The 72,089-nt window shown below is 34.8% G+C and overlaps 1 protein-coding gene across 1 annotated transcript; it reads right to left on the reverse strand.

Annotated features, from left to right (window-relative positions):
- Positions 1-1,479: 1,479 nt before the first annotated feature.
- On the reverse strand, positions 1,480-47,618 carry LOC132548468 (alpha-1,6-mannosyl-glycoprotein 4-beta-N-acetylglucosaminyltransferase-like). The gene is made up of 5 exons (XM_060212340.1): positions 47,484-47,618; positions 26,151-26,322; positions 11,354-11,409; positions 10,639-10,756; positions 1,480-2,651 (listed from the first exon to the last, which is right to left on the reverse strand). Exons 1-5 carry the CDS (start codon positions 47,616-47,618, stop codon positions 1,480-1,482), a joined length of 1,653 nt encoding a protein of 550 aa, XP_060068323.1.
- Between the last annotated feature and the right edge of the window lie 24,471 nt (positions 47,619-72,089).

A 72,089-nucleotide genomic window follows, 5' to 3' on the forward strand; every position in this document is an offset into this window, starting at 1 on the left:
TGAAAATTAGAAGTTTGAGTTGATATGATGACATCTCGGCATTAATCATTATCAGAAGACAAACAGACACGCTTAAACAACACATTTATAACATGAATGATCCGAAGACCTATTTTCAATGTTCCTTTTTTTTCTGATACTGTATCTGTAACCACTCGTTATGTCCTATTAAAACCTATGGCACCACCATTGTCACCAATGACGAGTCTCCAGTTGGACACAAGTTATCGGCGCGAGTTCATAATGACGATCATTACAGGTACATTGAAAATTACATACTCAACACATAGGAGGATATTGCGTAAGGTGAACTCTGGACAATCCTTGGACGAAGGAGGAGGCAGTGCTATACAATACCTTTTATATCACATATCTAGTAATATCTGACAATATTACCCTGAAAAGTTCTCGACAAATTTCAGATATGAAATACTGCTTTAACTGACACATCCAAGAATGACCTTGCAGTTTTTAGATTGCACATAGCATTTCTTTGCACCATATTCACAAACAAAATCAATAAATAAGTTAGCAGTAGATAAAACGTATACCAGATGGTACAAGTTTGATACATAATATTTCATTTGATGTTGGTTGTACACGTATTAGTCATCAAGGCTAACTGGACCGGGCACTTCATTTCTTACTTTTGTTTCTTCCTATTCATTAAATATCAAGAAAAATAAACAAACAAAATAAAATATGTCCATACGCATTAACAGCAATACGTCACTGTGAAAATTGCAACTTCTTTGATGATCAAACATTACGTCATAGTGAAAATTGCAACTTCTTTGATGATCAAACATTACGTCAAAGTGAAAATTGCGATTTCTTTGATGATCAATCATTACGTCACAGTGAATATTGCGATTTCTTTGATGATCAACCATTACGTCAAAGTGAAAATTGCAATTTCTCTGATGATCAACCATTACGTCACAGTGAAAATTGCAATTTCTCTGATGATCAACCATTACGTCACAGTGAAAATTGCAATTTCTCTGATGATCAAACATTACGTCACAGTGAAAACTGCAATTTCTCTAATGATCAACCATTACGTCACAGTGAAAATTGCAATTTCTCTGATGATCAACCATTACGTCACAGTGAAAATTGCAATTTCTCTGATGATCAACCATTACGTCACAGTGAAAATTGCAATTTCTCTGATGATCAACCATTACGTCACAGTGAAAATTGCAATTTCTCTGATGATCAAACATTACGTCACAGTGAAAACTGCAATTTCTCTAATGATAACCATTACGTCACAGTGAAAATTGCAATTTCTCTGATGATCAAACATTACGTCACTGTGAAAATTGCAATTTCTCTGATGATCAAACATTACGTCACTGCGAAAATTGCAATTTCTCTGATGATCAACCATTACGTCACTGCGAAAATTGCAATTTCTCTGATGATCAACCATTACGTCAATGTGAAAATTGCAATTTCTCTGATGATCAAACATTACGTCACTGTGAAAATTGCAATTTCTCTGATGATCAACCATTCCTTCTGAGCTTTGGTCAGCTCGATGGATATACATCCCACGTTATATAGAGGCATGCTCATATTTTGCGCTTTAGAATCAAAGTCTCCCGTGCGATTAAAAGTCCCGAACATCTCCCTGTTCTCACAAGCTTCATGAGCAGTATGACTGGAATTACTCACTTTAGATATTTTTAAAGCTGCGTTTAATAAAATATCTTTAGGATTTTTTGGATACCCAGAATCGACATAAATACGACTGATATTTACAGGTTTATGAAAGGATATCCTGTAATAGTCACCTAAATTTGGACTCAGTCCCCAGAAAAACTTGTTACTCAGATCGTAAGCATACTCAGGTTTGAGGTTATCATATACTTCTATAGAGGTGAAGATATCTGCTGGCGGATTCTTCTGATAGAATTTTTTCCTGTCTGTACCTGTCCTGTCTCGAAAGCTTTTATCCACTAAAAATTGTTTCTTGTCCTTCAACGATGAGATGACGCCACGATGTTGAAACAAAGACGGCTTCATTAAAATGTCCTTAAACTGTGTTTTAATTTTTTTCATATAATTTATCAACAAATCACCGGGCTGCTCAGAATAGAACATGAGAAGAAATTCCCCAATGGACTGTAAGTCCCCTGCTTGAAACAATTTACCAATGAATCCCAAGTGAGAGAACTGAATGCAGAACCATTTTATCTTCGGTGGTCTAGTCTTAATGAACCGTTTTACTTGAGTTAAATACGATTTTGCTGTCAGTACGTCATCTTCTAGCTGCATATAGTACTGTGACAAATTTTTACTGTACAGGAACATGTACGCGTAGTCAATATTCTGTTTGCTTCTCCAGGCAACACGTGTTTCAGAATCATTGAAGTTTCTGTCGAGTTTACTAAAGTCCGGATAGTACTGATGGTCCGGGTGCACTATCTGCATAAACCCTGAATCAACATGTTCTTTATAAGTGTCGTAAAGCTTCTTAGCCCTTCTTGTGATCGTGTCATGGTCCTGATCCGCCAGGAAAACAAGGATAATGACCTCCTTACGCTCCTTCACCTGTGTGTTCTTTACAAGGGAGATAATAGTGTCCTCCAGATAGTCAACACCTTCTCTCTCCACGGAGGGTATACCGATTGTCAAGTAACCTTCAATGTAAACAAACAGGATCAATAGTTACATTTTATCTGACATCATAATCATAGAATTCATGGAGATCACAAAATTCAGTACATCATTTCAATTAGTCTACAAAGGAAAACATACTTTCAAGGTATGTAGAAAAAAACCCACACATATATCAAATTCTTCATGGAAATCCTCTATATTGTTCGATAAAACCATCATAATGATTTTATTCGAACTAGTAATGATATCTAAAATGGCCATTTTCTTTTCTCTGTCTGGTCTAATTTTTTAGTTTCCCTTGTACATTCTTCAATGTATTTTTTCTTTGTGATAAGACCCTGTTTAAATGTTGATAGTTTCTTGTTAATTTTAACAAAGTATACCAGTTGACAAAATGTTGGGTTCACCGTAAATCAGACTATATCCTTAAACATAACACAGGACGAATATTTAATAAATCCTAGAGATGTGGCAGAGAACCACCTCGACGTGTTGCAAGTTCTAAATCTAGAATTGTTGACGAGATACGGTTTTAATCCTATGAGGTTTTCATCCAAGAACTTTGACCGATTAGTCCGCACCATTCCAATTTTTGGAAGTCCTCAAATTAAAACCAAATTTTAGGATTGAATGTTACTTTCATTTCATTTTCAAGGTATTCGGATTGAAAACATCCTATGTGTTCTCACGAGAGAAGGGTTTATTTCCATCTATTAGACTGTTTCAGAAAAAATTCAGTTTTTGGTGTTAAAAAAAAGAAAATATTCACAACCCTAATTTAAATTAAAACTAAGGCGAATATGAGCCAAAAGAGAATAAAACGGAGAGTCTTGGAAAAGTACAAGGAAAAAAGAATAAGGTCGGGTGTTTCCGGAAGAGTAAGCGTCTTTTACTTAATCAACGGCACTTGCCATGTAAATCTTTGTCAGTCCAAGCAAGTAATGACACATTCACGGACCGACAGGCAAACTAACGAGCATCAATCACGTCCAGCTTCATATCACACAAATAAATGGAATATTTGTCCATAAGATAACAATGACCAGCGTGTCCCCAAACTCTTTATCAGCCTGCATCTCTTGGCACCTTGTATCTGTGCTTTGTTTGTTATCAGATCATCTGCGTTTTAGTTCCGTTAAACAGTTTGTAGAAATTAACAAAACTAAAGCTGAATGTATTCATCATGATATCTATGTTTGAGCATCCCAACGCACATTTCAATTTCTGAATTTCACGAAATGTTTACAATTGAATGTACTAATTTATTCAGCTATGTTAAAAGATCCGTTTAGCTATCTATGTCTGATCATCATATACACACATTTCAGCTTCAAAATTTTTATTAATTGAGGTATGTTAAAGCTCTCTGTTGAGCTCGGTGTTGAGCCTAGTTCTACTTCCATAACAGTTACTTGTGACTTAGATGGTTGTCACAACGTAATCACACCTCATCCTTTTGTACCCTGACCTTTAATCCCTCCAACAACATCCGAGAAAAATTGTACCTCAAAAGGAATGCAGCGCACAATGAACCGATCTCAGACTTCGCTGACGATATAGCAATGAAAGGACATTATATACATACAACATAAGAAAATAATTTGTAAAGAACTATTGCTTATAAAATACGTAATAAAAAGTTGTCTATCTTATGTGTACCAAGTGTGGAAACAAACCGATGGCTATACGCTATAACGGTCTCAACTCTAAGACCGTTGGCGAAGTTGTGAAGAACGGTATACACAGTACATTAGCATTAAACATTGGTTTTATTGTGTGACAAAATCTCCCGTGTAAATCAACGTTTACATTATTTTTAATAAATGTAGGTGTCTATACAAATAGATCAAATATATAATTATGTCTTCTGTCAAAAATCAAGACTAACAAAGAACGTCAAAGTGTTTACTTTCAGGACCCAGTTCTCTAATGGCATAAGTTTACAATATCGCGTATTGAAAGTAAGAACACGCATTTCATGTACATGAGTTCCTAAGGATCAATTGGAGACTGTGATTATATAAATATTTTCAGAAGTCTTTCAACATTAACAAAAGCTCCAGTATTTAACTGAATCAAAACTGAATGTTCGTGTCAATGGTTTTGTCTGTTAAAATTTCAAGTTACCGGCCCTGGTGTCGTTTAAAGTGTGACAACATTGACAACTTTGTCTTTCATTCCTGAACACGAAAGCATTCCTTGTTTTAAATCCTTTATGTATTAAAAGGTATAGATAATTTATCTCAAATATTAACACGTGCAATCTTTATTATTTTAATTATACCAGTGTCAATAATATCAATTTCATGTTTACTTAGCTTTAAAATTGGACCACAGTGACTACACTATACAAATAGACGTTGAATAACGATAACATGTAAATCAAGGTAAATCCAAGAAGGAAAATAAGTGAGAGACTGTTTCTTTGATACTAACGTGACTGTGAGCTAACGGAAGGTCATCACTTGAACACGTATCATGAACTATTTTGACTAAGTGTTTTCGCAAACGACTTTCCATTAATGCATTGTTTGTCATATAATTAATAGCGTGAGATGTTTATTATACGGCCGTAATTTAAGTATGCAAATCTCCTCTATCTAGAATTGGTGAAAAAAAGTATACATAGATCCCCATGACGTATTGGTGTTACTATGCCATCAAATCTAACAATCATCATGTTCACCATGGGGAAGTAACAAGAAATAAATGATGCATTAATGAGCATGAAATCACAGCAGTATGCAGATAAAGCTGGAATGTAACTATCATGGAAAGAGAAGTTTCTATCAGAAAACGAAATTACCCAACTTGTCATGAAAATAAGGTCTTGTTGGTTCTTGACTAGTAGCTTGAGAACTAGATAACCTTAATAACATGAAATATATTAGATTTTCCTTTTTCATTTTCAAAATAACACTACATATGTATTTGAGTATATCAAGTGTACTTTCAACACATGTTTTATATCCCTGTCTAATATTCGACTCCTGTCACTCTAAACTGTTAGCAAATGTGTGTGTGTGTGTGTGTGTGTGTGTGTGTGCGTGTGTGTTTGAGCGTGCGTGTGTAAACTAGTCGTCCCTACACTATTCATTCAAATACCATGCATGTAACAATGACGTTATCTTACAGAAATCCAATATAACGCAATATATATATGGTTTAATGGGGTTTAAAAATGCTGTTATATGTTTTGATGATATATGTTGAGTGGAACAGCTGCCTGCACTTCCGTTTCAACGTACGCTTTAATGGAACTTTTATATATCATACCTTTGAGAACACAACATCATTCATAGTGAAATATAATTACAAAATGCGAATCAAATCAATGTCTTTTATGATGCATTTGTAAAGGCGTTGAAGTTTGAAAGTATCTGTCATTTGATTAACGAGCAAAGATCAATTAACCCAATGTCACCTGAAAGGTTCTGAATACCACTCGAATTGTATTCCTTCCTCACGGATTGTCTGTACTATGTCTTCATCTGAAGCGCTATGTGAAATCCTAATCAAGGACTCCATCTATGATAAACGGATCACAAGGGATATGATCCTTAACAGTTTCTAGGAATCCCCAACAGAATAGCAGGCAAGCATTATTCATTTTCCACGAGTCGTGTCATTAGTATGCAGAACGGAATTATTGTGTCCCAAGCTAGAAATGTCGTATATTACAACAAAACACACTACTAAGGCTTGGATGTGAACGTCCCTTCGGATATTCAATCAACTGAACAAAAACTCGTTGCTAAGCATGTCGATGAATAATCCAGTCCATCAAATCGATTTCGGAATTGCACATGGCCACAGTTTTATATGAAATATCATACAAACAATTATCTTGATTACATTACATATTAACCATTGCTCATAAAAATCCAATGTAATTTTGTAACGTATTGGATAGTTGGGTGAGGAAACGACGTATCCCCTTGATAGTTCCGCCCTCTAAACCTAATCATACAATATATTATTAACTTGATACAAGTATACGTTTTCGATCGCATTCCACCGATGAAGGAGGCTCTGTTTCCATTTGACTACGGATATATCGCCTCACACCATCACATATTTTCTCTCGAGTTATACAGAACATGTCACACATCAATATGTTTTACCACCGATATACAGCAACTGTAGTCAGACATCCACCGTTTATGTTCTCGAACGCTACTAAATAATACTATTGTCATACAATCAGTTATTTAAGTATCGAAGTTGAACCGATAACATATTCTCAAAGGGAAACTCGCGTATTGTTTTACATTCATATGAATATCATCTGGGTGTCAGATAAATATAATGATGTCCTTTTTTATTTTCCACATGGATTACATTTACATTGACAATAAATACAATCACGTAACAGTTCAATAAGTATATTTACTTTTCAGATGAAATTTTAAAAAATACGCTCGAAATTTGTGGCACCAAAATGTCGACATATTATAATTTTGCAATTCAGAACTATCTTAACTACCTTAATATCTATTAATACAATCCATATTGGTACTGAGATAATCATAATAGGAGGTCATGATACAGCATGTAAATATGAGATAATAATATCATACCACAATGATTATTCACAAGCAAAGTGAACCAATTGATCATTAAATATGTTTGAATATTCCCATTATACAACAATTAATGTAAGAATTCAACAGCTGATATCTTGAATCTGAATCATTCAACTATTAAAAGTGCTGAATTTCAGCATGAATTCTCTGCCATGTTTTCTAACACCATGTAACTGAGTCCAATATTGTCAAAATGAGAATCAGCCCAACGTTGATATAATGACTGATGGTGATGATGATGTTTTGAATAAAAAGAATTGAATTTAGAGATTAAGTAATGATTCACTTGAACTAAACACCGGAAGTTACATCAATGTTTAAAACCCACTGTATTAGCAAGATAGACGTCGATCCTGATTTGTCATTAAAAAGGAAGTTAGTATCATTCAACTAATCACAATGAGGAATTTGATCAATTCATATAATTGTATGACACCGAATTTCATATACTCAGCGACAAATAACGATGTTGGATGTTGATCCGTATGTATAAACAACTGGCTTTCTCGCCTACTGAGCCGAAAGAAGTAAAAAGGATCACGCACGAACGATGATACTACAACTTTAAACGTACAATATTTTTAATGATATTACCACACAATAGATTTAATCTTAGATAAGTATCTCACGAACACATGAGGCATTTACTGTGGCCTCCGCACGGAGATTTCTTCGATATTTAGGTCATTGCATGCAGACAGCGAGAAATTTTTCTTTTGTTGTTACGAAAGAAGTTATCGATAACAGTCGAACTTAAAAAGCACTCTAGGTTTAGAGGATTTTACTTTTTTCCCATTCATATTCGTGTTTCAGGTTTATGAATCGAGTCTTCAACTAATTCATTTTGACGAGCCTTAAATGAAAAACGACAAGTTTCTTATTTCACCATATTTAATGAAAACGAGTATAAGATTTTGTTTATGACATCGCTTATTTTTAAACTGTTTGAGAAAGTACACTTGCTAACGGTTGAAGTGCACGGGAGGGAGTCGAATATTCGACAGGAAAATCAAACATGTGTTGAAAGTTCACTTGCTCACAGGTAACGGAACGGGAGTGAGTAGAATATTCGACAGGGATAGCAAACGTGTGTTGAAAGTACATGTGGTAACGGTTTAGGCGCACGGGATGGAGTCGAATATTCGACAAGGATATCAAACATGTGTTGAAAGTTCACTTGCTCTCAGGTAACGGAATGGGAGTGAGTCGAATATTCGACAGGAATATCAAACATGTGTTGAAAGTTCACTTGCTCACAGGTAACGGAACGGGAGTGAGTCGAATATTCGACAGGGGTAGCAAACGTTTGTTGAAAGTTCACTTGCTCACAGGTAACGGAACGGAAGGGAGTCGTTTATTTGACAGGGATATCAAACGTGTGTTGAAAGTATATTTGTTAAGGCGTTTCCAGTACGGGAGGGAGTCGGAAGTTCACAAGAGGGAGAAAACATGATCTGTCGTCAACGAACATATATGATATCCTACTGAAATAAAATGTATTTCCAGACCGTTACGTTATGAAACTGTGGCAGAAATAATCAACACTAGCAACTGATTCATAAACTTATTTTTGTATCATGAAGGAAATTTTTTACTTTTTGTGTTAGTAAGTGCTTCTTGCAAATTGAAGCAATGAGAAATGAACATGGTTGTACTTGTGCTCCCAGGAGATGGATACCCCCTCCCCACGAAAAAAACCTGTTGTGAGTGGGCTAACATTATACAATGTTTCTAAACATAGGTAATGCATACGCGCTAATCAATCACAGGAAAACGTGTATTCGTTGCAGCTTCTGCAATGATACACAAATCGATGAGGGTTGTCTTTATTCAGGCAAAGTCGCTATGTTGCCATGGTATTCGTAAAAATGCTTTATGATTCATTGAAACCATGCTTAGAGCTTCCGAATCAGCTTGAACCACAAACCATTTAGGTTTCCAATAACAATATTAACCAATATTGATGTGGTATAAAATATTGTTATAGAGATCTGCCGCGCCCGAATAGTTTATATTTAATCAATACAATTTACAGCCAGACACGTATCAATGTTGATCAATATAGTATAGGTTCCATATCATGACAGTTTGATATCAAATTTCAGACAACTGTTATAAGTCATTTTCAATAAACATAAACTTGTCTGGTGAGTTAATGATTACGTGTCAGCGCCGCATTATCACCAGACAAATGGAGCTACACCATGCTCAGTTTGACACAGCTTTACTTTCATAGAATGGATTCGAGTGTCATATTGACAGCGACTCCCCCGTCTAGGGACAGATGATGTACTTTCTTTAAAGTCTGTTTCTTAATCTCCATGGTCATGCTCGACAAACAAACACCAACCAATTGTAAACATTATGAATGAAATATTGAAATAATGTGCAACTTAAACTCGAGGAGCTTGACTTTATCAAAGATTAATTGGGAATATACAGCAAATTAATGCCGGGAGGCAGAACGGCTTTTTATTTCATTTATTCCAATTTGTTGTTGGTAAATTAATCGTCTGGAAATAAATAGCTGTATCTGCGATTTACGTATTGTATTAAATTAATAGTATATTTGTATTGGGAAGTGATAATACGCTGTACATTCGAACTGAACTTACAGAATGAAGTGATTTCTCAGAAATGGCAGACAAATGAATGAACATTCGTTGGAAGATATCGATAAGAGCTTCAAAACCTCAAGATGTAATATTGACTATTTCCCGCGAAACTGTTTGATCATGCATCAGATGTAATGTGTATGTATAAAATAACATTTCGTTGATACTGGCAAAAACATTTGTCGAATTCAGTGTGTCTTGTTCTTGTTTGGTATGAATATTGTGATATAAAATACGACCAATGTCTGTCTACACAATGATATTATATCAAGTACAAATAACAAACGGACATAGTACAGACTTCCATACGCCAATTTGACTCAAAACAATGATCACGGTCACTTAACCTAAAACATGTACCTGTATCACCTTGTAAGTGAGGATTTACAATATGGTGTTGTGGTTGTTGTTGTAGGTGGTGATGCTGATGGTGTTGTGGCTATTGTTGTTTATGGCAGAGTTGACGGTGGTGTTGTTGCCATTGGTGTAGTAGCCGTTGGTGCTGAGGGAGTAGTGGTAGTTGTTTTTGTTGTAGGTTATGGTTGTTTATGTTGACAGTGATATTTCTGTTGATAGTGTGTTGATGGTGACGGTGATGGTACTGTTATTGTTGTGGTAGAGTTGTTGATGTTTGTGTTATTGTTATAGTAATTGTTGTTGTTGGTGATGACGGTGTAATAGTGGTTGTGGTGAATATTCCTGTTTATAGTGTGTTGATGGTTATGGTTCTGTTATTGTTGTAGAGTTGTTGAAGACCTCATACACTATTTTGCGTTATACATTTGTGTACGAGTACGCTTACTTACTTGTGTAATTCCGAAAGCGACCAAATAGTAACGCTCCCTGTCGGTTTATCCGCATGGGAATGGATGGATTGACTTGAAATCTTTCAAAACTGGATTGTCGGTTTCCTCCTCCATCATCCTAAAGCGATTGAAACGTAGACTAATCTTAAGTAATGTATTGACATAATAATTCCAAAAGAAATAGAAAAGCTTAAAGAATACCGCCTTCTTTTTTCATGTCATAATATTCCTTATTTGCAGGAAGGAATTTGTGTAGGGGTTTGAGACAGATCTTGGTAGACACTGCTGATGGACTTTTCGTCCACGACGTTTGCCACGTGCATGCCACGTTTTTATTTATGCAAATAGTGACACGTTTCAGAATATGCATATGTTCTCTTCATTTTTCTTAATTATCAGATATATGGAAATGGAGAAATTCATTGAATTTTGGGTTAGTTCATGTCCCCATCTAGATTTTGATTTTTCTTTTGAGCATCCTAAGCTTAATGATTTGAGCCCTTAAAATCACTGACGAGTCCTAGAAGAATGAAACAGCTGCATGATGTATCATATGTGTGTCATTGTATAATCCTAAACAACATCTGGCATCATTTGTGTATGTTTTGGTTCTGACCTTACACAAAAACGAAGACAAAATTAATACGGGATAGAGTCAACGTGATGATTATTCAGACGACAACTGTTGTATAAGTTACATTGCTGCATTACAAACCTCCAAACTTCCCCTTTTATTCCAACCTCTGGTGATGCCCAATCCGATAGACGTTTCTGAAGGTAAATAAGACAAAAACTTTGAATTCAAACTATTTCCATGGTAAATAATGATACGAAATAGCTAAAGATATAAATAAATCATATTGGAAAACATGCATGCAACAGGTTCTTTACAAATGCCAGATGCCAATTACTTAGAACTAATATCACCACATGGCCTCAGAATCTCACCAGAATGTAACATTTTTACGTCGCTTTCAACATGCTAATGCCTGTCAGTTCATTTTCAGAAAGAAAAATATTTGGTGCTGTGGGTTGTTTTCTGAATCGTCTCAAAGTAAACGTTTGGCATTTGGAAGACATGTAAGCATATTGTCTTACGTTAAAAACATGCTATTACAGTATTTCAAATGAACATTTTATATAGCAGTATTTTAGGTATTAGCATCTTCACAGCGATCGGTGAAATTTTCTGTCCTAATATAGTTACCTTACCGACAAATTAAGTATCTCTTCACTTCTTAACAAAGATTATGAAAATATCGATAAAAAATAGTGTTACTTATTAAATCAGATTTAAGATTTAATAACTACAAGTAGTATTCCCTGTTTAGATAATGTGGATACTGAAAAGTTAATCAGGAGTGAACGTTACGTCAGAAGCAGAGAAACACAATGTTTAATGAAAACAATTATTAAATGTAATGAAAATAAATATAACTTAATTAAGCAGAAGTATCGAGAATGTAAGAAATATATCAAAACTACTGAATCGTAATAAAAACGGGTGTCAGTTTTAAGTTAAGATGTAGGTATCTGATAAAAATAGGAAAATGTTAAACAACTACTAGAACGTTGAGTATAATAAATCAGAAAATAAGACAACGAGTTACCATTCTTTAAGAGGTGTTTTGAGTACGATGTATCTGAAAAGAATACAGTACCTAGTAAAAAATTTTTTCAAAGGTAACAAACAGTACAATTATTCCCTTTCCTGAGCGGTGTTGGGAACACAGTGTTGATAAAACCCAAACATAAGCTACACGAATCACAGTATTGTTCATTTACACTTAAACGGCATTATCATATTGAAACTGGAGAGATGGCAGTGAAAGCTCTCTCCCATAGCTTGTCATTAGAAGCGTTATTTTTCATTGCCTTTTCCGTGTTTAACCGTACGCTACATAACGTATATAAAAATAAAACTGTCCATACGTTTGCTATTTTTGAAAGTAATTGTCTTCCTTCTACAGCAACACTTTGATGTTGTTACCCTTTAAGTTCATAAGGAAGAAACTCACTTTTTATGACGTAACCTATACATTGTATACAGCGTGAAAATCCAATCAATTATTGCCATCGATCAAACCATTAATACAAATAAAAGCATTTGTTCCATTGGTGTGCCAAATTTGAAAAGGTAGCGTTAAAAATCGACATTTCTATAGAAACGTTGTCAAGTTTCTAACTCACCAACATTTACTGTACAAACAAACTGGGTTTGGCCTTTCGGGCCATGTCATCTCGGACGGAAATGTTAGAGTCTAAAAGCAATATAAATATCGATTTTCAACCTGCACATTAAGACGTGGTGACTTTGTCCCATTTAACATCAATGTATTTGATCGTCGGTGTTGCCATGTATTTATCTATAATGTATTTGTTCAAACAGAACTAATTGATCTGGGTTTACAATAACTTTTATGACTGTCAAATAAAACATTGTTGAAACAAATATTAAAACATTCCAGATGATAAAGGTAGGACGAGGGAGTACTCGGGTTACTGAATGGAATTAACTAGATATCAATTAAACAAACAAGCTGTGACTATTCATAAAGCAAGCAGAAAGAATAAAAAATATTCTAGAGAAAATTCCCAAACATGCCTTCCAATGTTATTCTTAGTTCAAGGTATCAAGATCTTGTTCCTAACAGTACAGCTTCAATGACTTGAATATTATGTAAAATAGCGGTAAAATATTCAATAGAAACAACAATAAAAATACTGACATATCAACAGAATCTTAGTAGGAACTCGAATTCGGCGAAACTTTGGCAAAATAGAAACAAAAGCAACACTGATAAGGAGGTTTCTGAAAAAGAAAAAGGAAAAAAGACCGGGTGCTCCGGATGAGTAGGCGTCTTCTGCTTCTTTGACAACACCTGCCATGTAAATCTTGCCCAATTCAAGTTAGTAAAATCACGTTCCCAAATCAGAACTGGTAAAAATCAACGGAACCATTAAGCACAATAACGGGCACCAGACATGCCAATACTTCATTATGCACAATGAAGCCAAATATTTCCCATTTAGAACCGTACGACCACCCTGAACATTCCCATTATTGCCATCAACCTGCATCTTTCTAAGACTTGTGTTATGAATTTGTCTGTCAGATGCCGACATCTTGCTAAAAAACGTGATATTAGGAACAAGCATGTGATATGCGAACACCATAAATTGGGGATGGACGAATACTGCTATCCAGATATGGAAATTCACAATAGGGGAAATGAAATCGTAGAGCCCGATAGAAAGCTATCAGTTTGTTATGTTGTAGGAAAACAATCGATATAAGAGATTGATGTAGAAGAATCTGTCGTGTTCTTTGATGGATATGGTCCATAAATCCCTTATTATTCAGATACAAGACGTCAACAATATATCTTAAAGTGATATTGAAGGACTTGTCAAGGAGATTCATAAGTTTGGTAAAAGTGTACATATAAAATGTTTTTATCTTTAATAGATACATCGATTGAAAACTAGGTTTCGGAGACCACTGTTTCCTTTATCAAAGAAAGAGTACAAATAACGACAGTTCACTATTCGTCGTATGGACGAACGTGTGAAGTCAGCTGTCAAATTGTCACGGCGTGATTTTGTCTGATTACAACTTTATACTGCAGGTAGTCTGAAGGACTTCCCAACTCTGACAGTCTGAATAATCTATAGCTGTATTCTGCAAGTTTTTCACCAAATAGTAAAACGTGCTTGACAAATCGGACTACATAAATTTTTACCTATTTGTCTTTGTTGGGAGTAATTTCAAACCGAGGTGTCCATTAATTAATGATGTATTTTAAACTTTAATTCGAGACATCCTCCTCAGCCATGATGAGGTGTCTTTGAATGTCCGATGTTGATAGTGATTAAACAGTATAATGATATATCACCGCCAACTGAAGAACCAGAAACTAATGCATTATGACGAGACAGGGAGCCTTTTCACTGGATACTGCTAAGGGATAAAAACTATATTGACCATTTTAACGAGATATCATGGCCGTCTTATAATTGACCTTCAGTAAGATGGAAGCTGATACAGCCGATGGGAATGAATGCGCGGATTAATCAGTATAGCCGTTGATCTCGTCATATTGATTTCTTGTTTCGAAAGCAGTCGTGTCCACAATTTTAAAATGTACTACATTGGTATAGTTGTATCATCCAACTGAGGGCGGTTTTTATTGTCGGTGTCTGTGCCGGAGTGTTGTTACATTGCTTTTTATTTCTTGGTGCAAGTTAATCATTGTATAACCACAGATTTTCATGAAATCTTTCAAAATATAAATTTCCTTAGAAGTGTCGTTAGAACAGCAGTGAGCTTAGTTGAAGGGTCATATCATACCGGAAACTGTAGGTGGCGCCACTTGGGTGTCTGACAACGCGAACATAATAGTTTCATAAGGAAATTATCAAATAAATGTTTTTCTTTACTTTTCACAAACATAAATGACATTTTATCTAGATTTCTTACTTCTGTTTTCCTTTTTTAAGCCATGAAATATAGGGTTGCAAGCTGACGTCTCGCATCTATAACCGGTATAAAATATGACAAGACCATTATGTGAAAGCTTAATCGACATGCGTAAACATCGATAAATACAATCAATGTGATGTTGTTTGTGTTTCAGGTTTATTTATAGATCTGGTATAGAAATCATGTAATATTGTTTGTTTCAATTTTATATGCCACCATTTGATATGACATGTATTATCATTAGATTGTAGAAGGAAACAGGTGGAAGTGTATCTTAATTTCATCTCATGATATACATTACATTATTGAATATTCGTATATTTTTACATGATGACTTTCTCTGTGCGTGTTTTATATTAATTTCTGAAGTAATTGTCCTCAGAAGCGGACACGTTTCCATTGTAATGACCATATTCTTCTCTTGGTTCTGAAATAAAGATCTTTGGTTTCAGTTTACATAAAACTGACTTTCTATTCCTTATCGTCACGTATTGAATCTTAACATTATAAAGAGGGTAAAAGCACCTTGACCGTATCTTTAGAATAGAACCTATCTGCTTCGTTGACTAAAGAACACTAACATAATTGCCGGAGAATGATCAAAGGTACAGAAGGCACCAATGCGTTGAGGACATGCAAATTTGATAAGTCTCTCCTATTTGACGTCCATTTATAAAGGTGCTATGTTATCACGTGTTCACATTTATTATTTAATGTTTGTTTTTAGTTTCATGAAAACATCTGAACTGGTAAATTTATTCTATATGGGAAATATCACGCTTCAGTTTTGATACCATTCTAATTGTCTTTCATGCAGAGTATCTGACTGACATTCAACATTGTACACAGATCAGTTCTACTACCCTATCAGTAGACACTAGATATACTGTCCCTGTACATAGATTGTGAAACAAGGACAAACACAACCCATGCATACTGTTAATGTATAACCATTAAAGTACAATAATGACAGTAATTGTTTGGTTTCTCTATATCTACATTCACATATATCACCATGAATTCCATACTCAATTGCTTTTTCAGCTCCTGATCGCCATTGCACTTAACGTATAATTGATAGCCGTAAAGATTTATAATCATTTCAAAGTTAAATCCGACGGAAATTTTGTCCTCTTTAGTAAGATTGAAAGCCGTAAAGATTTATAATCTTTTCAAAGTCAAACCCGACGGAAATTTTGTGCTCTTTAGTAACCACACTAAATATTTATATGCCTCTCACGTTTTCTTGGATTGACATGCCTGTAACGCGACAATGGCGTCCAGAGACTAGAGACTAGCGTCTAGAGACTTCAAGAATTGCAGGTAAAGGCATAACATAAAATTTCTATTACGATACGTCTCGATTGAGATATCGTATCCATCGGGAAAATGCCCAATAAAATCTTATTCAATTTGAACATTGAAAATATTTCAAAGCACGATGAACAGTTCATTGACTACGAGTGTTTGATATGATATCAACGACACATTTCTACAAAGAGATATTGTTATAAAAAAAAGACGCTGATAATGCCATCATATCAATAGTAGCAGCAATATTGTGCTCTGCGTTCTTTATATGCCAAGGGAAATGAAATATATTGCAGAGAAATTTTACGGCGACCGGTAGAGATTACTGGTTTAGAATATCCGCTGGCTACAAACGTATCTTTATGGAAATATACTAAAGTGTTGTTACATGCATTGTTTACAAGAGCTCCTGTTCCTTGATAATCCTAGTGACATTTGTAAATTAGTATATTGTCTACATACTTCACTTGGTATTAAAAGGGCGTCGTTTGGAATTTCGTTCAATCTCTAAAAAGGCGTCTTTGAGAATGTTTAAAAAAGTCAATTTTGAACAATAATGGAACAAGCACAACACATATTAAAGGACCTGTCTCCCATGGGTCTTGATGAAGTAGTCTGCTATTGTCCGTCAATAAAGTTGCCTGGTCAGTCAGTCTCGATATGCCGTGCTTGCCATGCTAAGAGAGGACCTTCTGTCTATCGTATTACAGTATCGATTGATAACCAGGCTGTTCCCATCCCCTGATGATCGACGTAATCTTTTTGCTGCACAAGATTACATAAGAGACCATGGACAATTTCCGGAGAACATAAAATTTCCTGAATCACCACAAATAGTTGTAATCGGCAAATAAATACCATACACTTTTAGATTTTTTTTTCTAGAATGTCGTGATTTTTAGGAAATTGCTCGCGCTACTGAGGCACATTCATTTCACACTTAATAACAAATATAACTTGTGAATCAACAATGAAACAAGCAATTGTCTAGTAAAGTTTCTGTATATTTTGTAGTTTTTAGAAATTGTCCATGGCTCCAAGGTTTCAACAGTTCAACACGAAAGAGAATGAAGTAATGAGACCGTGGTTGGTTATGCTACCATACTACTTGTGTTTGAATAGATTGGTAAAGTGATTTAATAGACTAAGTAGTATCAGCAATAGACAAGTTTCCTCCCAAGAGATCAAATCAATGCAGGCTTAGTTTACTAGTATGAGACTAATGACACTCGGGCACACAGTAACTATGACACAGCAAATGGAATGCGCACGGGGTAAAAACGTTACCATTGATTTGCATAATTTTGTCATTATTTCAAATTGGCATGATTATCTGCCGTGTCTGTATTGATTTCAGTGGTCTTTCTATGCATCTGTCTGTTTCAGCGTCCTCCCCAGAAGCCCCGGGGGAGGGGTAAATTGTTTCAACGTTATCCCAAGAAGTCCCGGGGTAGGAAAACAATCTCATTGTCATCCAGAGAAGTCCTGTTGGGAAAGGAAAGGGAATGGGAGTCGTAGAAACACAGAGTATGACTATTCATCCCAAGACAAGCATCCGGGCTTGTCTTATGTTTATAATTTAATGATCTGCCCCGAGGGATGAGGTCCTTTCTGACCCAAAATGGGGTGAAAGGTTATTATTTCTCAAGCGTTTCATACTTTTTGCTTTATATAGATTTTGATTGTGCTTTGCATCCCGCCTTTTCGAAATGCAGAGTTATTTGCTCTTTTGAACAGATATTGATTCTGTGAAGACTAAATTACCTGTCTTGGTTAAATGTCGCCGCTAGACTGCGCTCCTTGAAACTAGGACAGGTCTTGGTCGCCATTTTAGTCAACATTTTAGTCAACATTTTAGTCAACATTTTGACCAAAACGACGATGATTGGGCATTTCAGTTAACTGTTCTTTAGTTGGATTTCAGCATTGGAATTCCTTCATTTTTACCATGACACTGTGTGTCAGATTAAATGTAGGCAATAATTAGGGAGTATTCGCAATGGTAAATCTATCGAAAGTCATTTGAAAACGGTTAATTTCAAATTGTGATGTTGAAAATAACGGGCATGTCGAACGCCTGCTTGAAAAGTCCATTAGAACAGTCTACATACAGAAAACGGTAAGCGCAATTTTATCATAAATACAGTTTTGGTAACGCACACAAATCTTGGTGCATGCAGCGTGCATACATCGTCCGTACACACGCACTGTACATTAACTGATCCGTCATTATAACTTTTTAAAATTTGCATTTCGACATTTTTCGAAATAACATTAAACCTCTTAAATTTTTTTTTCTAATTAAATCTTTCTATCGTATAGTTTCAAACCTCTAAGAATGGTGAGTGGTGTGCCTCGGGCAATACAAATTATAGGTATACGGATGCATGACAAGTCCGGATCCGTACCGGGTACGTCGCCCGTGCAACATACATAACATCACATTTACCCTGACGGTATGCGATTTTAGATGATTCATTGCCGCGACAGAAACACGTCCATTTAATGTATGCATATACAGGGTATATAATCAATGGGTGTCTACATGCTAAGGCTTGTCACATGTAGCACTTCGTAAACAAAATATTTCAAATTACGATTAATTATAGCTATCCGGTTTGTAGCTGATAAATCTTCATGCGTCCAACCTATATATTTATGGCTTAAATAGGAAATATAATTAGTTGTGCTCTTGTATATTAATAATAATAATATGATAAATAAACCCTATTCCACACGTATCTATAAGTTATTTCTAAACTTATACTAACTACAATAGAACCGCACAACGTGAGCACAAATGTGCGTTAGCTGAATTAACTCGTCCTGTTTTCCTCTCGTGCGCACATCGTGCAGACATCGTGCACTCATCGAACATTATGTAAAGTTGTATGATACCGCAACAGCAGAACAGTTATGTTATATATATTGTACAAACGCGTATTTGACTAAATCGTAGCGATCGCTGACATTTGAATTTTTTCCTCGAAAATTAAAAAAAATCGACATCTTGGATAGGAAAACTCTATGGTAAAATATCAGCTTATCCAAATCCAGTCTAATTCTTACGTCGTTGATTTGCATGAGTGAATTACGTCGTTGTCATACTTTATGACGTTACTCTCACACACAATGACTAACAATGGATACCTGCTCAGGAGAGCAGAAAACATTACGAAACAAAAGGTCCTGACTTCCACCATTATTTGATCTTTATTTATTCTTTAAAAGTTGGATCTTTTTTCTTCTCACCTCTGTTCTGAAGGATACGAAATTCATGTGAAATTTGAGAGAGATCCATTCAGTTCTTCTCAAGAAATGGCGAAGACAAACTTTACTATGCGAAATCCCGAGATGGCCGTCTGTCGGCCATTCTCTTTCTCTGATCAGTTCCAAAATAAAACATCCACAACTAGGAACTAACGGGAACCTTCACATTGAATTTGAGAAAGATCCATTTAGTGTTTACTGACGGACTTGTTTAACCGGAAGTTCGACCGGAACTACTTCTGGATTGTAAACAAACTTCGTCTGCTAGCTAGCAAATCCAAATTTTGTTGACGTCGTGGCGGAAATTATGAGATGGGAGCAGAATAATCATCCCCTAACCTCAGCGGGTGTGACAGAGAAACGAGGGTTAGACTAAAAAAAAACCGCGGTGGTTGGAGATTTCTCTGTCACGCCCTCAGGGTAGGGGAAGATTCTATTAATCCCCGTCTCAACCCCAGGTGAGACAAGAAAATCACACACCACCAAAAGTGTGGATACAGTTGTCCAAATAAGACAAATGTGAATTCAATAATGAGTTAGAAGGTAAGAGTAAGTCGAAATGGAAGGGTAAGAAAGAGAGAAACATGTCAGTGATTTGTTTTCCAAGATGGACGTATAATCAATACGTAAGTCTGAGAGATGATGTATCTATTTATTTTTATGATTTGCTTTTTTGGTCGCGATTGCCTTCCGCAAACCAGCATAGCATGCAATCATGGTACAATACCAGTCAATAATGATATATGTATTTCTCTATCACATCAAGTAGTATTACGTCAACTATCGTTTCAATACCGATGATTCTAGGTAATGACTACTTCAGTATTTCATTTTATCACTATGGTTTACCCTGTCTGCTTCTTAATTACCATAATTGACCGGCTGTAGTGATTATTGGAAGTTTCTCATTAATTACACATGTGACCTGTCATATCTGTAATACTACTTAAACTCTACTATTATCTGCTTAAAATATTTGCTAGCACCACAACAGGTTGACATTTTAATACAAGAGTGACTTTGATACACTTGAATGGACATGCTCGATGACTGGAACCATGCTATTAATGACTGCGTGTGGTTACTAGACTGATATGAGATGAGTTCCAATAAATACCACGTTGTTGAAGCTAATCTTAATATCATCTAATGCGTATGATAAAACTTTAAACTTACAAAAATACGTTTCTTTCCCATAACCGTCGTGTCAATAAATTGTTTTACCCAGATCTGAGAGGTAAAATATATCTGGTTCACAAAGTTAAGTGATGTACAGTATTTGGATTCATTAAGTGTTTAATTCAGATGGAAAATAACCTTCTGCGAAGTGTTGAAATAAGTATGGAGAATCACTGCTGAATAGCTTACCGTAACCAAATCTATCACAAGTTGTCATTTACCATCAAAATGTAACAGACATTTTCTCGCAATAACATTGCTATCTTATTATGTACAGACAAAAAGATGGGTTCTAGAAAACGAACGTCGACAGTTTACTACATCACGTCCGCCGTCAAAACTGAATCAGTCACAATATACTTTTGTCACTGTTTTATATTTGGTCATTTGATGATTATGGAATAAAAAATGATGAGTATATTAAAGTAAATGATGTATAATGATTCTGATAATCGCTTATCAGGCTTCTTTTGGTAATCATGGTTTGTATAAAAACTGATTAGTTTCCGGTTGGTATTCCTATTTGCTACGGATGCTGAATGAAATTTTTAAAAAATGTTTCAAATGCGTGGTAAGATATAAAGTTGAATTGAACGTCTCAATTCATACATAACGTCTATGCGTTAACTTAATAAACTTAATAAGCTGGGGTCTGATATCGAAAATATCTAAATAACATTTATTGTATGGTATAACAATATTCTCTTTCGTTTATGATCTGTTGGCTCGATGTTATCTGTATTCATACACTCTAAACATGCTGCAGTTTGCGTGTAATAATAGAATGATAAAAAGATATAAGACATTGAAAATATAGTTCCAAATCGCCACTTACATCTGTATATTTAATAATTGACAATCCTATAGCCAGGAAGTTTGCTTCCCGTTACCGGTAGCTACTGCCTGTTTCCTCCGGATTTCAAACATTTTGAACGATATCATAACTATATTTGCTCCTGCTAAGTAAATGTCAATAGACAGAGAACAATGATGTCTTGTTCTTAACATCATCTCAAATGTTCAAGTTACAACGCTAAACAATATGATACACTCAACAGTACAGCCGGCCATACAAACAACTTGAACCGTGTATTATGTACACCATATTGCTTCCGTACCATACCCGTCTCACTGAGTCGCTTTGAACATTTTCTATATATGGGTTGCAAAATAAATATTTACAAGTATTCGCAAATACATTACGAATCCCAGTGGAAACCTGATTCCTCGAGGATTTTTCCTCAATTACGGACTACACTGTACATGTAACTAAGTTTGTAAAAGACAATTTCACGTCACTAAGACTTACCGATTAAAGTGTCTCATTACCTACATTTCGTGTAAAAGTTGAATCAATGACATGTTCGGTTTTCGGCCTCGAAGAAATTCATTAAATATAAAGACTAGATTGCATGTTCATTTTCTGTTTACCGAAATAGCTGTCATGCAATTAACATTGGTTAGGTAGGAACATCACGATATAGGAACTGCCTTACGCTGCCACTGTTTGGCAAGCAGACATGGCTAATGAAATGTGCATTATTAATGTTAATAGGTAGTTAGCAGGGAAATATACATTTACACTCATCGAATTATTGGTCATTTAAGAAAACATGAGTGAGTAAAAGATGTTTATGTGAATGTAACGTACAAATATTTGTCACTCTAATATTACCGGAGATTGTTATATAGATACGTGACCATCAGAAATGTAAAAATTCATAACTATAAGTAGGTTGTGTACTAACACGGTACTCTGGTCTGTAAACTTCTAAGTTACTATCGAGTATATATATAATACAAGATTATCGCAGTCATATACATGTATACCTACTTGGTATTAGAGGTTTACATTTAAATCTATTACTTTCAATGGCTTTATTTCAATGGCGCTCTCTTTAACCCTGTTACCAACGTCCATTCTAGAGTAACACAATTTACATCTTTGCTATGTTAGAATGTATCCTGGCAATTTTTATATCTTTGCTATGTTAGAATGTATCCTGGCAATTTTTATATCTTTGCTATGTTAGAATGTATCCTGGCAATTTTTATATCTTTGCTATGTTAAAATGTATTCTAGCAATTTTTATATCTTTGCTACAAAGCATCGAATTTGTGCTTTCTGTGATAATAAGGGTTTTACTTATTATTGTATGTGTTTTTTAGTCATATTGAAAGTTTATAATGATATTATGATTATCATTATAGCTGGCTAACTAGGGTTCATTGACTTATATGGCTATCAGTGGCATGTATATTCATTTCTTATTTCTTGACAAAGATGTTTTTTTCTGCCTTTCATCAATTTGTTTTAATAACTGCAATGCTTAATGAGTTATCGACATGTCATGATCCATGTTATACCGATAGTCATGTTATACCGATAGTCATGTTATACCGATAGACATGTTATACCAATAGTCATGTTATACCGATAGTCATGTTATACCGATATACATGTTATACCGAGTCATATTATACCGATAGTCATGTTATACCGATAGACATGTTATACCAATAGTCATGTTATACCGATAGTCATGTTATACCGATGGTCATGTTATACCGATAGCCAAGTTATACCGATAGTCATGTTATACCGATAGCCAAGTTATACCGATGGTCATGTTATACCGATAGTCATGTTATACCGATAGTTATGTTATACCGATAGTCATGTTATACCGATAGACATGTTATACCGATAGCCACGTTATACCGATAGACATGTTATACCGATAGTCATGTTATACCGATAGTCATGTTATACCGATAGTATACCGATAGTCATGTTATACCGAGTCATGTTTTACCGATAGTCATGTTATACCGATAGTCATGTTATACCGATAGACATGTTATACCGATAGTCATGTTATACCGATAGTCATGTTATACCGATAGTCATGTTATACCGATAGCCACGTTATACCATGTTATACCGATAGTCATGTTATACCGATAGTCATGTTATACCGAGTCATGTTATACCGATAGACATGTTATACCGATAGACATGTTATACCGAGTCATGTTATACCGATAGACATGTTATACCGAGTCATGTTATACCGATAGTCATGTTATACCGAGTCATGTTATACCGATAGTCATGTTATACCGATGGTCATGTTATACCGATAGTCAAGTTATACCGATAGTCATGTTATACCGATAGTCATGTTATACCGATAGTCGCGTTATACCGATAGACATGTTATACCGATAGGCATGTTATACCGATAGACACGTTATACCGATAGTCGCGTTATACCGATAGACATGTTATACCGATAGCCAAGTTATACCGATGGTCATGTTATACCGATAGTCATGTTATACCGAGTCATGTTATACCGATAGTCATGTTATACCGATAGTCATGTTATACCGATAGTCATGTTATACCGATAGTCATGTTATACCGAGTCATGTTATACCGATAGACATGTTATACCGAGTCATGTTATACCGATAGACATGTTATACCGATAGTCATGTTATACCGATAGTCATGTTATACCGATAGTCATGTTATACCGAGTCATGTTATACCGATAGCCACGTTATACCGATAGACATGTTATACCGAGTCACATTATACCGATAGCCACGTTATACCGAGTCATGTTATACCGAGTCATGTTATACCGATAGTCATGTTATACCGATAGACATGTTATACCGATAGCCATGTTATACCGATAGCCATGTTATACCGATAGACATTATACCGATAGCCACGTTATACCAGTCATGTTATACCGATAGTCATGTTATACCGATAGTCATGTTATACCGATAGCCACGTTATACCGATAGACGTGTTATACCGATAGCCATGTTATACCGATGTTATACCGTTAGCCATGTTTTACCGATAGTCATGTTATACCGATAGACATGTTATACCGATAGTCACATTATACCGAGTCATGTTATACCGATAGACATGTTATACCGATAGTCATGTTATACCGATAGTCATGTTATACCGATAGACATGTTATACCGATAGACATGTTATACCGATAGACATGTTATACCGATAGTCATGTTATACCGATAGACATGTTATACCGATAGACATGTTATACCGAGTCATGTTATACCGTTATACCGAGTCATGTTATACCGAGTCATGTTATACCGATAGCCATGTTATACCGATAGACATGTTATACCGATAGACATGTTATACCGATAGCCATGTTATACCGATAGACATGTTATACCGATAGACATGTTATACCGATAGTCACATTATACCGATAGACATGTTATACCGATAGTCATGTTATACCGAGTCATGTTATACCGATAGACATGTTATACCGATAGACATGTTATACCGATAGACATGTTATACAGAGTCATATTATACCGATAGTCATGTTATACCGATAATTATGTTATACCGATTGTCATGTTAGACATGAGCCATGCTTGTAAGTTAACGGAGGCGATGCTCGAACTCAGTGTTATGCTGATACAGAAGAATTCAGACTTTTCTTCCGGTACATGTATCGATTGTAGGACCAAGTTCAAACACTCAGACATATGTTGCATCTGCACCAGGTGTAATCAATGTACCCAACCAGCCTACCTATCTTTGATGCATTCCATTGATGGGAGTGGCATATTTAATTACCATCCTTGTTTTAAGAGCTATTATAGTTTCCAGTAACATAGCATTATCATTTATCAAAAAAGTAACTGACCAATATTTTCCTCCATGAACGATAAATTTGACATTGTAAAATCTCAGAGCTTCAGCATCTTCTGACATTAGCATCAAAACCGAATTGAAACGACTATGAGGTACAATATTGACAATAACGGCAACCCTCTTTTGATCTCAGGGGGTAGAAACTGACATCAGATACAATGTTACGGCACTCATATTTATACGTTTCATGACACTCCACGGAACAATGATGCGAAATTGACGTTAATTTGGTACCAAAAGGTAAAAAACACATAGTCTTACAGAAGGTAATGTCTGTGAACGTTTAAGAGTCGTTATTCGAAGAATGATGACTATTTATTATAGTAGTGACTTTGTTTCGCTAGTAGTTTCGTAAAAGACCTTTTACAGGAGATACAGCCTCCGAGACATGTATGACATTTCAGTACAATCAGATAAAGTCAGAAATAAAACCCCATGGAGATATCACTGTAGAAAAAAATATTCATCACAAGATTTCGTTTGACTTAAAATCCACTTCAAATCAGGTCGCTGTTAATGTAAATTTTAATTGCTTACCTTTCCTTATCCCCTGGAGGTTTTCATGGATGCTGACGTTTGAATAATTTAGAAGTTGAATGACAACACTTGTTGTCACTAGTAAGATTCCAGTGTACAGCACTTGTTTACGGACAGGTCTTCTCACCCGACACCAGGCCATGTCGCACGCATAGTTTACACACTTCCCAGTCTGAAATAAAACAAATTATTTATACACAACACAAATATAGGTACATACTTTTATACACCCATCCCCTCTCAGGCTGTAATACAGTTATATATAGCAACACTTGCATACAAGTAATGCCCTCACTGGACCTTCAGTATAAAGATGACCAAACCTCCAAAACTGGCCAATCAACGTAGCATTGATAAAACAATGGACATCAAACGGAGCACTATCTCGTACGACTAATGACGGAGACAAGACACACAAGAGAATGACACCTTTCACTATCCCACGAATCAATTATAGAGCCCAGTATTTATCTTCTCTGTGTTCAATAAGTATAGATCCGTGAGACACGGAATAACGCCCCCTTCCCCGATATAACACATTAATTAGTTATTGACCTTTGTTTATTAGTTATAATTATAGATATATTTTTCCCTCACACTTGCCCCTACCAAGCCAAGAGACAGAAATCGCTCAAATCTACGGTAATCGTGAAGAAGAGGAAGATCCTACTTTTCTCATTGTCACCTTTCCTCGCCGTTTCAAACCAAATTCTGATCGACAGGTTGGCAATGCATTGTATTATCACTATCCTCTCTATTGCCTTCAAAATGTGAAGAATACAAAAGAAATATAACGTGTTATACAAAACATTCAGGACCTAAATACATGATTACATAATAGACAATACAAAGTATCAGCCTAGTAGTTCGCAATAGTCTCCGTAAACAATTCTTGTAACGAGACGATAAAATCAAATTTTAGTAAAATGTATCAAGAGTGCACTCATAGTACATAGTATAGAAACACTACATCATACATATGTAACGAGACTATAAAATCAACATTGTACTTTTTTGTGTATACGCATATACCTATTAAAGATACAATTTATTATAATGAGACTATGACGTCACCTTTGTAGTTATATTTTAATATATACATGTATCCAGATTACGCGCCTATTACGTAGTACACATACATCACATTATGATGAAACTATGAAATCAACATTGTAATTTAATTGATTTCTAGAGTATGCACATAATTGGTAGTATTGATGAGTTGCGGTTTCAACTTTGAAGAGATAATGTGGCTGAGTGGTAATTAGGACCACACTACCGATAATACAACTTCGACATTTTTTTCTATAGCTTCTACTGAAATCAACCTGAATCTATCCACTTCATTGAAGACAAAGGCGATACTCATGCTTGTAGCTGATGCTATGAGCATTTAACTGCTGACGTGTTTATGCCGTAGCTACCATTTAGAAGTAACTTTAAATAGAGGACATAAAGATTAAAGCACGTCTCCCTGTGTCTATATAACCTTTTTTGATGAAATGGTCCATCGGGTTATCGAATTTCTTTAGAGAATAATGAATTTAGGTATTATCCAATACAAAAGTTTACTTTGAGAACTGACAAGCATATGTTACATTCACTTCATTGATAATATGCGTATTTCAGACATACGTTATTGTCATATATATATACAGTTTTATCTGTTAACTTAGAGAAGGCATTGTATACCATAAATACCTATAACAGTAGAGTGCATTATGTCTGTATACATCACATATATACGTAGAATGCACCATCAATAATCAATTTATATACAACTGTTCGCCCTGTACACGTAAACATGAAATGTACTTATACGATGAGTGCTATTCAAGCATTTTGGTAGACACATTGGTTACAACACAATTAATTCTTAATTTCAACAAAATGGCGAGTATTTTAGTTCCACAAATTTCGCCAACGACACGGATATGGTACGCTGAGGTCTTCTTTTCCAAACTTGCACATACAAAGGGCGAATAATTTACTCACTTATAAAAACATTATATCACACCATTTGTATGTGCGCGTGTTTATGTTTACAACGTTACGTGAACATATAGGTTTACAACTGGTTTTAATGGTAAAGTTATCAATAGCCTGAATGTCGATGATCTAATATTGACACATGTAATTGTAAGTACAAGAACGCAGTAATTGTATCTAGACCAGGTTTAACCTAAGTCTGATTTGTACCGACAAATATGTAGGATTTAAACGTAACACGTAAATGTCGGGACTTGTCTATAAACCTTCTATCCTGGCGCGATGTATGTGTGATTTACAACTAGTGTTTCAGTAATAGCATAATAAAAATAAACTGTAGTGTTTAGACGTCATGAGAATACCCTGTGTTTGTAGACGTCTTCTATCACAATCAACATTATATACAGCTAACAGTTACAACAGATTTAACCAGATCTCCATATAAACCTTACTTAAACGTCGGGCTACTACAAAAACATGCATATTTCTCTGTATATGAAAACGTATGAGGAAGGAAACAGCCAACCTTCTATAAAAATGTAGTAACTTGATGCCTATCAAGCACATGTAGACGAGGTTAGGACGGGAAATGACAAAAGGCTCCATATACTCTCTTTTGTCTGTGACACAAAACCGACGTGACTTACTCCACACACCCGTACAAACTGAATCACTATGGTTCAGGACTTGACTGACAAAAACGAAACTGTCTTACCGACATGGGCCGTGTAATTATCTTCTGTATAACAGTTTAGTCCACTCAATTTAACGTAAAGCGTGCTAGGTATGTTTATGCATATACTACACCCGACTTAAAAAGACGGAAGTAAAAATTGGTTTGATGGATAATTCAAGCAGTAAACTTTGCATTGTAAATACACACACGCATATACTACACAAACACAAATCGAATAGCTGAATTCCTTTCTATTAAAGCTCAATCGAAATATCGCTAATGCTGTTGAACTCGTTATAGTATGTCAACCGTGACGATTGCCTCAACAGCTAATTACTCGTTAAAATTATTTAGGTGACAGTCATTCTAAAACCAGATTTTGTACCTACCTTAATGAGTTATTAATTAAGTACACAAAAACACCACTACACAGTCGTTACCTCCTTCCACCACTTATTCCGTACAACAAAATTTGGACACACAGGTGTGACCTACACAGGTATATATGGAGAAGAAAGCACGACTACCCTATCATGAGCACGTGTACACAACTGAAACTCGACAACAGGCCGCACTCGAGTACATATACTGTGTAAAAGACAAGAGATCGATATACAATGTTTGCCATTAGAACTCGAGGTCTATGCCTATCACCGTGCGTGCTGAACGATAACCCTTCTAATTAAAAATTGATACAATTTTACCAGTTATTGTCTGGCTGATTTTTAGACCAAAGTCCACTTATAATATAACGATACCGTTAGTTTGACCACCAGTGGTCTAAATTTTCACACCAACTTTCACTGGCCAAAATAAATCATTGATAAATAGTCAGAACCGCTGATGTATAGGTTTGTAGTATATCACTCTGGATTATTGATTCTAATTAATTAACATACATAATAAAGCGAAGGAAACTATTGTTTGACATTGTAATGACTCCTGGTGTCACGGAAGAGGTGGTTATCTGTTTCTCTCTCGATGAGAAAATCCCACAATGTCTTCTTAGCGGTCGTTCCGGGTGAATGAAAACTGCCGAGTAGTTGGGTTTCACGGTTCAACAGTCGCCACTCAGATGATTTTCATTGTTGTACATTAAGTTTAGATATAAAGGACGCAGAATAACCTTTTACGTAGGGTTAAGTAATGTGAAAAACAAATGGGAAACAACTCATTTATCGTTTAGGAAACTTTGGAGAGAAAAGATACACTGCATTACCCGAACGTGTATTGGTTGTAGTATACAATGAGTGTAATATTGTATTGATGTATTGTACGATGAGTGTAATATTGTATTGATTATAGTGTACGATGAGTGTAACATTGTACTGGTGTATTGTACGATGAGTGTAATAATGTATTAGTTTTAATGTACGATGAATGTAATATTTTATTGATGTATTGTACGATGAGTGCAATATTGTATTGTACGATGAGTGTAACAATGTATTGATGTATTGTACGATGAGTGTAATATTGTATTGTACGATGAGTGTAACAATGTATTGATGTATTGTACGATGAGTGTAATATTGTATTGTACGATGAGTGTAATATTGTATTTGATGATGAGTGTAACAATGTATTAATGTATTGTACGATAAGTGTAACATTGTATTGATGTATTGTACGATGAGTGCAATATTGTATTGTACGATGAGTGTAATAATGTATTGATGTATTGTACGATGAGTGTAACATTGTATTGATGTATTGTACGATGAGTGCAATATTGTATTGATGTATTGTACGATGAGTGCAATATTGTATTGATGTATTGTACGATGAGTGCAATATTGTATTGTACGATGAGTGTAATAATGTATTGATGTATTGTACGATGAGTGTAACATTGTATTGATGTATTGTACGATGAGTGTAATATTGTATTGATGTATTGTACGATGAGTGTAATATTGTATTGTACGATGAGTGCAATATTGTATTGTACGATGAGTGTAATAATGTATTGATGTATTGTACGATGAGTGTAACATTGTATTGATGTATTGTACGATGAGTGCAATATTGTATTGTACGATGAGTGTAATATTGTATTGATGTATTGTACGATGAGTGCAATATTGTATTGTACGATGAGTGTAACATTGTATTGTACGATGAGTGCAATATTGTATTGTACGATGAATGTAATATTGTATTGATGTATTGTACGATGAGTGTAACATTGTATTGATGTATTTTACGATGAGTGCAATATTGTAGTGATTGATGAGTGTAACAATGTATTGATGTATTGTCCGATGAGTGTAACATTGTATTGATGTATTGTACGATGAGTGTAATATTGTATTGATGTATTGTACGATAAGTGCAATATTGTATTGTACGATGACTGTACTATTGTATTGATTGTATTGTACAATAAGTGTAACATTGTATTGATGTATTGTACGATGAGTGTAACAATGTATTGATGTATTGTCCGATGAGTGTAACATTGTATTGATGTATTGTCTGATGAGTGTAACATTGTATTGATGTATTGTACGATGAGTGTAACATTGTATTGATGTATTGTACGATGAGTGTAATATTGTATTGATGTATTGTACGATAAGTGCAATATTGTATTGTACGATGAGTGTACTATTGTATTGATTGTATTGTACAATAAGTGTAACATTGTATTGATGTATTGTACGATGAGTGTAACATTGTATTGTACGATTAGTGTAACATTGTATTGTACGATGAGTGTAATATTGTATTGATGTATTGTACGATAAGTGCAATATTGTATTGTACGATGAGTGTACTATTGTATTGATTGTATTGTACAATAAGTGTAACATTGTATTGATGTATTGTACGATGAGTGTAACATTGTATTGTACGATCAGTGTAACATTGTATTGATGTATTGTACGATGAGTGTAACATTGTATTGATGTATTGTACGATGAGTGTAACATTGTATTGTACGATCAGTGTAACATTGTATTGATGTATTGTACGATGAGTGTAACATTATAGTGTACGATGAGTATAATATTGTATTGTACGATGAATGTAACATTGTATTGATGTATTTTACGATGAGTGCAATATTGTAGTGATTGATGAGTGTAACAATGTATTGATGTATTGTACGATGAGTGTAACATTGTCTTGTACGATGAGTGTAACATTGTATTGATTTATTGTACGATAAGTGTAACATTGTATTGATGTATTGTACGATGAGTGTAACATTGTATTGATTTATTGTACGATGAGTACAATATTGTATTGTACGATGAGTGTAACATTGTATTGATGTATTGTACGATGAGTGTAACATTGTATAGTACGATGAATGTAACAATGTATTGATTTATTGTACGATGAGTACAATATTGTATTGTACGATGAGTGTAACATTGTATTGATGTATTGTACGATGAGTGTAACATTGTATAGTACGATGAATGTAACAATGTATTGATTTATTGTACGATAAGTGTAACATTGTATTGATGTATTGTACGATGAGTGTAACATTGTATTGCACGATAAGTGTAACATTGTTTTGATGTATTGTACGATGAGTGTAACATTGTATTGTGCGATAAGTGTAACATTGTAGTGTACGATGAGTGTTATATTGTATTGATATAATGTAAGATCAGTGTAATATTGTATTGATGTATTGTACGATGAGTGTAACATTGTATTGTGCGATGAGTGTAACATTGTAGTGTACGATGAGTGTTATATTGTATTAATATAATGTAAGATGAGTGTAATATTGTATTGATGTATTGTACGATGAGTGTAATATTGTATTGATGTATTGTACGATGATTGTAAGATTGTATTGTACGATGAGTGTAACATTGTATTGTAAGACGAGTGTAATATTGTATTGATTGTATTGTATGATGATTGTAAGATTGTATTGTACGATGAGTGTAACATATACTGATGTATTGTACGATGAGTGTCATATTATATTGATTGTAGTGTACGATGAGTGTAATATTGTATTGATGTATTGTACGATGAATGTAATATTGTATTTTACGATGAGTGTAATATTGTATTGATGTATTGTACGATGAGTGTAATATTGTATTTTACGATGAGTGTAATATTGTATTGATGTATTGCACGATGAGTGTAACATTGTATTGATGTATTGTACGATGAGTGTAACATTGTATTGTACGATGAATGTAACATTGTATTGATGTATTGTACGATCAGTGTAACATTGTATTGTACGATGAGTGTAACATTGTATTGATGTATTGTACGATGAGTATAACATTGTATTGTGCGATGAGTGTAACATTGTATTGTACGATGAGTGTAATATTGTATTGATGTATTGTACGATGAGTGTCATATTATATTGATTTTAGTGTACGATGAGTGTTATATTGTATTGATGTAATGTACGATGAGTGTATTATTGTATTGTACGATGAGTGTAGCATTGTATTGTATGATGAGTGTAATATTGTATTGATGTATTGCACGATGAGTGCAATATTGTATTGTACGATGAGTGTAACATTGTATTGTACGATCAGTGTAACATTGTATTGATGTATTGTACGATGAGTGTAACATTATAGTGTACGATGAGTGTAATATTGTATTGATGTATTGTACGATGAGTGCAATATTGTATTGATGTATGGTACGATGAGTGCAATATTGTATTATACGATGAGTGTAACAATGTATTGATGTATTGTACGATGAGTGTAATATTGTATTGTATGATGAGTGTAACATTGTATTGTACAATGAGTGTAATATTGTATTGATGTATTGTACGATGAGTGCAATATTGTATTGTACGATGAGTGTAACAATGTATTAATGTATTGTACGATGAGTGTAACAATGTATTGATCTATTGTACGATGAGTGTAATATTGTATTGTATGATGAGTGTAACATTGTATTGTACAATGAGTGTAATATTGTATTGATGTATTGTACGATGAGTGCAATATTGTATTGTACGATGAGTGTAACAATGTATTAATGTATTGTACGATGAGTGTAACAATGTATTGATGTATTGTACGATGAGTGTAATATTGTATTGTACGATGAGTGTAATATTGTATTGTACGATGAGTGTAATATTGTAATGATGTATTGTACGATGAGTGTAACAATGTATTGATGTATTGTACGATGAGTGTAATATTGTATTGTACGATGAGTGTAACATTGTATTGATGTATTATACGATGAGTGTAATATTGTATTGTACGATGAGTGTAATATTGTATTGTACGATGAGTGTAATATTGTAATGATGTATTGTACGATGAGTGTAACAATGTATTGAATTGTACGATGAGTGTAATATTGTATTGTACGATGAGTGTAACATTGTATTGATGTATTGTACGATGAGTGTAATATTGTATTGTACGATGAGTGTAATATTGTATTGTACGATGAGTGTAATATTGTATTGAAGTATTGTACGATGAGTGTAACATTGTATTGTACGATGAGTGTAATATTGTATTGATGTATTTTACGATGAATGTAATATTGTATTGATTGTAGTGTACGATGAGTGTAACATTGTATTGATCGCTTTGTACGATGAGTGTAATATTGTATTGGTTGTGTTGTAAGACGAGTGTTATATTGTATTGAATGCTTGTATGTGTGTTACCGTCTACCATACCCTAGCATGATGTTATTTTATGTAGATCTGTAATCACACACATTAGTATACATGAGTGCACAAACAAACCTGTAATCTTGTGACAACCGTGTGCGGTCTACCTTATTCTTCTTTCAGTTTTAAGAACATTACATAAGGATACGGCGCATTTATTTTCTTCCTTGTGTCATTTATTGGGGGAAAAGTAGACAAAGAAGACGGGGAAATATCGATATTAAGATAAAGATTCGGTTCTTTAAACAGGCGGAATGTCATGTATCAGTAGGATTAATGTATAGTCTAACACGTAAAGGATATTCTGTTTCAGATGGCAGTGTGTTTCTCGACTTGTATAAATACGATTTTTTCTAGTTTGACTTACAGACATGTTTTGAAAGAACTTCAACACTTGATAAACAAATGGAAAGGTTTTCGCTGAGGAGTTATCACAACCTCTCTTCTCTACATTGATTTCAGTCGACTTTAATTAACACACTAACTAGAATTTCTCATTCTAAATCCTAGTACCATTATCGTAGAATGACTTACAATTTTCATGACGACGCTTGATTAAATCTTTAGTATGTAGCTTACATGTTGCTTAATTGGGATCAAAAGATGTATATAATCACTTTTTATTTTATGATATCTTGCATTCTCTTATCAGCTTTTTTTGATATGAATGCAAATTGTAAGATTTCTGTGCTAATCATATATACATAGAGCTGTATATTATCATATTTATAGATTAAATTTATAATTATTGATGTAAAGGGTGTTATCGCTGTCGTCCTTTGATGTGACTACATATAGCTGTGGTAAAGCTAGCTACCCACTACCGCCCGGTTGTTAGTTCTTAAGGCTTTAGTTAAGTTCATTTTTAAGACTTTAGTTGAGTCAGTTCTTAAAACTTTTGTTGAGTACGTCGTCACCTCTATACATGTTAAATTATGTAATATTCTAGCACATGTGTCTGTGGTAAAGCTAGTAACGAGTCACCAACTATCGCCCGGTCGTTAGTTCTTAAGAATTTAGCTGAGTCGCTTCTTAAGACTTTAGTTGAGTCAGTTCTTAAGACTTTAGTTGAGTAAGTCGTCACCTGTTTACATGTGACGGATGCAATATTCTAGCACATGCGTCTGTGGTACAGCTTGAAACGAGTCACTCAATATCGCCCGGTTGTTAGTTCTTAAGACTTAAAATGAGTCATTTCTTAAGACTTTAGTTGAGTTAGTTCTTAATACTTTAGTTAAGTTAGTTCTTAAGACTTTAGTCCAAAGAAAATTGCGTAATATGTCCGCACAGGACTAATTTCATTGAGAAACGTATGAAGAAATTGTTCAGTGTTGAAACTTGTTTGTTAGTCTTTAGTACTTATGTCAATAGTGTTTTATTTTATGGAAGTGAAATTCGGGGAATCCCATAAAACTAATGATGTTGAAAAAATACAAATGGAATTCTTTAAAAAATGTTTATAATTTCGGAGAGTCTACAACAAATGTATTCTGTATTTTGAATTAGGCAGAATACTGTTGTCCATACATATAAAAAGAGAACATTTAGATATTGGTCCGAGTTGCGTAAAACTGATAATTGTATTCCAAAAGGATGTTATGAGGATATCATAGAAAGTAACGACTCCCGGATAATGAAATTACGACACAAAATTACATGTACAAAGTTGATGATACATACGGTAACTTGTTTAAATCTCGACTTATCGATATGTTTCAACAAGAATGTTTGGACAAAATTAATTTTTTTCTGAAGGTTACCTGTATCAACACATTGAAGACACATTCTCATTACAAAAATATTTGAAAAAAATCTGAGAATATAAAATATTTGAAGCTAATTGCAAAACTGAGAATGTCAATTGTCAAATATTGATAGAAATAACAGACTATGTGTATTATGAGAATCGGAGACGAGTACCAAGTTTCAAGTTTCATGTTTATTGGATCCTCAGATACATGAAAATGTATAACATGAGGTAAAAGAATACTATATCAAAAGATATAAGTTGTGAAAACTTCAGCTAATAAAGAAACTGGAAATGAAAAGCCTTGTGAAATATATTCAATTTCGAGTGTTTTATATATCAAACCTGGTCAATCATATTCCATATCTCGTGTTTTATATATAAAACCTTGTAAAATATATTCCATATCTAGTGTTTTATATATAAAACCTTGTAAATTATATTCCATATCTAGTGTTTTATATACCAAACCTTATAAATTATATTCAATATCTAGTGTTTTATATATCAAACCTTGTAAATTATATTTCATATCTAGTGTTTTATATATCAAACCTTATAAATTATATTCCATATCTAGTGTTTTATATATCAAACCTTGTCAATCATATTCCATATCTAGCGTTTTATATATCAAACCTTGTCAATTATATTCCATATCTGTGTTTTATATATCAAACCTTGTCAATCATATTCCATATCTTGTGTTTATATATATCAAACCTTGTCAATCATATTCCATATCTAGTGTTTTATATATCAAACCTTGTAAAATATATTCAATATCTCGTGTTTTATATATCAAACCTTGTCAATTATATTCCATATCTAGTGTTTTATATATCAAACCTTGTGAAATATATTACATATCTAGTGTTTAATATATCACACCTGTTTTATATATAAATTATATTCCATATCTCGTGTTTTATATATCAAACCTTGTAAAATATATTCAATATCTCGTGTTTTATATATCAAACATTGTCAATTATATTCCATATCTAGTGTTTTATATATCAAACCTTGTAAATATATATTCAATATCTCGTGTTTTATATATCAAACCTGGTAAATTATATTTCATATCTCGTGTTTTATATATCAAACCTTGTAAAATATATTCCATATCTAGTGTTTTATATATCAAACCTTGTAAAATATATTCCATATCTAGTGTTTTATATATCAAACCTTTTAAATTATATTTCATATCTTGTGTTCTATATATCAAACCTTGTCAATCATATTCCATATCTAGTGTTTTATATATCAAACCTTGTAAAATATATTCAATATCTCGTGTTTTATATATAAAACCTTGTAAAATATATTCCATATCTAGTGTTTAATATATCACACCTTATAAATTATATTCCATATCTAGTCTTTTATATATCAAACCTTATAAATTATATTCCATATCTATTTTTTTATATATCAAACCTTGTAAAATATATTCCATATCTAGTGTTTTATATATCAAACCTTGTAAAATATATTCCATATCTAGTGTTTAATATATCACACCTGATAAATTATATTCCATATCTAGCGTTTTATATATAAAACCTTGTTAATCATATTCCATATCTAGTGTTTTATATATCAAACATTGTCAATTATATTCCATATCTTGTGTTTTATATATCAAACCTTGTAAAATATATTCCATATCTAGTGTTTTATATATCAAACCTTGTAAATTATATTCCATATCTCGTGTTTTATATATCAAACCTTGTTAATCATATTCCATATCTAGTGTTTTATATATCAAACCTTGTAAAATATATTCCATATCTAGTGTTTTATATATCAAACCTTGTAAAATATATTCCATATCTAGTGTTTTATATATCAAACCTTGTAAATTATATTTCATATCTAGTGTTTTATATATCAAACCTTGTAAAATATATTCCATATCTAGTGTTTTATATATCAAACCTTGTAAATTATATTCCATATCTAGTGTTTTATATATCAAACCTTGTCAATATATTCCATATCTAGTGTTTTATATATCAAACCTTGTGAAATATATTACATATCTAGTGTTTAATATATCACACCTGATAAAATATATTCCATATCTAGTGTTTTATATATCAAACCTTATAAATTATATTCCATATCTTGTGTTTTATATATCAAACCTTGTTAATCATATTCCATATCTAGTGTTCTATATATCAAACATTGTCAATTATATTCCATATCATGTGTTTTATATATCAAACCTTGTAAAATATATTCCATATCTAGTGTTTTATATATCAAACCTTGTAAAATATATTCCATATCTAGTGTTTTATATATCAAACCTTGTAAATATATATTCATATCATATATCCATATCTAGTGTTTTATATATCAAACCTTGTGAAATATATTACATATCTAGTGTTTAATATATCACACCTGATAAATTATATTCCATATCTAGTGTTTTATATATCAAACCTTGTAAAATATATTCAATATCTCGTGTTTCATATATCAAACATTGTCAATTATATTCCATATCTAGTGTTTTATATATCAAACCTTGTAAAATATATTCAATATCTCGTGTTTTATATATCAAACCTTGTAAATTATATTTCATATCTCGTGTTTTATATATCAAACCTTGTAAAATATATTCCATATCTAGTGTTTTATATATCAAACCTTGTAAATTATATTTCATATCTAGTGTTTTATATATCAAACCTTGTAAAATATATTCCATATCTAGTGTTTTATATATCAAACCTTGTAAATTATATTTCATATCTTGTGTTCTATATATCAAACCTTGTCAATCATATTCCATATCTAGTGTTTTGTATATCAAACCTTGTAAAATATATTCAATTTCTAGTGTTTTATATATATAAACCTTGTAAAATATATTCCATATCTAGTGTTTAATATATCACACCTTATAAATTATATTCCATATCTAGCGTTTTATATATAAAACCTTGTTAATCTTGTTTTATATATCAAACATTGTCAATCATATTCAATATCTTGTGTTTTATATATCAAACCTTGTAAAATATATTCCGTATCTAGCGTTTTATATATCAAACCTTGTAAAGTATATTCCATATATCGTGTTTTATATATCAAACCTTGTAAAATATATTCAATATCTAGTGTTTTATTTATCAAACCTTCTTAATCATATTCCAAATCTAGTGTTTTATATATTAAACCTTGTCAATTATATTCCATATCTTGTGTTTTATATATCAAACCTGTAAATTATATTCCATATCTAGTTTTTTATATATCAAACCTTATAAATTATATTCCATATCTCGTCTTTTTATATCAAACCTTATAAATTATATTCCATATCTATTTTTTTATATATCAAACCTTGTAAAATATATTCAATATCTCGTGTTTTATATATCAAACATTGTCAATTATATTCCATATCTAGTGTTTTATATATCAAACCTTGTCAATTATATTCCATATCTGTGTTTAATATATCAAACCTTGTAAAATATATTCTATTTCTAGTGTTTATATATCAAACCTTGTAAATTATATTCCATATCTAGTGTTTTATATATCAAACCTTGTCAATCATATTCCATATCTAGTGTTTTATATAACAAACCTTGTGAAATATATTACATATCTAGTGTTTAATATATCACACCTGATAAATTATATTCCATATCTAGTGTTTTATATATCAAACCTTGTAAAATATATTCAATATCTCGTGTTTTATATATCAAACATTGTCAATTATATTCCATATCTAGTGTTTTATATATCAAACCTTGTAAATTATATTCCATATCTAGTGTTTTATATATCAAATCTTGTAAATTATATTTCATATCTAGTGTTTTATATATTAAACCTTGTCAATTATATTCCATATCTAGTGTTTTATATATCAAACCTTATAAATTATATTCCATATCTTGTGTTTTATATATTAAACCTTGTTAATCATATTCCATATCTAGTGTTCTATATATCAAACATTGTCAATTATATTCCATATCATGTGTTTTATATATCAAACCTTGTAAAATATATTCCATATCTAGTGTTTATATATATCAAACCTTGTCAATCATATTCCATATCTAGTGTTTTATATATCAAACCTTGTAAAATATATTCAATATCTAGTGTTTTATATATCAAACCTTGTAAAATATATTCAATATCTAGTGTTTTATATATCAAACCTTGTTAATCATATTCCATATCTCGTGTTTTATATATCAAACCTTGTAAAATATATTCCATATCTAGTGTTTTATATATCAAACCTTGTAAATTATATTTCATATCTAGTGTTTTATATATCAAACCTTATAAATTATATTCCATATCTTGTGTTTTATATATAAAACCTTGTTAATCATATTCCATATCTAGTGTTCTATATATCAAACATTGTCAATTATATTCCATATCATGTGTTTTATATATCAAACCTTGTAAAATATATTCCATATCTAGTGTTTATATATATCAAACCTTGTCAATCATATTCCATATCTAGTGTTTTATATATCAAACCTTGTAAAATATATTCAATATCTAGTGTTTTATATATCAAACCTTGTCAATCATATTCCATATCTAGTGTTTTATATATCAAACCTTGTGAAATATATTACATATCTAGTGTTTAATATATCACACCTGATAAATTATATTCCATATCTCGTGTTTTATATATCAAACCTTGTAAAATATATTCAATATCTCGTGTTTTATATATCAAACATTGTCAATTATATTCCATATCTAGTATTTTATATATCAAACCTTGTAAAATATATTCAATATCTCGTGTTTTATATATCAAACCTGGTAAATTATATTTCATATCTCGTGTTTTATATATCAAACCTTGTAAAATATATTCCATATCTAGTGTTTTATATATCAAACCTTGTAAATTATATTTCATATCTAGTGTTTTATATATCAAACCTTGTAAAATATATTCCATATCTAGTGTTTTATATATCAAACCTTTTAAATTATATTTCATATCTTGTGTTCTATATATCAAACCTTGTCAATCATATTCCATATCTAGTGTTTTATATATCAAACCTTGTAAATATATATTCTTGTGTTTTATATATCGTGTTTTATATATAAAACCTTGTAAAATATATTCCATATCTAGTGTTTAATATATCACACCTTATAAATTATATTCCATATCTCGTCTTTTATATATCAAACCTTATAAATTATATTCCATGTCTATTTTTTTATATATCAAACCTTGTAAAATATATTCCATATCTAGTGTTTTATATATCAAACCTTGTAAAATATATTCCATATCTAGTGTTTAATATATCACACCTGATAAATTATATTCCATATCTAGCGTTTTATATATAAAACCTTGTTAATCATATTCCATATCTAGTGTTTTATATATCAAACATTGTAAAATATATTCCATATCTAGTGTTTTATATATCAAACCTTGTAAATTATATTCCATATCTCGTGTTTTATATATCAAACCTTGTTAATATATTCCATATCTAGTGTTTTATATATCAAACCTTGTAAAATATATTCCATATCTAGTGTTTTATATATCAAACCTTGTAAAATATATTCCATATCTAGTGTTTTATATATCAAACCTTGTAAATTATATTTATATCTAGTGTTTTATATATCAAACCTTGTAAAATATATTCCATATCTAGTGTTTATATATCAAACCTTGTAAATTATATTCCATATCTAGTGTTTTATATATCAAACCTTGTCAATCATATTCCATATCTAGTGTTTTATATATCAAACCTTGTGAAATATATTACATATCTAGTGTTTAATATATCACACCTGATAAATTATATTCCATATCTAGTGTTTTATATATCAAACCTTATAAATTATATTCCATATCTTGTGTTTTATATATTAAACCTTGTTAATCATATTCCATATCTAGTGTTCTATATATCAAACATTGTCAATTATATTCCATATCATGTGTTTTATATATCAAACCTTGTAAAATATATTCCATATCTAGTGTTTATATATATCAAACCTTGTCAATCATATTCCATATCTAGTGTTTTATATATCAAACCTTGTAAAATATATTCAATATCTAGTGTTTTATATATCAAACCTTGTCAATCATATTCCATATCTAGTGTTTTATATATCAAACCTTGTGAAATATATTACATATCTAGTGTTTAATATATCACACCTGATAAATTATATTCCATATCTAGTGTTTTATATATCAAACCTTGTAAAATATATTCTCGTGTTTGATATATCAATCCTTGTAAAATATATCTCGTGTTTTATATATCAAACATTGTCAATTATATTCCATATCTAGTGTTTTATATATCAAACCTTGTAAAATATATTCAATATCTCGTGTTTTATATATCAAACCTGGTAAATTATATTTCATATCTCGTGTTTTATATATCAAACCTTGTAAAATATATTCCATATCTAGTGTTTTATATATCAAACCTTGTAAATTATATTCATATCTAGTGTTTTATATATCAAACCTTGTAAAATATATTCCATATCTAGTGTTTTATATATCAAACCTTTTAAATTATATTTCATATCTTGTGTTCTATATATCAAACCTTGTCAATCATATTCCATATCTAGTGTTTTATATATCAAACCTTGTAAAGTATATTTCATATCTAGTGTTTTATATATCAAACCTTATCAATCATATTCCATATCTTGTGTTTTATATATCAAACCTTGAAAAATATATTCAATATCTAGTGTTTTATATATCAAACCTTGTTAATCATATTCCATATCTAGTGTTTTATATATTAAACCTTGGCAATTATATTCCATATCTTGTGTTTTATATATCAAACTTGTAAATTATATTCCATATCTAGTTTTTTATATATCAAACCTTATAAATTATATTCCATATCTCGTCTTTTTATATATCAAACCTTATAAATTATATTCCATATCTATTTTTTTATATATCAAACCTTGTAAAATATATTCAATATCTCGTGTTTTATATATCAAACATTGTCAATTATATTCCATATCTAGTGTTCTATATATCAAACCTTGTCAATTATATTCCATATCTGTGTTTTATATATCAAACCTTGTAAAATATATTCTATATCTAGTGTTTCATATATCAAACCTTGTAAATTATATTCCATATCTAGTGTTTTATATATCAAACCTTGTCAATCATATTCCATATCTAGTGTTTTATATAACAAACCTTGTGAAATATATTACATATCTAGTGTTTAATATATCACACCTGATAAATTATATTCCATATCTAGTGTTTTATATATCAAACCTTGTAAAATATATTCAATATCTCGTGTTTTATATATCAAACATTGTCAATTATATTCCATATCTAGTGTTTTATATATCAAACCTTGTAAATTATATTCCATATCTAGTGTTTTATATATCAAATCTTGTAAATTATATTTCATATCTAGTGTTTTATATATATCAATTATATTCCATATCTTGTGTTTTATATATCAAACCTGTAAATTATATTCCATATCTAGTTTTTTATATATCAAACCTTATAAATTATATTCCATATCTCGTCTTTTATATATCAAACCTTATAAATTATATTCCATATCTATTTTTTTATATATCAAACCTTGTAAAATATATTCCATATCTAGTGTTTTATATATCAAACCTTGTAAAATATATTCCATATCTAGTGTTTATATATCACACCTTATAAATTATATTCCATATCTAGTGTTTTATATATAAAACCTTGTTAATCATATTCCATATCTAGTGTTTTATATATCAAACATTGTCAATTATATTCCATATCTTGTGTTTTATATATCAAACCTTGTAAAATATATTCTTGTAAAATATATCTAGCGTTTTATATATCAAACCTTGTAAATTATATTCCATATCTCGTGTTTTATATATCAAACCTTGTCAATATATTCCATATCTAGTGTTTTATATATCAAACCTTGTTAATCATATTCCATATCTCGTGTTTTATATATCAAACCTTGTAAAATATATTCCATATCTAGTGTTTTATATATCAAACCTTGTAAATTATATTTCATATCTAGTGTTTTATATATCAAACCTTGTAAAATATATTCCATATCTAGTGTTCTATATATCAAACCTTGTAAATTATATTCCATATCTAGTGTTTTATATATCAAACCTTGTCAATCATATTCCATATCTAGTGTTTTATATATCAAACCTTGTGAAATATATTACATATCTAGTGTTTAATATATCACACCTGATAAATTATATTCCATATCTAGTGTTTTATATATCAAACCTTGTAAAATATATTCAATATCTCGTGTTTTATATATCAAACATTGTCAATTATATTCCATATCTAGTGTTTTATATATCAAACCTTGTAAAATATATTCAATATCTCGTGTTTTATATAGCAAACCTTGTAAATTATATTTCATATCTCGTGTTTTATATATCAAACCTTGTTATATTCCATATCTAGTGTTTTATATATCAAACCTTGTCAATTATATTCCATATCTAGTGTTTTATATATCAAACCTTGTAAAATATATTCCATATCTCGTGTTTTATATATCAGACCTTGTAAAATATATTCCATATCTCGTGTTTTATATATCAAACCTTGTAAAATATATTCAATATCTTATGTTTTTTATATTAAACCTTGTAAATCATATTCAATATCGGAAATCAATTATACAGGAGTACACACTTTTATACAACAGCCGCTTATCTCAATCTTTTCCGACAACCACCAAGTTGATGATAAAGGTTCTGTTCCCTTATGTGAATTTTCCATTGATCGATGGCAACATTCCTGCAACCTATGGTTTTTACATGTCGAATTTGATTCGATATTCAAGGGCTTACTTACTTGGATTGACTAAGATTTACATTGCGAGTGTCGTCTATGAAGCTGAGCCTGATTACTCTCCCGGAACACCTGATCTTATTCTCCTTGTACTGGAGTATAAGGGTAAATATTTCTTTCGTTTGGAGGTATGTTCATTATTTTTCATAAATATCAATTCCAGTTTATTAACATGCATAACAACTCTCCTAGCTTTGATGTCGGAGATGGTTAGCAATTAGTCGTCATCAATCCGAGTAAGTAATGCTAAGTTCTCAAATGGGATCAAGGTACACAATAACGGAACTAAGGAGCATCAAACACATCCAGCTTCATATCACACAAAGAACAAACATCTCAATGAGACTACTATGATGACAGTAAAACTTCCCTATGATTTTCATCAACCTGCATTTCTTGTTACGAATTTGTTAATCAGTTAATAACATCTTGTATGGAAATGGTGAAAATGGGAGTAGGCCTTTGGATATTGAATCAACTTTGGCATCGGTTGACACCATAGGTTGAGGATGCAGAGATCTTGCTATCTAGAAATGGTAAATTCTCAATAAGGAAGTTGAAATCATCACGCTTATCAAACAGTTTAGTGGAAGGCTGTCCATGTTGGCTTCGTTGTAGGAAAGATCGGTATTTGCGACTGAAGAAGATTCTGCCATGTCCTTGATTTCCTTTGCAAGGTCTTTGTGACCTGTTTTGATAAGCTCTTCGATAAATGCAGCCTCATATGAAAACAAAAAACATTCAGCTAACAAAAAGTGGCACAGTTAGTTCCCTTAGGTATTCCAATAATCTGCTGGAAGATCTTACAATTCTTATGTATGTAAATCATAATCGTTAAGATTGATAAAATGTGTGTCAATAGATCATTTAACAAACTTTACAAAAAATGTACAGGTATATTATTATAGAATAATAAAACGTTTCATACCTTATTTTCCTATCGAATGATTTCACGACAGAACTACAGTTTCGAGCGCATTTTAAAAATGGCCGCCAGTTTCATGAAAGTTTACATTACGGTAAGTTTATTAAAACAAATCTCGGGAGAAATTTTGTAATGTCAGTTATTATCAAAATGTATTTAAACCTGACTGCTCATGAATAGTGGGTTGATATTATTTGGTTGACTAATGTCAATGACTCTGACACGTACGTAAGGTAGTAAACAAAGATTTATCTTTCCATTGTACCACTGACATATTGTTTTAAACTATCAGCTTACAAAAATTATCCAAGAACAGTAACTCTCACAGTATGCAAGTTCTTCAAACTATTTTGCTAGTGGATGAAAGCAGATCCTCAGCATGTACACAAGACAGATGTGTGTAAAACTACATGGTCAAACGCGAACTGTTTCATCTTTGATAGGTACAACACTAACAACAAAATCCACATAGGTACAACACTAACAACACAACCCACATAGGTATAACACTAACAACACAACCCACCTGGGTACAAAACAAAGACAACCAACCTGGGTATACCACAAATAAGATAACCCACCTGGATACACCACAAATAAGACAACCCACCTAAGTACAACATTTCAAATCTTGTGCGAGTTTTATCGAATGTGTTACAATGGCCCCATGACTTACTTGTGTACAGCACGACATCACAACACGACATGTAGTGCTGTAACTTACTTGTGTACAGCACGACATCACAACACGACATGTAGTGCTGTAACTTACTTGTGTACAGCACGACATCACAACACGGCATGTAATACTGTAACTTACTTGTGTACAGCACGACATCACAACACGGCATGTAATACTGTAACTTACTTGTGTACAGCACGACATCACAAAACGGCATGTAGTACTGTAACTTACTTGTGTACAGCACGACATCACAACACGGCATGTAGTGCTGTAACTTACTTGTGTACAGCACGACATCACAACACGACATGTAGTGCTGTAACTTACTTGTGTACAGCACGACATCACAACACGACATGTAGTACTGTAACTTAATTGTGTACAGCACGACATCACAACACGACATGTAGTACTGTAACTTACTTGTGTACAGCACGACATCACAACACGGCATGTAGTACTGTAACTTACTTGTGTACAGCACGACATCACAACACGGCATGTAGTACTGTAACTTACTTGTGTACAGCACGACATCACAACACGACATGTAGTACTGTAACTTACTTGTGTACAGCACGACATCACAACACGACATGCAGTACTGTAACTTACTTGTGTACAGCATGACATCACAACACGACATGCAGTACTGTAACTTACTTGTGTACAGCACATCACAACACGGCATGTAGTACTGTAACTTACTTGTGTACAGCATGAGCTACATGGATCACTGTATATCTTCTTAACTCGAATCTTGGCTGTGTGAACTCCTTGTTTCCGTCCATCCTTGGTAGTCGGTTGACTGCTGTTAATGATACTAGCCTCACTCGGTTTCATTGTGCAGGTCAAATGCTTCTTATTTAAACACTGTATTTGCTCTTTTGTAATATTTTGTAGGATTTTCACACGTGCTTAATCAGCTGAAAACTGAAGCTTTGCAGTGTGCACATCTAGTCTGCATTATCATGATATTTAGTTGTGTATCCGTACAAATTGTGAAGTTTGATTTTGTCCTCACCTGCCTTGATACGTGATATTCCAATTCTCCTTGCCGACTACAATGCCCGACATAAAATTGCAGGGCAGGTTTCCCTCGTACATTAAACTGCTTTTCCTAGTGATTCAGTTATCACAGACATTGCAAGAAATGGGAGTCCGAATCCCGATTTTCCTCAGCAAAAACCGAAAGAATGTTGACAATACTTGTTGTATACAAATATCGAACATTTAGGTTGTCACTTTGTCATCATATCATCACATATAAATCAATATAGGTCCACATACCATCACGTGTATATTCATATAATACCATAATACGGACGTTGTCTTGTCCAGAATGCACTAGATCCGAAACTATCCGACTGCTGAAGTTCATGAGTCCACAAATATATACTGGGTTCGGTCACCATATCCTGATTGTCCGACAGCCGTGTAACGAGTATGGTTTAGGTTTGTAAACGTACTTCATTGCAATCATCTGATCTCAAACGGTTGAATAGACCTTACAGCGAATCGTCCTGGGCATGGTATCTCTTCGTCAAATCTATATCCCAATTTTTTTTGTAAGCATCCTATATTCATATATGATATTTATTTAATCTTCCAAATATTTTGTGGATTATCGCAAATCTGCGCTTTGTCTATTGTATAAATTATATGGGTGTGCTTTGGAACTAAATGTTGTGATTGTAAAGCTAACAGATATTTTCCTACCGACACACTTTAGACAATAGGTATATCGATGTTGTACCTGTGTACACATATCACCGTCACGCGGAATACCTAATTACGTTCTGCTATCAAGTTCTGTCCGAAATGTCGGTTCATGATCAGATAATTGACTGATATGACAGTGAACAACAGTCTAAGTAAAAAAAAACCTGCTAGATAACCTCGCTGGAACGGTTTTATTTGGTTTGATACAGTGTAATAATAGATGTCTCCTGAGTCCTTACCTTGTTCGACTCTTTGTGGCTAAGTTATCATCGTCAATGAAATGTCTTGATAAGTTCTATTATTTTATCCCATTCGGTTTCAACGAGACAATGACGATAAATTAGTTGTCAAAGCTTGATGTCAGCGGTGAACTTTGGTTTTTGAATGTTACATCGATTCATGGCAGTTTCAATGGTTGTGAATATTTTTATAAATCTGCGTGACTTCTAGTCATTCTTGTGTACTGTTCATAATCTTTGTCATTTTCAATAATACGTGAGTACTTATTTCTTCTCTGAACCCGAATTAGCTGCTATCAAGATGTAGGGTTGTGTGCAATCTACGAAAGTATTTATCTACACTTGAGTTATTGCTAATAATTGCATGGCTAAAGATTTCAAGCCAAGCAGCTAATTGTTGATTTTTTCATTCAGAGTAATGGTTTAAAACCAGTTTATTCCATTCATACAAAACAAGACTATACATTCAGTTTGCATCACAGTGTGTGCATATCCTGCTTTTATTAAATCTATTTTACCACTGCAAACTGATTGTGATGCTAGATATACCCGGTACAAGACAGTTGACAAGGTCGAGGTTGTAACTTCACTCATTTAAATATATGGCCTGTCGATAATGTACTGATTTAATCTCTTAGAAACAACCTTGGCATCTATTCTACAAAACCTGCCTTTATGAAATCAGAAGCTTTATCGTACATGTATATCTCAATCTTTAATGCAGATATAAAAGGAAAGATGTGGTTTATGAGGGTTTGTGTGACATTTGAATTTTCAACACTGTTAACAATAAATCCCTTCCATCCTCGTCATTAACTGTGAGAGAGCGATATTAACTTCAAGAGAAAAGATGATGACTCATCAACGTGGAAGATATATATATTGGTGTCACTGAATGTTTACCAGAGAATACACAAATAACAACATTAATTCTTAGAATCCAAACAAGTTGTCTGATAATGAGAATACTAAACGGAGAAAAAATACCACCTTGTTTTCAAAGCTGTTATTCCAACTAAACTTTAATAAATCCGGGACAACTACAGGGGAGTCAGTATAACTATAACTCAATAGATCGGAGACAGCTACAGGGGAGTCAGTATACTATAATTCAATAGATCGGAGACAGCTACAGGGGAGTCAGTATCAGTATAACTATAATTCAATAGATCGGAGACAGCTACAGGGGAGTCAGTATAACTATAATTCAATAGATCGGAGACAGCTACAGGGGAGTCAGTATAACTATAATTCAATAGATCGGAGACAGCTACAGGGGAGTCAGTATACTATAATTCAATAGATCGGAGACAGCTACAGGGGAGTCAGTATAACTATAATTCAATAGATCGGAGACAGCTACAGGGGAGTCAGTATACTATAATTCAATAGATCGGAGACAGCAGGGGAGTCAGTAGTATAACTATAATTCAATAGATCAGAGACAGCTACAGGGGAGTCAGTATACTATAATTCAATAGATCGGAGACAGCTACAGGGGAGTCAGTATACTATAATTCAATAGATCGGAGACAGCTACAGGGGAGTCAGTATAACTATGATTCAATAGATCCGGGAAAGCTACAGGGGAGTCAGTATAACTATAATTCAATAGATCGGAGACAGCTACAGGGGAGTCAGTATAATTATAATTCAATAGATCGGAGACAGTTACAGGGTAGTCAGTATAATTATAATTCAATAGATCGGAGACAGCTACAGGGGAGTCAGTATACTATAATTCAATAGAGGGAGACAGCTAATTCAGGGAGACAGCTACAGGGGAGTCAGTATACTATAATTCAATAGATCGGAGACAGCTACAGGGGAGTCAGTATACTATAATTCAATAGATCGGAGACAGCTACAGGGGAGTCAGTATACTATAATTCAATAGATCGGAGACAGCTACAGGGGAGTCAGTATAATTATAATTCAATAGATCAGAGACAGCTACAGGGGAGTCAGTATAACTATAATTCAATAGATCGGAGACAGCTACAGGGGAGTCAGTATAACTATAATTCAATAGATCGGAGACAGCTACAGGGGAGTCAGTATAATTATAATTCAATAGATCGGAGACAGCTACAGGGGAGTCAGTATACTATAATTCAATAGATCGGAGACAGCTACAGGGGAGTCAGTATACTATAATTCAATAGATCGGAGACAGCTACAGGGGAGTCAGTATAACTATAACTCAATAGATCGGAGACAGCTACAGGGGAGTCAGTATAACTATCGGAGACATTCAATAGATCAATAGATCGGAGACAGTTACAGGGGGAAAGCTACAGGGGAGTCAGTATAACTATAATTCAATAGATCGGAGACAGCTACAGGGGAGTCAGTATAATTATAATTCAATAGATCGGAGACAGTTACAGGGTAGTCAGTATAACTATGATTCAATAGATCGAAGACAGCTACAGGGGAGTCAGTATAACTATAATTCAATAGATCGGAGACAGTTACAGGGGAGTCAGTATACTATAATTCAATAGATCGGAGACAGTTACAGGGTAGTCAGTATAACTATGATTCAATAGATCCGGGAAAGCTACAGGGGAGTCAGTATAACTATGATTCAATAGATCGGAGACAGCTACAGGGGAGTCAGTATACTATAATTAAACAGATCGGAGACAGCTACAGGGGAGTCAGTATAACTATAATTCAATAGATCGGAGACAGCTACAGGGGAGTCAGTATAATTATAATTCAATAGATCGGAGACAGCTACAGGGGAGTCAGTATAACTATAATTCAATAGATCGGAGACAGCTACAGGGGAGTCAGTATAATTATAATTCAATAGATCAGATGTTTGCAAATCGAAGTCATACTGAGAAAACATCGCGTTCCCTAATTGAAAAATGCGGTAACTATGTCCAGGCATGACACACGTAAACTTCATGTCTTAAAAGATATGGAATATTACAAAATCGATAATCAGGAATTCGTTTCGAACAATGCGTTGAAAGCTTCATCTTATCGCTACTATTGTTCAGATGCCTCCATCGAAATATTACACCAGACAAACACGAGAAGGACGAAGTACTCAAACCAAGCACTAAGGACAACCATATGATGATCCCGTTAAGACGATCATTTATGTTAAATTATTCCACAATAAGTGAAAGGAAGTAGCTTTTCTTGTCGCCAGAACAAATTCTATACATCTATAACATACCGAGATAAGGCTTTAAAAATGTAGTCTACTTATGTATACAAAACCTTCCAATATTTTCACGTAAGAAATATTATTTTGGATAATCAGGTTTGGAAAATTGGGTCTCATAGATTAAGTGAAAAACTTTTTAACGATAAAAATATCTGCCTTTTCTACTTCGGCAATGTTCTAAATATGTAACTCTAAGCGGACATATTTTTGTCCAATTACGTAATTGTTTTGGATCGTATATTTGCTTAAATATATAAGTCGGATAAATTAGAGCAGATCATGTTTTGGCAGCTTTTAAAACTGAACTAAAGAATGATGGTAAGATTTGAAGAGATCAAGATGATATTTTGGAAAGTTGGTCTCTACATTTTCAAAATAAAACCATGAAGTTGAAGAATCTGATTGTTATTTCCGCAACGACATTGAGGACAAAATAAAAACGATAAAATCCAAAATTCATTCTGAGATAAAAAATCTATTTCTATGCACTTATTTTACCTATTGAGAAATCAACCTTATTTGTAAAACATTGAAATCAAACAAAGCAGGCGGGTTATGAAGGTCTTGTTTATGAACATGTCAAATATACAGGGCAATCAGTGATTTTAAGATACACAGAAATTGTTTAACCCTGTTGTAAACACAAATATAATCCCAGAAACTGGAAACGCGGTATAATAGTGATCTTATACAAAGGTCACGGAAAGCCGAAAAACGAACCAAATAGTTCAAGGGAAATAACCCTTTGATAGAATTTTGTTTTTAATTTTCGAAATGTCCATTGCAAACAGAATTACAAATATAATGGCGACTAATGCATTTCCAAATAAGCAACAATCAGTTTACTAAAATTACTTGTGAGGCGTTTTTACTGCGTCTTATTTAAAAGAATGAAAGAAGTGTCACTATATGACATCGGCCTTATCGGTAAAGTGTGGAACATGCTGCGATATATAATGTACACATTTGTACAAGTTATGAAATCTTTAATACCTTAACCTCCGCAACAGTAAAAACAGAGAAGGGTACCTTACAAGGTGGGGCCTTGGGTGCCAAAATGGATTTAGTATTTATCGATCGTTTATTGAATGAAACTGAAAAGTGTGGTTGGGTCGCTATGACAGTTGATTACAGCGTGAACAGTCCAACTCAAGCACGCGAAATCTGTTAGGTAGGCACAAGTGTTACGGGTTAACAGAAAATGTATGTAAATCCTACAGCCGAAGATTCTTGTATTCTGCTTCAAAAAGTAAAATTGTCGTATTTTCATTTAAAAGAACCATTAACATAAGCTGTAACGTCCGAATCTATATTAATACATTTATGTATTCTTTTGAATAGAAAACAGAATTGTATAGAAAGAACGAAATCAGTTTGTAACAAATTAAAAAGTGGTACTATGGCCATTTTGCGCTCCGGTGAACATCAATATGCTTTCAAATCATTGATAGTTTAACAGAATATAAAAAAATAAAGTTAACTGTGCACTGCTCGGTTACTTTCGATTACTGATGCTTCAGAGGAGCCAATATTTTATTGTTTAGTCTATCCACGATCTAGATAAGGGAACAAGAACTGTGCACATCTTTACGTGGGAGGACGTCTTCAGGAACATCTTATAAATATTAAACAACTGTGGTTTTTATGCAGGATATATAATATAAAAAGAAATTATTTAAGCTGTGGAGTTTTTATTTTGATATGTTACATGTGTACAGTAAATGAATGTACTCAACGAGGATATATACCGGATATTGTCAGGATACTTAAAAAGCATCATTTATTTGAACATATCAAGCTATTCCTAGATGAGAGTACTTTCCTAAACAAAGCGTATTGGAAGTCATTAATTTATAAATCTGTATGTGATTACGAAACGAACGCTTGGAAATAAAGAATTACTAACGACGCTGACGTCATACGATTTTGTTATCACACGATTATTTGAAAACACACTATTTATAGAAACTAGCTCTCTGTCATCCATGTTATCTGTACAATGTTTGGTATATAATCACTATAATGGTTTCTATACGGTTTCGAATGAACGATTTTTGTGTAACTAGTGTGGTTGTTTCTATACAGATATAGTTAGTCATGTTATTTTACATTGTTCTGAAACAGAAGACTTCCTTGACCTATCAATTAGACAAAAGTGATTTAGAGCAATTTCAGCTTTACTCAATCCACGCTATAAAAATGTTTGAATTGTATATGTAATTTACTTTAAATTACAGTTGATTTGTGCAACCCACCCGAAAACTGATAAGGTAATCAAATACAAACCTTTGTGTGTATATTTGGTGTGATTACAAATATTTACACAGATACATTGGTATTATGTTCTAACATATTCACGTTAAGAACATGAAATATACGTACCACACATTAATATACTAATTAATACATACATTAGACTTTTGAAAACAAATATGCAATTTATACATAATTTCTTCAAAGTAAGACTAAATATTGACAATTGATTCTAAACGTTATATATGTATTACGTTCTATGTAATTATGTATATATGTACTGAATTTTTTTCTATGTTTCAGGTTAACCCCTCTGTACTCTCCATTTTACAGACAATAAAGAGAATAATTAACACCCGATTTACTGATGGTTATTGCTCAATTTGTTCGTCCAACTTTGAAAAGGGGTCTGGTGGAGACGTAGCAATGAGCTGTATAAATGATCACATGAGGATCAAAGTTCACGGTATATATATCTATTATAATCCTGTCCATACTTTACACTACTACTTCTCTTCTTCAGACATGAGAACTTAATAAACATTGTACATAGGAGCTTTATATATACCGACTGTGATTACAGAGGAGGCTTGTACTACAAGGGACCGGGTTAAAAAGCAGAGCCAACGCGTCATAATTATAAATCTCTTGGTGTATATCTGTGCATGATAGCACACGATTCTGTGTTCGGTGGATTAGAAGCCATTTAAGTAGGTGACTTCCTCGAACATTTATATAAAAGATACACGTTCTATTAAGATAGAGAATTACAACCAATACAAAGTGTGTGTATACAGTTCACAAATACATCAATGCACTACATGGGAAAGAATACAGCAACAAAATAAACAGCTTGACAACTATATTGCCAACTTCCTGTCCTCAATCTGGTACCACTGTAATACCGGCCACAAGTAAACTCCTTTATAATAGATTGATAGAATGCTTTCTCGTCACAATTCCGTCCTACTTATCACCACCTCCGAACCAAGCACCCATTCCAAGTTATCATTCACCGTAACTAGCGCCCACTCTACGTAACACCCAGCAACTACTCAATTTAGTATCATATTAACCCAATCAACCTCTCACCGACTCTACCCAGTACACAATCAACCTATTCCGACTCTACCCAGTACACAATCAACCTCTCACCGACTCTACCCAGTACACAATCAACCTCTCACCGACTCTACCCAGCACACAATCAACCTATCACCGACTCTACCCAGCACACAATCAACCTATCACCGACTCTACCCAGCACACAATCAACATATCACCGACTCTACCAAGCACACAATCAACCTTTCACCGACTCTACCCATCACACAATCAACCTATCACCGACTCTACCCAGTACACAATCAACCTATCACCGACTCTACCCAGCACACAATCAACCTCTTACCGACTCTACCAAGCACACAATCAACCTCTCACCGACTCTACCCATCACACAATCAACCTCTCACCGACTCTACCCAGTACACAATCAACCTCTCACCGACTCTACCAAGCACACAATCAACCTCTTACCGACTCTACCCATCACACAATCAACCTCTCACCGACTCTACCCAGCACACAATCAACCTATCAACGACTCTACCCAGTACACAATCAACCTCTTACCGACTCTACCCATCACACAATCAACCTCTTACCGACTCTACCCATCACACAATCAACCTATCACCGACTCTACCCAGTACACAATCAACCTTTCACCGACTCTACCAAGCACACGATCAACCTTTCACCGACTCTACCCATCACACAATCAACCTCTCACCGACTCTACCCAGCACACAATCAACCTATTCAGACTCTACCCATCACACAATCAACCTCTCACCGACTCTACCCAGCATACAATCAACCTATCACCGACTCTACCCAGTACACAATCAACCTATCACCGACTCTACCCAGTACACAATCAACCTATCATCGACTCTACCCAGCACACAATCAACCTCTCACCGACTCTACCCAGCACACAATCAACCTATCACCGACTCTACCCAGTACACAATCAACCTCTTACCGACTCTACCCAGCACACAATCAACATATCACCGACTCTACCCAGCACACAATCAACCTCTCACCGACTCTACCCAACACACAATCAACCTCTCACCGACTCTACCCCGAACACAAACAACCTATCACCGACTCTACCCAACACACAATCAACCTATCATCGACTCTACCCAGCACACAATCAACCTATCACCGACTCTACCCAGCACACAATCAACCTATCACCGACTCTACCCAGCACACAATCAACCTATTCCGACTCTACCCAGCACACAATCAACCTATCACCGACTCTACCCAGCACACAATCAACCTATCACCGACTCTACCCAGCACACAATCAACCAAACACCGACTCTACCCAGCACACAATCAACCTATCACCGACTCTACCCAGCACACAATCAACCTATTCCGACTCTACCCAGCACACAATCAACCTATCACCGACTCTACCCAGCACACAATCAACCTATCACCGACTCTACCCAGCACACAATCAACCTATCACCGACTCTACCCAGCACACAATCAACCTATCACCGACTCTACCCAGCACACAATCAACCTATTCCGACTCTACCCAGCACACAATCAACCTATCACCGACTCTACCCAGCACACAATCAACCTATCACCGACTCTACCCAGCACACAATCAACCTATCACCGACTCTACCCAGCACACAATCAACCTATCACCGACTCTACCCAGCACACAATCAACCTATCATCGACTCTACCCAGCACACAATCAACCTATCACCGACTCTACCCAGCACACAATCAACCTATCACCGACTCTACCCAGCACACAATCAACCTATTCCGACTCTACCCAGCACACAATCAACCTATCACCGACTCTACCCAGCACACAATCAACCTATCACCGACTCTACCCAGCACACAATCAACCTCTAACCGACTCTACCCAGCACACAATCAACCTATCACCGACTCTACCCAACACACAATCAACATATCACCGACTCTACCAAGCACACGATCAACCTTTCACCGACTCTACCCATCACACAATCAACCTCTCACCGACTCTACCCAGCACACAATCAACCTATTCAGACTCTACCCATCACACAATCAACCTCTCACCGACTCTACCCAGCATACAATCAACCTCTCACCGACTCTACCCAGTACACAATCAACCTATCATCGACTCTACCCAGCACACAATCAACCTCTCACCGACTCTACCCATCACACAATCAACCTCTCACCGACTCTACCCAGCACACAATCAACCTATCACCGAGACTACCCAGCACACAATCAACCTCTTACCGACTCTATCCAGTACACAATCAACCTATCACCGACTCTACCCAGCACACAATCAACCTATCACCGACTCTACCCAGCACACAATCAACCTATCATCGACTCTACCCAGCACACAATCAACCTATCACCGACTCTACCCAGCACACAATCAACCTATCACCGACTCTACCCAGCACACAATCAACCTATTCCGACTCTACCCAGCACACAATCAACCTCTTACCGACTCTACCCAGCACACAATCAACCTATCACCGACTCTACCCAACACACAATCAACCTATCACCGACTCTACCCAGTACACAATCAACCTATCACCGACTCTACCCAGCACACAATCAACCTATCCGACTCTACCCAGCACACAATCAACCTATCACCGACTCTACCCAGCACACAATCAACCTATCACCGACTCTACCCAGCACACAATCAACCTATCACCGACTCTACCCAGCACACAATCAACCTATCACCGACTCTACCCAGCACACAATCAACCTATCACCGACTCTACCCAGCACACAATCAACCTATCACCGACTCTACCCAGCACACAATCAACCTCTCACCGACTCTACCCAGCACACAATCAACCTTTCACCGACTCTACCCAGCACACAATCAACCTATCATCGACTCTACCCAGCACACAATCAACCTATCATCGACTCTACCCAGCACACAATCAACCTATCATCGACTCTACCCAGCACACAATCAACCTATCACCGACTCTACCCAGCACACAATCAACCTATCACCGACTCTACCCAGCACACAATCAACCTATCACCGACTCTACCCAGCACACAATCAACCTATCACCGACTCTACCCATCACAACAACCTATCACCGACTCTACCCATCACACAATCAACCTATCACCGACTCTACCCAGCACACAATCAACCTTTCACCGACTCTACCCAGCACACAATCAACCTATCACCGACTCTACCCAGTACACAATCAACCTCTCACCGACTCTACCCATCACACAATCAACCTATCACCGACTCTACCCAGCACACAATCAACCTATCACCGACTCTACCCAGTACACAATCAACCTATTCAGACTCTACCCATCACACAATCAACCTCTCACCGACTCTACCCAGTACACAATCAACCTATTCAGACTCTACCCAGTACACAATCAACCTATCATCGACTCTACCCAGTACACAATCAACCTATTCCGACTCTACCCAGCACACAATCAACCTATCACCGAGACTACCCAGCATACAATCAACCTATCACCGAGACTGTCCAGCATACAATCAACCTCTCACCGACTCTACCCAGCACACAATCAACCTATCATCGACTCTACCCAGTACACAATCAACCTATCATCGACTCTACCCAGTACACAATCAACCTATTCCGACTCTACCCATCACACAATCAACCTCTCACCGACTCTACCAAGCACACAATCAACCTATTCAGACTCTACCCAGTACACAATCAACCTATCATCGACTCTACCCAGTACACAATCAACCTCTAACCGACTCTACCCATCACACAATCAACCTATCACCGACTCTACCCAACACACAATCAACCTCTCACCGACTCTACCAAGCACACAATCAACCTATCACCGACTCTACCCAACACACAATCAACCTCTCACCGACTCTACCAAGCACACAATCAACCTATCACCGACTCTACCCAACACACAATCAACCTCTCACCGACTCTACCCAGTACACAATCAACCTATCACCGACTCTACCCAACACACAATCAACCTCTCAGCGACTCTACCCATCACACAATCAACCTATCACCGACTCTACCCAACACACAATCAACCTATCATCGACTCTACCCATCACACAATCAACCTATCACCGACTCTACCCAGTACACAATCAACCTATCACCGACTCTACCCAGTACACAATCAACCTATCACCGACTCTACCAAGCACACAATCAACCTATCACCGACTCTACCAAGCACACAATCAACCTATCACCGACTCTACCCAACACACAATCAACCTCTCACCGACTCTACCCAGTACACAATCAACCTATCACCGACTCTACCCAACACACAATCAACCTATCATCGACTCTACCCATCACACAATCAACCTATCACCGACTCTACCCAACACACAATCAACCTATCATCGACTCTACCCATCACACAATCAACCTATCACCGACTCTACCCAGTACACAATCAACCTATCACCGACTCTACCCAGTACACAATCAACATATCACCGACTCTACCAAGCACACAATCAACCTATCACCGACTCTACCCAGTACACAATCAACCTATCACCGAGACTGCCCAGCATACAATCAACCTGTCACCGACTCTACCAAGCACACAATCAACCTATTCAGACTCTACCCAGTACACAATCAACCTATCATCGACTCTACCCAGTACACAATCAACCTATCACCGACTCTACCCATCACACAATCAACCTATCACCGACTCTACCAAGCACACAATCAACCTAACACCGACTCTACCCAACACACAATCAACCTATCACCGACTCTACCCAGCACACAATCAACCTATCACCGACTCTACCCAGTACACAATCAACCTCTTACCGACTCTACCCAGTACACAATCAACCTCTTACCGACTCTACCCAGCACACAATCAACCTATCACCGACTCTACCCAGTACACAATCAACCTCTTACCGACTCTACCCAGTACACAATCAACCTATCACCGAGACTACCCAGCATACAATCAACCTATCACCGAGACTGCCCAGCATACAATCAACCTGTCACCGACTCTACCAAGCACACAATCAACCTCTCACCGACTCTACCCATCACACAATCAACCTATCACCGACTCTACCCAGCACACAATCAACCTATCACCGACTCTACCCAGCACACAATCAACCTATTCCGACTCTACCCAGTACACAATCAACCTATCACCGAGACTACCCAGCACACAATCAACCTATCATCGACTCTACCCAGTACACAATCAACCTATCACCGAGACTACCCAGCACACAATCAACCTATCATCGACTCTACCCAGTACACAATCAACCTATCACCGAGACTACCCAGCACACAATCAACCTATCACCGACTCTACCCAGCACACAATCAACCTCTTACCGACTCTACCCAGCACACAATCAACCTATCACCGAGACTGCCCAGCATACAATCAACCTGTCACCGACTCTACCAAGCACACAATCAACCTCTCACCGACTCTACCCAACACACAATCAACCTATCATCGACTCTACCCAGCACACAATCAACCTATCACCGACTCTACCCAGTACACAATCAACCTATCACCGACTCTACCCAGCACACAATCAACCTCTTACCGACTCTACCCAGCACACAATCAACCTATCACCGAGACTGCCCAGCATACAATCAACCTGTCACCGACTCTACCCAGCACACAATCAACCTATCACCGACTCTACCCAGTACACAATCAACCAAACACCGACTCTACCCAGCACACAATCAACCTATTCCGACTCTACCCAGCATACAATCAACCTATCACCGACTCTACCCAGTACACAATCAACCTATCACCGACTCTACCCAGCACACAATCAACCTGTCACCGACTCTACCCAGTACACAATCAACCTATCATCGACTCTACCCAGTACACAATCAACCTATCACCGACTCTACCCAGCACACAATCAACCTATCACAGACTCTACCCAGCACACAATCAACCTGTCACCGACTCTACCCAGCACACAATCAACCTCTTACCGACTCTACCCAGCACACAATCAGCCTAAAATATATATTGCCCGCCGGACATTGTTTACCATATCGAGGTGTATCTGTTCAATCACAACATTAGTATGCAAACTAAGAATAAAGTTGATAAATCATCCAATTCCATATATTAGTTTTTACCACTACTAATTTCATATGAAAAATGGCCGTTATGGTACGAAGAATTGAAGTAGGTACTGCTTTTGTGTTTGATATTGAGACAACAAAAAAGATACCGACATTTCAACAAAATCTGAATTCAATCACTAATTGGGTACATCGAGAACAAAACATGAACAATGGAAATATTTAAATGGAGGCTCCCGAAAAAGTACAAAGAAAATCAGACTAGGTGTTCCGGAATGGTAAGGGTTTTCTGCTTTACTGTGCATTTTTTTTTATTGAAAAGGTACATGTTTCGGCTCTTTTTATTGGTAGTCCACTCCACTAAAATGACATTAATTGGTTACAATAATATTTTGAAACTGCTATCAAAATACTACATATCCGGCTCAGAGAGAATAGTGTATATGCGTGTAGTTTTAGAACATATTACTTACCATTTTTCTCAATAACAATATCAGGTAGTCCCTCCTTTTGATGGTCTATCTTTTGTTAGTAAATTGTCCTTCACAGTGTCGACTATTTACACAGTTGTGCCGATCTTCTGTCCCTGACCTACCGAGTGTATATTTGTACTTAACGATGCTTTGCGTATTAGCCGTCACCTATTCGACAGTTTTTTACAACACTGATGAGCGCAGCGCAATGACAGATCAACCGTGGTATTTTTTTAAACCAATGTCACGCATGAGTTTACAGCAGACCATCACTGTGTACATAGTCGTCATGGTTGATGTGACGGTATTTTTATATATATATATACATATGCTTCCTCACGTGACTGGTCAAGGTTTCTACTATGTACATCAATATATGGCCATTTACCTGAGATATCGGCTGGATTTTTGCTTTATACATAGATGTGACTTACGAATAATTTCCGACCCAAATGAGATCCCTGTTGAAGGTTTTTGTAATCCTATGGAACAACATTATCTCTCGCAATACCGGGTGTATGAGGTAAAGAAATGTACAGGCGTCTAGGACATAAATTGTTTTCTAAACATGTGGAAATTAATATAGTCATTGACCTTTATATCTATAAACGTCATTCACGTTACAACTCGTGCAAGTTATATCAACAATTTTTTATCATTTTTGTTGTATCGGGTGGAGGCGTGATGGTTGTGGCCAGAGCTGTCGGAAAAAATAAACGTGATCGAACACATGACTTCACACAATTTCTTGTCCTATCGATCGTCTTGTTGTAAGATGAATCTTACTACTATGTCATCCCACCGCCCAAGTTGAAATACATTTTGTCTTTACGGTGAAATGTAAAATAGACAAAGAAAGTCAATATAATCTTTCATTGTAACAGTGTCAGGTGTAGCCAAAACTGCAAACAAACTGTATCATACTAGTGTTTCATCTGATGAACTGTATCATACTAGTGTTTCATCTGATGAACTGTATCATACTAGTGTTTCATCTGATGAACTGTATCATACTAGTGTTTCATCTGATGAACTGTATCATACAGGTGTTTCACCTAATGAACTGTATCATACTGGTGTTTCATCTGATGAACTGTATCATACAGGTGTTTCACCTAATGAACTGTATCATACTGGTGTTTCATCTAATGAACTGTATCATACTAGTGTTTCATCTGATGAACTGTATCATACTAGTGTTTCACCTAATGAACTGTATCATACTAGTGTTTCATCTGATGAACTGTATCATACTAGTGTTACATCTAATGAATTGTATCATACTAGTGTTTCATCTAATGAACTGTATCATACTGGTGTTTCATCTAATGAACTGTATCATACTAGTGTTTCATCTAATGAACTGTATCATACTAGTGTTTCATCTAATGAACTGTATCATACTGGTGTTTCATCTAATGAACTGTATCATACTAGTGTTTCATCATACTAGTGTTTCATCTAATGAACTGTATCATACTAGTGTTTCATCTGATGAACTGTATCATACTAGTGTTTCATCTAATGAACTGTATCATACTGGTGTTTCATCTAATGAACTGTATCATACTAGTGTTCACTGGTGTTTCATCTGATGAACTGTATCATACTAGTGTTTCATCTGATGAACTGTATCATACTAGTGTTTCATCTAATGAACTGTATCATACTAGTGTTTCATCTGATGAACTGTATCATACTAGTGTTTCATCTGATGAACTGTATCTTACTGGTGTTTCATCTAATGAACTGTATCATACTAGTGTTTCATCTGATGAACTGTATCATACAGGTGTTTCACCTAATGAACTGTATCATACTAGTGTTTCATCTGATGAACTGTATCATACTAGTGTTTCATCTAATGAACTGTATCATACTGGTGTTTCATCTAATGAACTGTATCATACTAGTGTTTCATCTGATGAACTGTATCATACTACATTCGGGAATGACTGTATCATCTAGTGTTTTCCAGGACTCGCCAGTGATCTGGAATACACATAGAACATGTAATATATTACAATACATGTCGGGAAGATCAATACAGGTACATCTACATGTCGATGAACTGATATAATACACAACAATACACTACATGTCGGGAAGATCTAATACACAACATCTACATGTCGGGAAGATCCAATACACAGCATCTATATGTCGGGAAGATCTAATACACAGCATCTACATGTCGGGAAGATCTAATACACAACATCTACATGTCGGGAAGATCCAATACACAACATCTACATGTCGGGAAGATCTAATACACAACAACTACATGTCGGGAAGATCCAATACACAACATCTACATGTCGGGAAGATCCAATACACAACAACTACATGTCGGGAAGATCAAATACACAACATCTACATGTCGGGAAGATCAATACAACATCTACATGTCGGGAAGATCCAATACACAACATCTACATGTCGGGAAGATCCAATACACAGCATCTACATGTCGGGAAGATCCAATACACAACATCTACATGTCGGGAAGATCTAATACACAACATCTACATGTCGGGAAGATCTAATACACAACATCTACATGTCGGGAAGATCCAATACACAACATCTACATGTCGGGAAGATCTAATACACAACATCTACATGTCGGGAAGATCTAATACACAACATCTACATGTCGGGAAGATCCAATACACAACATCTACATGTCGGGAAGATCCAATACACAACATCTACATGTCGGGAAGATCTAATACACAACTACATGTCGGGAAGATCTAATACACAGCATCTACATGTCGGGAAGATCTAATACACAACATCTACATGTCGGGAAGATCCAATACACAACATCTACATGTCGGGAAGATCCAATACACAACATCTACATGTCGGGAAGATCTAATACACAACATCTACATGTCGGGAAGATCTAATACACAACATCTACATGTCGGGAAGATCCAATACACAACATCTACATGTCGGGAAGATCCAATACACAACAACTACATGTCGGGAAGATCTAATACACAACATCTACATGTCGGGAAGATCCAATACACAACATCTACATGTCGGGAAGATCCAATACACAACATCTACATGTCGGGAAGATCCAATACACAACATCTACATGTCGGGAAGATCCAATACACAACATCTACATGTCGGGAAGATCCAATACACAACATCTACATGTCGGGAAGATCTAATACTCAACATCTACATCTCTGGAAGATCTAATATACAACAACTACATGTCGGGAAGATCCAATACACAACATCTACATGTCGGGAAGATCCAATACACAACATCTACATGTCGGGAAGATCCAATACACAACATCTACATGTCGGGAAGATCTAATACACAACATCTACATATGTCGGGAATCTATATGTCGGGAAGATCCAATACACAACATCTACATGTCGGGAAGATCCAATACACAGCATCTACATGTCGGGAAGATCCAATACACAACATCTACATGTCGGGAAGATCTAATACACAACATCTACATGTCGGGAAGATCCAATACACAACATCTACATGTCGGGAAGATCCAATACACAACATCTACATGTCGGGAAGATCCAATACACAACATCTACATGTCGGGAAGATCCAATACACAACATCTTCATGTCGAGAAGATCCAATACACAACTACATGTCGGGAAGATCCAATACACAACATCTACATGTCGGGAAGATCCAATACACAACTACATGTCGGGAAGATCTAATACACAGCATCTACATGTCGGGAAGATCAATACACAACTACATGTCAATACACAACATCTACATGTCGGGAAGATCCAATACACAACATCTACATGTCGGGAAGATACACAATACACAACATCTACATGTCGGGAAGATCCAATACACAACATCTACATGTCGGGAAGATCCAATACACAACATCTACATGTCGGGAAGATCCAATACACAACATCTACATGTCGGGAAGATCTAATACACAACATCTACATGTCGGGAAGATCCAATACACAACATCTACATGTCGGGAAGATCCAATACACAACATCTCCAATACACAACATCTACATGTCGGGAAGATCCAATACACAACATCTACATGTCGGGAAGATCCAATACACAACATCTATATGTCGGGAAGATCCAATACACAACATCTACATGTCGGGAAGATCCAATACACAACATCAATACACAACATCTACATGTCGGGAAGATCCAATACACAACATCTGCATGTCGGGAAGATCCAATACACAACATCTACATGTCGGGAAGATCCAATACAACTACATGTCGGGAAGATCCAATACACAACATCTACATGTCGGGAAGATCTAATACACTACAACTACATGTCGGGAAGATCCAATACACAACATCTACATGTCGGGAAGATCTAATACACAACATCTACATGTCGGGAAGATCCAATACACAACATCTACATGTCGGGAAGATCCAATACACAACATCTACATGTCGGGAAGATCCAATACACAACATATACATGTCGGGAAGATCCAATACACAACATCTACATGTCGGGAAGATCCAATACACAACAACTACATGTCGGGAAGATCTAATACACAACATCTACATGTCGGGAAGATCCAATACACAAACTACATGTCGGGAAGATCTAATACACAACATCTACATGTCGGGAAGATCCAACATCTACATGATCCAATACACAATATCTCGGGAAGATCCAATACACAACATCTACATGTCGGGAAGATCAAATACACAACATATACATCGATCGAAGTTCTAATATACAATCATATACACAACATCTACATGTCGGGAAGATCCAATACACAACATCTACATGTCGGGAAGATCCAATACACAACATCTACATGTCGGGAAGATCCAATACACAACATCTACATGTCGGGAAGATCCAATACACAGCATCTACATGTCGGGAAGATCCAATACACAACATCTACATGTCGGGAAGATCCAATACACAACATCTACATGTCGGGAAGATCTAATACACAGCATCTACATGTCGGGAAGATCCAATACACAACATCTACATGTCGGGAAGATCCAATACACAACATCTACATGTCGGGAAGATCCAATACACAACATCTACATGTCGGGAAGATCCAATACACAACATCTACATGTCGGGAAGATACACCTAATACACAACATCTACATGTCGGGAAGATACATACCAATACAACATCTACACAACAATACACACACATCTACATGTCATGGGAAGATACACAACATCTACATGTCGGGAAGATCCAATACACAACATCTACATGTCGGGAAGATCCAATACAACTACATGTCGGGAAGATCCAATACACAACTACATGTCGGGAAGATCTAATACACAACATCTACATGTCGGGAAGATCCAATACACAACATCTACATGTCGGGAAGATCCAATACACAACATCTACATGTCGGGAAGATCCAATACACAACATCTACATGTCGGGAAGATCCAATACACAACATCTACATGTCGGGAAGATCTAATACACAACATCTACATGTCGGGAAGATCCAATACACAACAACTACATGTCGGGAAGATCCAATACAATACACAACAACTACATGTCAGGAAGATCCAATACACAACATCTACATGTCGGGAAGATCTACAATACACAACATCTACATGTCGGGAAGATCCAATACACAACATCTACATGTCGGGAAGATCCAATACACAACATCTACATGTCGGGAAGATCCAATACACAACATCTACATGTCGGGAAGATCCAATACACAACATCTACATGTCGGGAAGATCCAATACACAACATCTACATGTCGGGAAGATCCAATACACAACATCTACATGTCGGGAAGATCCAATACACAACATCTACATGTCGGGAAGATCCAATACACAACATCTACATCTACATGTCGGGAAGATCCAATACACAACATCTACATGTCGGGAAGATCTAATACACAACATCTACATGTCGGGAAGATCCAATACACAACATCTACATGTCGGGAAGATCCAATACACAACATCTACATGTCGGGAAGATCCAATACACAACAACTACATGTCGGGAAGATCCAATACACAACATCTACATGTCGGGAAGATCCAATACACAACATCTACATGTCGGGAAGATCCAATACACAACATCTACATGTCGGGAAGATCCAATACACAACATATACATGTCGGGAAGATCCAATACACAACATCTACATGTCGGGAAGATCCAATACACAACATCTACATGTCGGGAAGATCCAATACACAACATCTACATGTCGGGAAGATCCAATACACAACATCTACATGTCGGGATCATGTAATACACAACATCTACATGTCGGGAAATCCGATCCAATACACAACATCTACATGTCGGGAAGATCCAATACACAACATCTACATGTCGGGAAGATCTAATACACAACATCTACATGTCGGGAAGATCCAATACACAACTACATGTCGGGAAGATCTAATACACAACATCTACATGTCGGGAAGATCTAATACACAACATCTACATGTCGGGAAGATCCAATACACAACTGCATGTCGGGAAGATCCAATCAGCACGATAACCATTAAGATAATCACTTAACCAGATAATTCGGTACAACATGGAAATAATGGAAAAAGGCAGCAATGAGTGGCTAACAAATGTATATGCAGGAAAAATGTAAATACGAGCATATTATAAGCTCCAAGAACGACGTGTTAAAATCATACAACATGCATAAGAGATTTACAAAAAAAACAGATAAGGAAAAAGACACGAGTTATCATTGACAAATCGTTCAACTTTAAAGATTACATAAGCGAAAGGGTAATATGCAAACTCGATGCTTTCCATAATTAAGAGGTAATTCGATTTCTAGACAACGAAACATTTGTGCCCCTCTTCAAATGTCTTATCAATGTACAACGTCGTGCTACGAAATGCCTACTGAATGAAGGATAGAATAACGGAGTTGGACCTTTCAATATTAAGATTGGAGACTTCAAAGGTAGATGATGGATTGTACAAGATTATTAACAGAATGTAGGAAAGAAAGGCTTGTACTTTTGACAGCTTTTGAATGAGGAATCTGTCAGGAATAGTGAAAGAGGAAACAGCATGGAAATAATGATCTAGAACACATGGTATCTACTCCAAATATCACCATCCTTAACAACAGAACCTTCATTTTAATCATTGGGCAAACATAGGAAACAATGAACTATATCTTTATTTTGTAAAATTGGTCATTTTTTAATCCAGTATATAGGAGCCGTATAGGTTTCTGTACTTTAACTGACTTTAACTAAATCTAGCATTACCATGGTTAAAGAAATGGTACAAATCTCAAACCGCTCCTTCCATCAAAAAACGTAACAAGGGAGATAACTCCCACATCATTATGCAGTTGAGTAATGGTCGAATGTATATTAACCAAACCCATACCTTACTGCTGATAAATTTCGATTTTATTTTTATACCATGAGTAGTCACTTTTGTTACTTGAAATGATCTCTATACAACGCAAAGGCGTCAACTAAGTACATTCAACATAACCGTGTCTATATAGTTTATCTTGGCGAGGAGTATTGCACAAGGGATGTCACATATGTAGAAAATAGAGTATAACTTTTGAGATCACCTGCTGCCTATTGGTGCCTCTTGTTTTTACGCTGAAGATGATTGTTTTATGCCCAATTAATTATGAGTATCTGAAGTTTTGCTTACGTTCCTATCATTGACCAGAAATGGGAGAGAGATGTTTAGTTTTAGAGTAAAAATATGTAGTGATTGGACACCTCTATGTTCGTACGAGTAAGTAAAGTCAGGTAGTGTCTTTAAGGAATAAACAAATTGTCCACTGTGCACCAAAAGGGGGATTACATATATTTATAATACATAGTCCCCCTTAAACAAATATAAATGACTTTTGCTGATTACATCCTATTCATTTCTTTGGTGTGGGTCTGACATAAGTTTTCTTCAAAGTAAGTCAGATAGACTACCGAGGATGTAGGGACACAAGTGACTGCAGGACGTTGATCAGTAGCATAAATGCTATATCGTTTTCTTTCATGACATATTTTTCTTACTGAAGTTTTAGAGAGTTTTGATTCGACAGTGTTACTAAAGGGACATAACCTGTGGCGATGCTCTTAAAGCTAACTGCGAATGTAGGTACACGCTTTGATAAGGAGGGAAACGTTAGGGAGTATGTAGGGAATAAACGACAAGTTTGATAACATCATATCGTCATTGTAGATGTATGTTACATAGTTTATTTTTATTCTAATCCGGTATTTCCTTTATTCACGTAATGTTTTTTACGTAAATGTATGTATACATATAAAAAGAGAAGTGAGAAGATTTGCGTTTTACCCACTTGTACCTTTGTTTGCGCGTTGTTTAAGATGAGTGGACGACGTAATGCCTTTGTCCTGGTGAAGCTGAAAGAAAAATCACAAAAAAAGGCGTAAAAAAATCTTCACCATGTCAGTATCTGGAATAATATGTGACGCATACTGTAACGATAAGTATTTAAGTTTATCATATGACGATACACCAACCATAGGGAATATAGAGCAACACCTTAAAACAGTGTATGGATAGACATGTTATGTGTGGATGAGTGAGCATACTGTTATCGAAGATAGTAGATATTTATACTACCACCCATACGACATAAGAGTTTCTCAGTGTCCATTGTAATCATACTTACATCTGATATACATGTTCCAATTACTATGTTATCAAGAGAGGCCATTTTTATACAGTATTTATAGAAAATCACTTCAGATTAACATGTTCCTTCCACAAGTTTTTAACGATATAGACACAACTCAGTTCTGTGTTTTGAGTTCCCCTTCTACAACACTAATTTCGAGAAATCTAAAATCAAACTTAGTGTAAATGATATTTCTATTTACATCGATATAAACACATGGTTTTAACAAATCCGTTCCTTTTTTTATTGGAAAACAAGGAAGGGGTCTGTCGCCATTCCTTCCCCAATTTAAAAATTTTATTTATGAATTAAACGTAGATGTTTACAAGGTGTGCCTAAATGAACAAAATTCAATAACGAATGCAGATATCTTAACATACAACACTAAATCCAAATAGATACGATATTCAATAACACGTGATTCTTAGATTTTCCATAACGTTTCATCAACATGGGCATGCTATCACAATCCTGACATGGCAGAAGAACGACATTTTTTAAAAGTCTGTAATTGTATATTAGTTCTCCTATTCTATCTCCTCATTATACGTGTTTTTCAGAAGTTCTTTATCATATCAATATAAACATGTGATAACATTTGCTGTGTTAACGTTTTAATAATTAAATTTGAATTATTCTTGAAACTGACAAGTTTAATGTGATTACAATGCATTAGTTAGATATAAGGTGTTGAAGGAATTGAAAGATTGTATACAACACATAGTGATATGTCGCTACCTGAAGAGTGAATTAATAAGTGGAAAACAGATAAATCTTATGATTATATATGTAATATTGATGTTACTTTAATACAAAACGTTTCTGATGTGATTGACAATTGTATTGATCCAAATGAATTGAATGTTGATGAACTTGTTGATACCTGAAGAAATATATTATTAGATGCTGCCAAAAAACGGTCGGTACCACATGTACGTTGTATACTAAAGGTAAAAATGGCCAATATATATGTTAAAATTTTTAATATCATATCTAATAGTGGAAAGTTTCCCTCCAATTGGCTTACTGGATCTATTGTTCCAATTTTTCAAAATAAAGGTTCACCATTTGAAGCTAAAAACTATAGGCCTATTACAATTGTTAGTTGTTTTGGAAAATTATTCACTAATATATTGCATAATAGATTACAAAAATATTCTGAAGACATTAGTTTAATCAAAGAAAATCAGGCTTGATTCCGTAAACATTATTCAATTCTTGATAGCATTTTCATACTTACCTCTTCGATAAATTTAATAAAGCTGTTGAAAAGTAAATTATACTGTGTGTTTATCGATTTCGAAAAAGCTTTCGATAAAATTTGGCGTACTGGATTATGGAATGAAATGTTGATTAATGGAATTACAGGGAAAATGTTTAAAATTATCTATAATATGTACCAAGGCATTCAGTCTAATATTTCTTTTACTGGTGAATTTTCAAGTTATTTCCCTTG

Source organism: Ylistrum balloti, unplaced genomic scaffold (genome assembly GCF_031769215.1).
Source record: "Ylistrum balloti isolate Yb309-2 unplaced genomic scaffold, AGI_CSIRO_Ybal_v1 Utg370010, whole genome shotgun sequence".
NCBI lineage: Eukaryota > Metazoa > Mollusca > Bivalvia > Pectinida > Pectinidae > Ylistrum > Ylistrum balloti.

What these genes read in the sequence shown, in the direction of transcription:
- LOC132548468 (XM_060212340.1), bottom strand. Translation starts at nt 47,618, where the DNA reads ATGAAACCGAGTGAGGCTAGTATCATTAACAGCAGTCAACCGACTACC. An exon ending in GTAGCTCATGCTGTACACAA is followed by an intron (nt 26,323 to 47,483) that starts GTAAGTTACAGT and finishes GTTTTATTTCAG; the next exon opens with ACTGGGAAGTGTGTAAACTA. An exon ending in CCTCCAGGGGATAAGGAAAG is followed by an intron (nt 11,410 to 26,150) that starts GTAAGCAATTAA and finishes ATTTACCTTCAG; the next exon opens with AAACGTCTATCGGATTGGGC.